General features: G+C 61.9%; 6 protein-coding genes across 10 annotated transcripts in view; 2 read left to right on the top strand and 4 right to left on the bottom strand.

Moving 5' to 3' along the window:
- SPATS2 (spermatogenesis associated serine rich 2) overlaps nt 1-25299 on the bottom strand; it is a 25384-nt gene extending 85 nt beyond the window's left edge. Inside the window, exons 1-13 of one of the 4 annotated variants that reach the window (XM_068663677.1) lie at nt 25151-25299; nt 19902-20246; nt 13769-13848; nt 13380-13488; nt 12524-12573; nt 11066-11324; nt 10616-10828; nt 8727-8862; nt 3312-3370; nt 2584-2693; nt 1540-1642; nt 1033-1250; nt 1-938 (exon numbers count right to left, since the gene is read on the bottom strand). The exon at nt 1-938 is cut by the window's left edge and continues 85 nt beyond it. In XM_068663677.1, the coding sequence (XP_068519778.1) occupies nt 660-938; nt 1033-1250; nt 1540-1642; nt 2584-2693; nt 3312-3370; nt 8727-8862; nt 10616-10828; nt 11066-11324; nt 12524-12573; nt 13380-13488; nt 13769-13848; nt 19902-19926 (1641 nt within the window). In that variant the 5' untranslated portion in view covers nt 19927-20246; nt 25151-25299 and the 3' untranslated portion in view covers nt 1-659. Of the gene's footprint in view, nt 939-1032; nt 1251-1539; nt 1643-2583; nt 2694-3311; nt 3371-8726; nt 8863-10615; nt 10829-11065; nt 11325-12523; nt 12574-13379; nt 13489-13768; nt 13849-13979; nt 14245-19901; nt 20247-25150 lie in introns of those variants that run through there. The other 3 variants (XM_068663678.1, XM_068663675.1, XM_068663676.1) reach the window with 3 other exon arrangements.
- A 1083-nt stretch (nt 25300-26382) lies between these two features.
- Nucleotides 26383-28618, bottom strand: DNAJC22 (DnaJ heat shock protein family (Hsp40) member C22). The gene is made up of 3 exons (XM_068663680.1): nt 28473-28618; nt 26990-27806; nt 26383-26802 (listed from the first exon to the last, which is right to left on the bottom strand). Exons 2-3 carry the CDS (start codon nt 27770-27772, stop codon nt 26623-26625), a joined length of 963 nt encoding a protein of 320 aa, XP_068519781.1. The 5' UTR covers nt 27773-27806; nt 28473-28618; the 3' UTR covers nt 26383-26622.
- A 6597-nt stretch (nt 28619-35215) lies between these two features.
- Nucleotides 35216-38221, top strand: C1QL4 (complement C1q like 4). Its single transcript, XM_068663579.1, has 2 exons — nt 35216-36602; nt 37874-38221. The coding sequence occupies exons 1-2, from the start codon at nt 36081-36083 to the stop codon at nt 38051-38053; spliced, it is 702 nt and encodes a 233-aa protein (XP_068519680.1). The 5' UTR covers nt 35216-36080; the 3' UTR covers nt 38054-38221.
- Nucleotides 38222-40584: 2363 nt separating this feature from the next.
- PRPH (peripherin) lies at nt 40585-44102 on the bottom strand. Of its 2 annotated transcripts, XM_068663413.1 has the most exons (9): nt 43678-44100; nt 42739-42799; nt 42459-42554; nt 42214-42375; nt 42005-42130; nt 41701-41921; nt 41287-41336; nt 41071-41147; nt 40585-40964 (listed from the first exon to the last, which is right to left on the bottom strand). In XM_068663413.1, exons 1-9 carry the CDS (start codon nt 44046-44048, stop codon nt 40920-40922), a joined length of 1209 nt encoding a protein of 402 aa, XP_068519514.1. In that variant the 5' UTR covers nt 44049-44100; the 3' UTR covers nt 40585-40919. The 2 variants fall into 2 exon arrangements, 1 of the variants encoding a protein (XP_068519514.1); XR_011090310.1 differs by lacking the exon at nt 41287-41336 and having other exon boundaries at nt 43678-44102.
- A 1189-nt stretch (nt 44103-45291) lies between these two features.
- LOC137845895 (tubulin alpha-1C chain-like) lies at nt 45292-47850 on the bottom strand. Its single transcript, XM_068663412.1, has 3 exons — nt 47596-47850; nt 47364-47512; nt 45292-46278 (listed from the first exon to the last, which is right to left on the bottom strand). The coding sequence occupies exons 1-3, from the start codon at nt 47714-47716 to the stop codon at nt 45307-45309; spliced, it is 1242 nt and encodes a 413-aa protein (XP_068519513.1). The 5' UTR covers nt 47717-47850; the 3' UTR covers nt 45292-45306.
- Nucleotides 47851-55394: 7544 nt separating this feature from the next.
- LOC137845891 (tubulin alpha-1A chain) lies at nt 55395-58881 on the top strand. The gene is made up of 4 exons (XM_068663406.1): nt 55395-55553; nt 56687-56909; nt 56993-57141; nt 57725-58881. The coding sequence occupies exons 1-4, from the start codon at nt 55551-55553 to the stop codon at nt 58703-58705; spliced, it is 1356 nt and encodes a 451-aa protein (XP_068519507.1). The 5' UTR covers nt 55395-55550; the 3' UTR covers nt 58706-58881.
- The last annotated feature ends 6550 nt before the right edge of the window (nt 58882-65431 follow it).

Below are 65431 nucleotides of genomic sequence, written 5' to 3'. Positions count from 1 at the left end.
ATTGATATTGCTATAAATTTAATTTAGGGACAGAGGCCGCAGAAGGAAGGGGAAGGCGAGAAGGGGGGAAGTGAAAAAAATGAACAGATTTTCCCCCAAACATAACAAGAAGAGAGAGGAGCGAAGGGTGCAAACGCTGGGTGCGCGTCCCCCCCCTCATGCCCTGAAGGCAGGGGTCTGGATTTCTGCCAGACCCCCCAAAATGCAGCCCCTGGCTCCCCCAAAACCACCTCCAGCCCCCGTTTCGCAGCGCTCAGCCTCATTGCCAGCACGAGGCCAGGGCTGCCACGGGCTCCTCCGAGGTGATCCCCCAGTGGTGGCACACAGGAAACATAAAAAGAGGCTGGGGGCTGTGTTGGGGGCCCCCCCCCGCCGATGGTGGGGTCGGAGCCACAGGGATTTACGGAGGGGAAAGGAAAAGGTGAAAGAAAGGGGAGCGTGGGGAGGGCTGAACACAGGGGGACAGCGCAGCACAGGCGTGAGAACACGGCAGACAACAAGGGGGGGGGGAGAAAAGGGGATGAGAAGGAAAAGAAAAAAAACAACCGAACCGTGGCATGAGAACAGAGAAGTGTAAACTTTCCTTCGTTATCAACTCTAGCTGGGAGCTTCCTACAGTCTCGCTCCCTCGCCGGACCGCAGGGGAGAGCGCGGTGCCCTCAGGAGCTGGCTCCCTCCTGGCGGCTGGCTCGGGGCTTGCGCTGGGGCAGCCCCGCGCTGTGCGTGCTGGGGGGGACGGGGCCGGGCTCCGGGGGCTGCGGCCGGCGGGGGCTGCCCAGGGGCTGGCCCCCCGGGGGGTTCTGATGCTTTCCGTGCGCCTGGCCCGGCCCGTTCCGGTGTCGGTTCCCGCTGGGTCTCCCGGTGGCGGCGGGGGGACCGGGGTGGCGCTGGCCTTGGGACCTGAAACTGGCTCCTGGGCGCCTGTTCCCCGGGGCAGCCTGGAAGGGAAAAGGGTGGGAGGGTGAGCGAGGGCGGACGGGGGCAGCTCCGGTGCCCCCAAAACAGAGGGAGCCGCCCTGGGGGTGCGGGTACCTCTCGGGGAGGCTGGGGGGGGCGGCTGCTGGTGGCCCCCAGCACTGCTGCCTCTGCAGGGGCCGAGGGTTTCTTGCTCGCTGCGGTAAGGCTCGAGGCGGAGGCAGAGGCACAGGCGGGGCTGGAGGGAGCGGGGGGCTCGCTGGGACTGCTCAGGGACACGGCCGTGACAGAGCTGCACCGGGAGCGGGTGGAGTAGCTGTTCTTTGGATGAGAAACTGGAAGAGAAATACCCCAAAATTCACCTTCTGCATGCGGGAACCCAACCACTCGCCCCCCAGCTGCTGCTGGGGCAGCTCGGGGCTGGAGCCGAAGGCTTGAACAGGAACAGAGCCTTTTGTGGCAAGATTAATCTTCAGTTGTGGGGACCCTAAAGGGGCACAGCTCACGGGGAAGGGAAGGAGAACAGAGCCCCAGGCAAGGGAGGGCTGTCCCGCAGCTGACTCCTCTCTCACTGTTAAATTTTGGGGACAGACGTGCAGTTTTGGTGGCTCCCAGCCCGCTCACCTTGCCCGAAGGAGGCGATGCTCTTCTTCAGCACGTCCAGATCGCAGGTGAACCGCGCCACCCTGCCCAGCTCCTCGTCGTACTTCCTCTCGCTCACGAAGTGCTTCAGAGAAAAGACAGAGAACACGCGTTAATTCAGCCTGGGCACCGAGTTACAGAGCACAGGAATGGGAGATGGAGACAAAGCTCTCCTGTTTTGGCCTGGTAACGGGTATCTGAGCTGCTTGAAAAGCCTCAGCTGAGAAGGCAGGTGGCTGCAAGGACTTAAGGAAACCAAGGAACAGATTTTTGTCCTGCACGACTTCCTCCTCTGCACAAGCAGCCTTCCTCAGGCCCCGGGAGCCCAGCTACAGCCTCACAGCAGCTCCAGTCCACAGCCAGCGCCGTGCAGGCCTCTGCTCTGGATGCTGAGAGGCAACAGGTTCCTCGGCTGCACTAATCCTGCTACAGGGGCGAGTGCTGCAGGAGAACAGAGGTGACAGCAGCTCGGTTTTCAAGCTGGAGTTTAATTGATCCTTCACGCAACTTCGCACTGACCTCTTGTGACAGGAGCTGGTGTGCCGGCGAGCAGAAGTGTTTTACAGAATATAAAAGCAACTCATGCACAGCAGGCAGGCTCTCCGAGCTAGGTGGAAAGGCAGAGGTCAGCCTGCACCAGCGGGAGGTTTTCACTACTGCTCCGAGGACAAAGCTGCAGCTTGGCCACGTTCCCGGCCCCTGTGCCAGTTCACAATGGCTGAAGGTTGAACTGCACGCACCGGGGTTAATGTTTGGATGGTCGTTTGTTGGCTGAAGTTAGTATTTTAGAACACAGAATGTGCTAAGAGTGAAGATTTGGGATGCAGGGTCCCAGGCCCTGCTGCGTGGCTGCAGACAGCAGGACGCAGAGCGCTGGTGACGCGTTTGGACACTACGGAGAGCAGGAAAGCCTTGCACACAACACAGAACTGCACCCAGAAGCATCAAGAACACAAAAGAAGTGTACTGTGTTTGGGCGAGAGTAGGACTAGGTTAGATCAGACAGGAGCAGAGCGGGGAGCTCACCTTTATGTCAGCTCTGAGCTCGACCAGCTGCTCCTCCGACATGCGCACCGCCACCTCAGTCATCTTCTTCAGGGCCTCGGCCTTCCTCTGTCGGCTCACCAGGATTTCCACTGCAGAACAGATCGCAGCTCAGGCCACGCCGACACCGGAGCAGCCCCAGCCCCTTATTGGTAAGCAGCAGGTGCCCCACAGCCCCCACGGACAGCCCCGTGCCAGCTGCAGAGCAGCCCCAGCTCCCCCCGCCGCAGCCATTCGCGTCTCCAGACGCAGACGGAACCTGAGCTGGGAGCTGACTCGGAGCCGGGCACGACACGCAGCTTTAGCAGCTTTGCCTCGCTCCTCTCCCCATGTTAACTACTTCCCCGGGGCCTCCTGGACTCAGGGGGCTGGTGCCGTGTCCCCGTGGAGCTTCCTAACGGCACCAGGCAGGCTGACAGAGCCCGTTCCAGCTGCCCAAAATGCCAAAGTGCTCAGCAATGGTCAGAAGGGTGCAGCTCACCCCCCCTCTAACGGGGGCACAGAGCATACAGGCTGTGACCCTTGTCAGGGAGCAAACAATCTGCTCAGATAGCTCAAGGTACGGGGTAAGTTCTGGCTGCGCAGCACACTCCGTATTCAGAATGATGTGAGCAGGAAATAAATCAAAATCTGCTCCTTGGGGGGCTGCCTCTTTAGGGCGCAGCAGCACCCACAGCTCGCCGGGTGCCGGAATAAAGCTGGAGCCTTACTTGCTTCTGCTTTCACTTTGTCCATTTCAGCCAGCAACGCCACCTCGCGATCCATAAGGCTGGGGAAAAACAGAGAAAGGAAAAGGATTTAGTACCAAACAAAGGGGACACCAGATCCTACGGCAGAGGCGCAGCGGTGGCGGTTTCTGGGTTTGTCGGCCAGCGAGCGGAGACCAACAGAGGGCAGCAGGAGCCCGCCGCCAGCCCGGCTTTGTTCCGAGCGGTGCCGCAGGCTCTGCTGGCACAAAACTTGCTCTGCACGGCGCTGCCTTCCCCAAATTCAGCTGGGTGCGTGGTCACCTTACTCCGGTAAAGTCAGAGCCACTTGGCAAGGGCAGAGGTGCCGTGCAAAGGCAGCCGTGCCGCTGGTGGAGCCGCGCTCTGCTGGACTTAAACAGAGCAAAGCGAGGGCACAGCTCGTGGGAGAGTTGCTCAGGGCACCGACCAGCAGGGCAGGATGGGATCCACGGCTCTGGGTATTCGGGCACCTCTTCCCCCACAGCAGGCTCTGTGAAGCCACCTGGTTGCACTGCTTCACTCTTACACCCTCGGTAGTTAATTAAACCTAGAAAAGTGTCCAGAAAGCCCAGCTCGGGTGCTCTGCCCCACTTCACGGCAGGGCGCACGCTGCCGATCCCAAAGGGCTGCGGGGCTGACCCGGGAGCAGTGCCCACCACCCACCTCTTACTGCCCCAGGGTTTTTCACCCAGGGTGGGAGCACCCAGGGGGTCACAGCGAAGCATCGCCCCTCGCCAGGAGGCTCCGCGTGCCTCGAGCGTGTCCGTTGCCACGAGACCGTGATTCCCCCGGGTGTCACAGCAGCAGCCTTTGTGCGAGCAGAGCCGTGCAGCTCCCAAATTCAGCACGTTTGGGCAACCGAGAGCCTGGCAGCACGGCGGGGCAGGGCAGGGAGCTCTGCAACACCGCTGCTCGCAGCCTGAAGAGGAGGGCTCCAGTCCCACCAGGGGACCGGGGTTACAACAGGAGAGGAAACACCAGTGGAGTTAATTTCCCCCTAGCAGCTGTTACGGTGCTGTGTTTGGGATTCAGGATGAGAACAGCCTTGATAACACCCCGATGTTTTAATTGTGGCAGAGCGGTGCTCACACCGAGCCAAGGACGTTTCAGCTCCTCGCTGTCCTGCCAGCGGGCTGGGAGTGCAGCGAGGAGCTGGGGGGGCAACAGACCCAGGACAGCTGACCCCAAATTGGCCAAAGGGGCATTCCGTACCTTATGGGGTCAGGCTGGGAATTAATACGGGGGGGTTGGCTGGGTTAGGGGGACCAGGTGGTGAGCAATGGCATGGTGCATCACTCGTTTGTGCACATTATTAGCAGTAGTACTATTACCATTATTATTTTCCTTTCTTGTCCTAACAAACTGTCTCTGTCTCAACCCGCAGCCTTTCATTTCCTTCTCAGTCTCTCCCCCATCCCAGAGAGGGATGGGAGAGGGCGAGGGAACGGCGCTGTGACGGCAGAGCCCGCCGTGCACGCGTGAGCTTTCCGCTGCTTGCAGTGCAGACACCGAATTAGACCGAGGGCGATATCAGCAAAGCACAGGGGCAGCCCTTCAGCGCAGGCCACGGGCTTTTGCAGCGAGAAAAGGTTTGCCTGAAGATGGGAAGAGTATTTATTTTAGCGGCTGCCTGAAAGGGAACCCACAGGGCAGCTGAAATGCAAACTCGAGCCGCGGCTCCCGCTCCTCTGCATGTCAGAGAGGATGGAAGCGAGATCAATTTAAACAATTCCCTCTGAACAGCAGCTTTGACATTTGGCGGCTTCTGTTGATTTATCGCTCTGTCCATCTGCCTTTTCAGGGCAGGAATTGTTCCTGCTCGTAGCACAGCAGGGGCCTGATCCAGGTCAGGCACTCTCAGCCCAACTGCGCAAATACAACAGCGCGTGTCAAAAGCTCCGCTAATAAGGCTTCACCTTGTTTCCAGCCGTCCCCAGCGCAGCTCGAACCTGGCTCCACAACGGCAGAAGCAGGGGCAGGGTCCAGGGAGATGCCCCCGGTGCCTGCCCGGGGCCACATCACCACAGGAATCCCCTGGAGCTGCAGCTGAAAGGGTGCGAGTGCGGCCACGACGATTAACGGGGTGCAGGAACAGCCTGGCCACGCTCCCCACCCCATAAACATCTCCTCCCTGAGCACACATCGCTCCCTCAGAGCCAGCGCCTGCGTTACCGGGGCTGGTTTGGGCTTCCTCCCGCAGGCAGACCCACACGCACCCCGGCACAGCTTCCAGCCCGCGTCCCTTTGTAATTTAATTTACTCAGCAGAGCTCAGCTGGAGGCCTTTACCCAATTTTACAGTTGGGCTGGCTGAGGAACAGAGGTCAAGTTGCTCAGCCCAAGCTTTGCGTGACGAGTGACTCGGAGCAGCCCCCGGCTCTCTTCCATCCCGAGAAGCCCCCCCCAGGGCTTCAGCTCCCCGCTGCCCCAACCGCCTGCCCCCAGCTCCGCGCTGCTCTGTCCCGGGACAGGAACACAAACCTGCCTCTGCCAGAAGGGCTGGGCTCGAAGAAAGGGAGCTGAGGTGCACCAGGAAGAAAGAGGGGCGGCAGCTGAACCGGGAGCTGCCGAAGATGAAATAAAGCCGAGTGCTCGGCTCAGACCCAGCCGCCAGGAGAGGAGCTCTCGGCCCCGTGCCCACCTCGGTGTGCAGCGCTGAGCTCACCCACCCCACCCTAAAGGCTTGGGGGGCTCTGATTTGCTTTCCCTGTCAGAAGGAAATATTTTTCCTGCAGGAAAAATATTCTGGGAATTGGGAACTGTCAGGACTCCCTCGTTCAGGTTACCCCATCGTCCCCAGCCCAGAGGGCTGCAGGAAAGCTGGGGAGGGGCTCTGTAAGGGGGTGGGGTGATAGGAAAAGGAGTAATGGCTTTGAAGTAAAAGAGGGCAGGTTTACATTAGATAAAAGGAAGAAATTCTTCACTCTGAGGGTGGCGAGGCACTGCAACTGGGTGCCCCGAGGAGCTGTGGGTGCCCCATCCCCAGCAGTGCCCAAGGCCAGGCTGGATGGGGCTGGGGGCAGGTCCATGGGAGGGGTCCCGTCCATGGCAGGGGCTTGGGATCAGAGGGGCTCTGAGGTCCTTTAAACCCAAACCACTCTATGATTGCATGAGAAATCCTCGCACCGCAGGAAACCCACCCCTGCCCCTCGGGGTGGATCTCAGAGATGTGTCGTGTGCCTGGCCTTGGTGCAGGCCTGACCACGGCGTGTTTCTGGAGAGGGGCTGAAGCCCGGAGCCCTCGCTGGATAAAAGGACACCCGAGGTGCGTCTGTGACACACACACGAGCTGGAACGGTCCGCACTTTGCTTCTCATGTTTCCTGTTTCAGAGGAACAAACCTGCCTTTAAATCAGGTTTGCCTTTGGTAGGACGCCAGCCGGAGCGGTGATTCAGCAAGAGGATTTAACTGCTGGATCTCATCCTATGCCACGGGGTTTTAAAATCCACTAATTGTTCTCTGGGTCAGGAGGGGGGGGGGGGAGAGAGAAAAAAAGAAAGCTGTGACGGAACAAATGACGTCTCAGCTCACCGGCAGCTGCATCACTTGTGGGAAAAGGACGGTGAATCTTTCCTGAATGCCCCGGCTGCAGAGGGGCTGCCTATGGGCTGTGTGGGGCCGGTGCCTTGCTGGGCGTTTGTCAGAAGGCTCCTGGTGGCCCTGTGCCAGGGGAAAAGGCTCCCGGTGGCCCCGTGCCAGGCCGGCTCCCGGAACCGCGCGTCCTGCTTCGCCCGCCCGCCCTGTGTGAGCAGCGCCGCGGGTCTGGACTTGGGTCTTTAACCTCGCCGAACGTGGAGCAAGCCCTACAGGTGATAACACAAAGCCAAAGGGCGAGGATTGCTGATACAGAGCCGGGCACGGTAACCAGCAGAATGACATTTTCCGAAGCAAGGGAGGTTTTTAGTGACGTTGTAAGGTTGGGAGGCTGACAAAACCTACCAAAACTCACTGCGTGCGGTGGCAACGCTGAATCGGCCTCAGCCACTATCAGCAGGGGCTGATAGGAATATGAACACACCCGAGTTAGGGCTACAAATCTCTCAGCCATCAGCAGGGAAAATCCCCTCCTGCCACAGCTTTTCCAGAGCACGAGAGGGGCTGGGAGCTCCTCGTCCAACTTGGGCTCGGAGACCACAAGTGTGGAAAGCATCAAAACGGGGGGGAGGGCACGCAGACACCGCCAACCCTGCCTCTCCCTCTCCCTCTCCCCTCTTTTGTTGAGTTCAAAAGTCTTCCTTAAACACTCTTCGTCACTATTTTTAGCACATGCTGAATTTAAATGCACGGGCAGCATTCTGCTCCAGGAGAGCACTTCCTGGTAGCAAAGTTCAACACAAGTACACGGAGGAGAAAAAAAAAAAGCCCAGGCTGAACAACCAAGTTCGCTGAAGGGCTTCAGAATTCGGCAATCTTTACATCACTACCACTAAACACTCTTGCCTCTGAGGCCACAGAGTTTACAGACACAGATAGCTTTTGACACAGATTTGCAAGGCTGCCAAGTCTCTAATCCTTCGGCGTGATAGCAGCGGTTTAGTTACTTGTCAAATATTACTCACTCCAGGCAAGGAGAACTCTCTGTGCAGTTTCTTATGAATATTCCTCCACCAAAAGCCATCATGTTTGTATAACCAAGAAGAACAACTTCTCACTAATACACTCAGTCAGCCAGGACAGCAAGTGCATCTGCTGTTAGGACTTTTGGAATATCACCTCAAAGCACTTACCCAAAACAATGAAAACGTTCATTAAAAAGACCTGATTACACACGTAGGGAACATCATGCCCAGTATTAAAAGCTTGGTTTAAAAAGGGAGAAGTAACGCTCTACAGAATGATCCTTGATGTGTATTTATGCCTTCGGAAGGATCCTGCTCTTCCACGTTCTATTGAACCCTCATTTGAAGACGTCAAATATAAATGTTTGTTTTGAAAAAGACGCAAGCTGCCGCACTCTTTGCTCCCAACACCTGTCCTTCCAGCACCTAGCAGACAGCAGTTATCTGGAGAGTTCCTTGCCTTATCTGTGTCTAAAATGGCTTTATGGTGCCAGGTTAACTCTCGGCCAAAAGCAGTGCCAAAGATCGCCAAGGACCTGGACGGATACACCGAAGCCTCGAAGGTGTTTTAGCCTCCTGCTGCACGAGGGGGATGACAGCTCAAACGCAGGCCCGGCAGAGCTGCCTGCAAAGAAGGCTTCTAAAAATTGCAGAGCACAGGACTTTAGACTCCAGCTTATTCTTTACAACATGCTGAGCTCTCAGACGCTGAAGAACGGCGCTTGGGCAGCAAGGCAAACACCAGCATGCCATTAGGCTGACTGGAAAGCTGAAGTCCTATCCCAAACCCATTGATCTTAATCCTCAACATCTGGATCCGTTCCTACATTTTACTTACCTGCTCTGCAGTTCAGCAAAGACCTGCTTCATCTTCTTAATGGAAGCATCCATTTCCTCTTTCACCACAACCCGGTACCGAGCCAGTGAAACGGTGCAGCGCTGGAGATCCTTCACTGATTTTTCAATATTAGAACCTACCAAGAGACAGGGAGAGCTCAAACAGCCGTGTCAATCATACTGCTAAATCCTCCCACCAGGGATAAATCAAGAGATGGCTTTCCCTCTTATTTTAACACCGTGCACTGCTGGGTTTTAAAAATTTCCTTCCCCAGCATAAAGGCACTAGGTTCAGCAGGGGCGGCCCTAGAGATTTTCCTGCTTAGGAAAGAGCTTCCAGAGCTTGTGGAATTTCCTTCAGTGGGCAGAGATGGGCAGAGATGTCCCTCCACATTTTCAAATACATGACGAGAGTCATAGAATTTCTTCCTTATATCTAATCTAAGCCTACCCTCTTTTAATTTAAAGCCATTACTCCTTGTCCTACCGCCGTACTTAAACCAAATGCATCTCTGAGTCGCTTCCATGTGTGAGAAACAAAGTGGTGTTTTTGCAACAGAAGGTGTTTTTGCAGTGGAAAATTCCACTAACCTTGCATATCCAACAGTGATTGTGTGGCACAGCAGTGGGGAGTTACATTAAGCAGATAAGGGGAAGGTCCCACTGTCCCAAAATAAGGATAGCTAAGAACAACAGGATGAGCAGCACAAAATCAGTAAAAACAAAAATCACGGGCCCTCTAGTCACGAGAGAAGAAGGAAAAAGAAAAGGAAAAGGAGAAATTAACAGTTGGTCAAATTAATATAAGGTATAGAAGTGCGTCGAGTAGGTTGTGAACCTGTAGTACTCAGCCAAGGAGGAAATGGGAGAACTCAGGTGTTGGGTAATAGGGAATAATATAAGGTTATGATAAACTACTGCATGCTCCTGCTTGCAGGACGCTTGCCATTGCAATCACGAATAAAATAGCTTCACAGAAGACCCTGTCTGAAAAAATTGAGATTTTTCTCACATGCGTTAGGGACAGGAAACAAGGGAAGCAAATTCTGCTCCCAAGACCAGCACACAGCATCACTGAGTGAAACGGCTCTTTGCTTGGGGAAGAGAAGTGTCTCGGGAGCTAAAATTAAATCTGCACAGAAGGTTATTTCCTCAGCCCAGGAGATGAGAGGATTGGCTCTCTGCTGCCAGGGTTAGTCTCTGTGTCCCAGCTCGCCATCAGGGCGCAGCACCTTGCCCGAGCCCTCCGCAGCTTGCCGGAGCGCAGTTGCCCCCTGCCAAGCTCCATTAACAACTGCTCATTACAGCTTGGGCGTGCAGCACCAAGGTGAACCACCACCACCGCGTCTCACCGCGCTAAGTATAACAACTGCCAGCACAATCGGGGTCTCTGAGGTCCTTCCTGTCCCCCCTTGTTATTGTAAGAACTCAGCTGTGGAGAAAGCACTCAAAAAGAGAAAAAAAAAATGTGGTGGAAGGAGGCTGTCACTTCTTGTAACGGGGCTGGACCAAACTCCTGGCCTTGTGACAAATTCTCACAAAAGATGAGAAACAACCTAAAGGCTCGGTGAGGGAGCACGCAGAAGAATGGGCTAAACGTATGCAGCGAGACTGGCTGCCTCCTCCCCGGCTTCTCACACACACATGGGTTTGCTGCCCCGGGCACTACAGCTAAACTGCTGTCAAGATTCCCCACTGTGCACAGGGGAGAAGAGGAGAAGAGTGCGAGTCGGTGGCCAGATAATACGCAGCACGTTAGCTTGCATTAAAATCAAAGTCCAGCACGCCTCACCGCTATCTGCCAGCGACACCGCGGAAGAGGTGGTGAGAATTTGGCCAGCAGCAACCTGCCGTGGCACCAGAGCGGGTGCAGCCCCCCCAGGGCCTTACCGAGCTTCTTGTTGGCAGGTGAGACGGGAACGTCGTCCAGCCGCGCTCCGGGCGGGCAGGCAGGAGCCGAGGTGCTCGCCGTGGATCTGGACAGAGACCTGCTAGCGCTCCTCTGCTCAGGCCGCTGTCTAAGAGATGAAGGGCTCTGGGAAGGATGCATGGTGAGCGATTTTGTGTCAAAGCCTGCTATTCCATTCTCTAGCTCAGGCACTGCTGTAGAAAAGCACACTCGTTTACAGGGGAACGCGAGGAGGACAGCAGAGCCCTGACCGCCTCTACGACAGCGAGCAGAAAGCAGAAACCGAGGCGAGCTGCTCGCTCCTGAAGAGCCGTCCAAAGAGCTTGGCACCCAGAGCTGACCCGAAACAAAGGAACCCAACGGGCAGGAGGCAGCCCTCTGCTCTTTGAACGCTCGGTGCCCGTCTCCTGCGGCACCCCACAGAGACTGACCTGTTCTATCAGGCATGGCTGGCGCGGCAGCCTCGCAATCCTCCAGCTCCCTGGCATCAACCGAGAGCGCATCCAAACGTTCGCTGAGCGAGTCCACAGACTCGGTGTCGTGGGCGCAGCCGTTCACATGGTAACCGTTAATTCCACCCTGCTCCGAGTCCGCCGACGGCTCCTCTTCAGTGGGCACCAATTTCCCGGGGTCTGCGAGGCCAGGGCTCGGCTCGGGTTGCGGTTTCGGTTTGGTTTTCTTCTTCTTGTTCTGAGGATTAGGCATCCGCGCCACAAAGGGGGGAAAAAAAGAAAAAAAAATAAAAACAAAAAAACCCACGTTAAGCTTAATTCCTAAAGGGAAAATTAAGCTTATGCTTACTGGCTGGAAGTAGCTGAATTAAGTGCTTTTTCGGCCAGCCTGGCTGTTGATCCTATTAACAGTCGGAGGGATTTATTCCACAATGAGGACAGATACGGGGGCATTAACGCGACACGAATGCGTTATCCTCTCTGGCGGTGCGCCAGCGAGACCAAGGCTGCGTAACCGATGGGCAACGGGAGAGATTTGGGGCCACAACCCGCAGCAGCCCCGTGCCTCTCGGGGGGAGCTCCCAGGGCTTTCTGCGGCAGCCAGGCAGAACTTTCTTTTATTCCAGTCCTCGCTCTGACAAAAATTCCCTCGTTTCCCAGCACGTGGCTGTGCAGTCGCAGTTTCTCCCTCCCTGTTTCATTCTGGTGCTTTTCAAGAATTCAAAGGAGCCCTTCTGAATAATTATGATTTGATTCTTGCCCTGGTGGATTTAGACATTATAATATCAAGTCCCGGAACTTTGCAAATCTTTATTTAACCGTTTCACAGGGGTCTGAGCAGAGAACTAGGCAAAACAGGCGAGGAAGCTTACATGACACAGAAATATATTTCCACAGACCTCAGCATTAAATGCAACTGTTCAGCTCCAAAGGTTACCGATGAAAAATGGAACTGCACGACTATCCGAACAGTGAATTACAGAGCTCTGTGGAAATAAAGGGACCTGAGAAAGATTTACTTCAGCGTGGGGCTGGGAGTGTGGATTAGGGGTCCTGCGGAGGGTCAGCAGAATAAAAGCTATCGCTAGGGCAGTAAGTCTCGAAGCTTTTTTTCCGTTGCTGCACCCACCACAATGTGCCTGACAACTAAATCGAATGCAAATGGGGTGAGACGATGATGTTTACAACTTGCACTGAAGTTACCGTGTAAATCATCGCCCTGAATGGTGAGGCACCTGAAAACCTAGTGATCGTCTCGGGGAGTCTGCTCTGCTACCATCAATATACGCATTTGTTCTCTGCTTTCTTTTCTCATTGAAATTATGAGGAATGCTTGCTGTTCTCTGCAGCCTGGATTTATGCTCTCCCTCATCCTCAAAAAAAATAAAAATAAAAGAGGAGATAAATACCTTAGTAAAGTATATTTAAAGGCATTACCTTTTTTTTGCCTGTTACAGTCCACTCTTTCAGTACTTCACTGGCATTGCCTAAAACAAAAAGCAGAGGTGAGCAGCTGACAAAGCACCTGCGTCCAGCCCTTTCACGTGGAAGCACCTCCACACCTGGCAGCAGCCGTGACACTTCCTGCACCCAGCAGTTTCAGTTCTCTTGGCTGACGTAACAAAAGGATCGGTTTCGTTTTTGCTCTGGCCCGAAGAGGACTACACCCTTAGTACACAGGCCAGCTGTTTCCAGACAAACATCCTCGCTTCGGCTCTGTCACAGCACAGGTTTGGGTGTTCAGAGCCCTGCAGGAGCAGTTCTGAGCTCAGGGACAGACACCTGCTGGATTTCTCTGCCAGGGACTCCAGCTCAGGATGCCCAAAGCCTCCATGGGTTCGGTGTGGCTGTCTGTGCTGGTCAGCACAGCAACAAGAGCAGCAAAGCGAGGGGCAGCATCACCAGCAGGGTCACAAAACCCAGCTAACACAGCACAAAGCACAGGCAGCAACTCTGGAAGCTGAAGGCATGCCTGGTTTTGCACACACGAGCAAGAGTTTCTGTGATTGCACACCTAACACCCATTACCTAACGAGCTGTCGAGTACTTCTCTCTGCCTTGACCCCCGGATGGACAAACACCACCAGAAATTGGGAAGGAATTGGCTGCTGCTCGCCTTTGTGCAGAGCTTGTACTTGGGCGTGCTGGGAAGCTCCGAGAGCTCCCTGCCAGCTGGGGCGCTTACACACAGCCCCAGCTGCACGAGCACCACCGCTTCCCAAAAAAGGTCCACAGACAGGGCAGCTCCGAGTCCCGAGGCCACAAAGCCAGCCAAGAAACCCGCGGCGGTTACCTTCCATGAAGGCCTGCACCGTTCTGTCCACGCAGTTGTCGAAGTGCTGCAGCACGAGGACAATCTCGTTGTTGCTCCTGTTGGGGACGATGGCACGCACTGCGCTGATCTGGAGGGAAGGGAAGAGGTGACACGTAAACCATCCGCTTTACCCCGCGCTGTGCCTGCAGCGACCCTTCTGCAAGCAGTCTGAAACCCTTAACTGATGACTTCCTTATAAAACTTTAATGTGCCGGGACGATTTAGCCTGAATAAAATTTTGCTTTTGACAGAACTGCAGTTAGCTCCCAGACAGAAGCATATTTCACCTCCGAGAGCAGATAAAGATACAGCGCTCACGAGCTCTTCCACAGCACGTGGCGAGTTCAGGTCTCAGCAGACACATTTACCTTCTCCTTCATGTTTTCAAAGGTTCCTCCTTGGGCCATCACGGTGTTGGACTGCACATCAAAAATAAACCCAGACGGATCTGTGAAGACAAAGGAGAGGGAGGCTGTCTTCTGAACAGCAGGCACCAGGAGGCGTTTGGAGGGAGACGAAGCGAGGTCAGCCCCGGCTGCCTGCCTTGCTGGGGAGGACGCTGAAATCCTACAGACGCACAGCATCCGTGGGCCGCTCCTGTTACCGGAGGGTAACCGGCCGTGACGTCCCAGCCTCGCTCCAGGACCAGGTTCTGTTTCGCCAGCCGGGGTGCCACGAAGTAATCCCGGCTACACCCGGCGTGCCAACGCCCCGCTGACCTCAGGAAGCCAATAAAACTCTGAAACCAACCACGGGGCAGAGCCGCGAGCCAACAAACGCAAGCCCCAGCAGGGCTGGCCCGCGAGAGAATCTCGCTGAAGCCGACCATTTCCACCCCCCCCGTTTCTGCATTAATCTTTTACTGAGCCCAGTAATAAAGAGTTAATGACAGCCTCAGCGCGAGAGCCTTGGAGCAGCGCGCTCACCAATTTCCTCCACCTGGAGGTACAAATGGCAAGCAGCCTGATAAATGGGGTTGAAGATTCAGCCGCTCGCGCTCCCCGCCAGCTGCGATCTCCAAGGTAATGCTTATTTGCCAAAAGAGACCCGTAATTGAGGCAGCCATCGCCAACAGCTCTGCTCCCTGCCAGTGAGCAAAGGTCGCCGAAATCTGCGGGCCCTGCTGCGAGAGATCACCACGAGGGGCTGGGATCCCAGAACCACGCTTGATTTGGCTGCCAAAGGTCTGCGCAGCCCAGAGTTCAGGTTTGCTACAAAAAAGGGACAAAATAGATCACAGGTGGGCACCCCAGCACCCCCACCTCCTGCTCCAAGCCCCTGCAGCCCTTCCCAGGGCCTTCCCATGCACACAGCACTGAGGGCAGATTTCCTACGAGGGCACCAGCTTGGACATGAGGCCGGGGTCCTCGTGCCGAGCTCCTCAGCCGGGTTCCTGCAGGTGCCACCGCTCGGTGGCTCCGGGGACTGCCCGGGGACAGGGCCACCGGCGGGGACAGGGCAGCTCGCCCGGTCACTGCCCTGTGCCGTAGCCCAGCCCGCTGTTCCCAGCTGCTGATTCACGTTCCTTCCCTCACCTCCCCTAAATAACTCGTACGCGGCGTTGAGACACACCATTGACTCCCGCGGTTCCCAGACATTGATGTAGCATTTAAACCGCGATGCCTCCAAATACAGTGACAGAATTGTGAGCATGATGGAAAGGTCAGGCTCTTATTAAGGCTACAGATGAACGGTTAAATTCTTCCCCGCTCCATCCTCACCCGCGGCAGCCCCATGAGCAAGATTTTCTCAAGTTTCCGGAGCTCGCAGGAGTTTGAGCTCCCAACTTTGCAGCCCTTAATCTTGTAAATGGCCTTCAGATTCCCATCGCCGAGTGAGGATTTGCAATCTTTTTTCAGAACCCTCCTCGCAGAGCGGCCACCGAGGACCCAGGTGCCAGGGAAGATGAAGCTTGGCTCCCCCCAGCAGCACATTCTCAATCCCATCCCTCCCACATCTCCATTTGCACTCGGTCTTCCAGGGCACCGGACCTGTCAGCGCTGTGCTCCCAGCTGCCTCTCCAGCTCCCCGTCGCTCCGCCACGGCCCGAGTCCTCCTTGGTGAGAAAACGTTTATCATGCAAAAATTATGCAACGGAGACTACGCCGTATACATTTGATATTGCCCAGGAGCACTGCCAGGCATCATTAAAAGGGCTGCTGGCGCTCGGGTCTCTCGTGGTAGCGGCTACTTGCAAGAGCGGGCAGAATTTAAAGCGCTCACATCCTCGCCGACACCATCCTGGCTGCCACCGGTGGCTCCGGGATTTGGGGAATTAACATCTTAGTGGGGACAGAAAGCCCCTCAGCACCGCCAGGGCTCTGACTGTGCCCGACGTGCCGAGGCTCTCCGCTGCTCGGGCTGAGCTGTGCTCATCGAAGCCGGCACCACGCGGTGCCACCCCGGTGATTTGATGTGATAAACTCCAGAGGTGACGCTAACGGCCTTAATTGCCTCTGTGTTCCCAGCTGTATCCTCCAGGAAAACGGGGTGGCAAGAGATCATTCATCCCCCATCATTTACGGCTGCGTTTCAGTGCTATTTATCGGCCTGATCGTTCCTCCTCAACAGGAACACCGAGGGTACCAGGAGGAATCCGCCCTACCCAACATCACACTGCCGGCTTCTTCCAGGCTGCTCCTCCTGTAACTCTGCTAATTAGCCCTTCCTGCACGAGACACGTGCAAGAATTACAACTACACCCTCAGAAAGCTCTGCTTCTTGGCAGCCAGGGAACAGAACAGCCTGGGGAAGACACGGGCCAAGTGTGGTGGCCCCCCCGACGCCTCCTTGCTACGGCAGCACCGAAAGCCCCGCTCCAAGCGACGCCGGGCTCATGGAGCCCCAGCATCGCTGCCTGGAGTGCAGCTGAGATTTGGTTAAATTGGGAAACATTTATGGGGTCTGTGGCTTCTCAGGTCGGTGGTAACCACGCCGGCTCTGCCAGGCACAGCTCTGACACGGAACATGAAGCACCTGAAGCATCCTCCTGCTCAGGGCGAGGTAGAACGCCTTCGCTCCATCGGCCTGCTCTTTCAGGCGTATCCGTAGATGAAAATACCCAAAAACATGGGTAAATCAGGACTTCCGAAAGAAACGCTGTTTAAAAGATCACGTCCATGGGAGCTGTTTGTGGTTCCGCTGCTCCCAGGCTCCAGGCGTTGCACTTCGAGCTCCACAGCTCAGGGCTGGCAGCCCGGAGTTTGCTGCTTTTCCTTACAAACTCCGTCCCTGCGCCCTGCTCTTTGTTCACGTGGCACAGCTCCTGCTAACAGGCAGAGGAACCAACGCTAAGCTCTCTCCCCGTGAATTTGAGGGCAGTAAGCACGAAACCGGGGTGGAATCAACACCCGCAGGTGTGCTGGGATCACTCCGGGATGCTGCGCTGCCACCGATACGTTTTGTTGACATCAGAAAAAAATACACAGAACCAACGCAGGAATTGAGTAAAACTAAGAGTGTTCCAGCACCTGCTGGGTAGAAATTAACGCCGTGCTTTACAGGAATGCAGAACAAAAGAAAAATGAGGTCTCCTGCGGGACTTGACAGCTAGCTCTGCCTGTTCTTACGATCCAGGAGAACAAACGGCACCACCGTGCGCATCTGCGAGCCCTCCCTGCCACCAAAACGCATGGAGCCACGCGAGGGGCTGTGCTTGGCCCATGAACTCCCCTTGCTCAGCCTCCATCATCGCTCGCTGCCAGGGTCCACTCAAAAACCGGGGCTTGGTGCCTCCAGCAGCTGCCGTGGAAACTATTTCAGTGCCCAAAGAGAGCCCCACGCGATGCAAAGGCAGCCCGAGGAGGTGGCAGCTGCACGGCAGGGTTTTGCTAGGCAAGAAACCCCGCTTAGTTTTTCAGATCTGTTTGACAGGCCCAAGCATGCACGCAGCCTTTGAGTCCAAACCTGACACAGGAAAGTGATCGGGGCCACAAGGGGGACCTGCAACCCCGAGATCTCCCCCCTGAGAGGGGGGACAGGCTGCCAGAGGTCCAAGCCCAGCAGAAGCAGGACGCCGTGACGCACCAACGCAGGCTGCATCCCACCTGCAGGGCCACGGGTGCCTGATGGCTTGGAAGAGGGGGAAAATTGAACGAGGAATTAAAGCAAAGTTCGCCTGCAACAGGCTGAACTCGCTGTGGGGCAGCTCTCCGAGCAGGAGGCCAGGCAGCGCCTCTGCTTTCAGCACGTGGAGCAAGGCAGTGGGGCAGTTTTGGGGAGCCTGCCCGCGCTGCCCTTCCCCAGCTGGCTCCCATCCGCACGCAGGGGATGGAAAAATCAAATTGAACCTGGAGACGGAGGGATGCGGCCAGAGCCCCCACGGGCTCCCGGCATCAGCCCCTCACAAGCCGGGATGGGATTTATGGGGTTACAGAACACGCTCCACGTCCAGCTCCGTGTGTTCCCTGCACGACTCCAAGCGGCGTGGAGATCTCCTGCTCCGTGGGTCCTGCCCCAAGTCCTCCAGGCAGGGGCTGAGCACACAGCGAGCAGCCAGCACAGCCGGGTTGTGCCAAACGGCTCCTCCTCGAGTGCCGTGCGGGTAAACAAAGGGGGAGATGAAAGGATTCAAAGGGAACTCCTCACTCCGCCGTGCAGGCTCCCCGCTGCTCTGGCTGAAACCTCCTTTGCCAGCGACTGATCCCAGAGACCTTTCCCCTCTCCGAAACTCACGCAGGGCGATTTCTCATCCGTCGAAACGGCTCCGTGACGCATCCAGATGAGCAGGAGCGCGAGCGCCGCTCGGTTCAGGCACCTGGCACGCCTACAGCCGCGGGCTGATGTCCGGGAACAAGATTTATGTGATTGCTTTGTATCCCGGGGTCAGCAGTCATTCCCGAGCCCGGTGCTGCTTTCACTCAAATCAATTAATCGAGTCGGGAGGGGGATGAGAGGGAACACGCTCGCTTGGCACTGGGAGGGGGGGGAAGAGAAGCGCTGGGAACCGCGGATCACTAAGCCAACGAATCTCCCAGACGCTGGAAAAATATTTATCGAGCAGTCTGGCATCACGGACACTACCTGCCCTCCGAATTTCTGAATCGCCCCTTACCGAGTGGGTGAGGGCTGAGAGGAGCCGTCCGGCGCAGCCCAGGGGATGGAGCTGCACGTGGGTGCGCACACGGGTTTGGAACGGGGCTGATTTCACGCCTGGGCTGCAGGCTGAAGCATTTTCCCTCCTGATTAGTTGAGGGGTTCACAAAGGGCCGGGGCTCTTCTAGGCAGCAGCAGCAGCAGGCGGGCTCCTGATTCGGTTTCAAAACTGCTGCGTTATTTACCACGGCTCTCCCTTGCTCTGCACCTCTCAACACCTCTCTCCGGCCCTCTCTTACGCAGCACACGGCTTTTGCTTTGCCTTCAGCAAAAAGAGGAACCGAAGAGGCGTTCCTCACCTGGCCAAACCCAGGCCCTCACAGAGGGCTGGGAAACACCACAGCACCACGCTGACCCCGTGAGCAGCAAAGGAGCACCCCAAAGCCGGGCCCAGCACGGCAGCAGCTCTCCCTGTCCCTCCCCAGCAGTCTCCCAGAGCCTTCTTCCCTTGCCCTGCCCGGCTGCAATAATTCCTCCCTGCCCCCCAAGGAGCATTTTCACTCCCCGTGTGCTCAGCACCAGCAACTGCCGGGCTCCACGTCCAGCAGCTGGGAAAAGGCAATTTGGTTACGACTCGTACCGAGGCTTCCGAAAGCACAGCCACAGATCCAGCATTTTAAAACCCGTTCAAGAATCACCCCGCGCTGTAATTTCCATAACTGCTGCTAATTGCTTCAAATCATGCCCGGGTCTAGCTGTCAGAGGACAGCAGGGCTCCTCAGGTAGGCACCGCTGCTACGCCAAAGCTGCTCGGAGAAAGGAAATCTACAGAGAACAAAAGCTCTCCTCCTGAGGCAGAGGACACGAATTGTCAAACCCGTGCGCCTTAAATTATTAATTAGCAGTCGGCTCAAATAAAAAGAAACTCGTAACCCTCCACCCCTCCCCGCACTCCCTGGAATTAATGCTTCACGTGTGGCAGCTGAGATCCCTCGCTGAAATAAGCTGCTCGGTGCAGCTTTGCCTCTTAACGTGCAACGGCAAAGGAAGGGGACGGGGTGAAGCTCGGCAGATTTAATCCCACAGCCGCCCCGACACCACGCCGGGGAGGGGAAGCCTCGCACCGCCGCCGCTGGGGACCCCAGGGAGGAGGGGAAAAAATAATAAGTTTGGCTCTGCAACTCCTCAGCCGCTGAAAATCTTTCTCTCCTGCTTTCTGACAGCGGAGGCGCGGCAATATTAACATCAGAACTGTCCAGCTGGACACCTGAAACGCTGCTAGAAATGTCAGCAAACCCAACAGGTTGCACCGTGTCACCAAGAGAGTGACAATAAGCTGTCAAGTGACATTAGCAGCCTGGAAGGGAGCATAGCAAAAGCAATTAACCCCTTCCCTAATTGATAACTTCGGAATCAATCGTGCTGTTTATTGACATTTTGACTGCACCGCAGCCGCACGCATCTTACCTTTCGGATTTTGCTTTTTAGACATCTCGGCGTGTTTGCGCTAACGTCCAGCTACACAAGACGGGGGGGAAAAATAGAAAAAAAAGAGGAAAATAAAAAAGAAAAAGAGTCCTTGCCCTCGAGTACCGTAGCTGGCAGTTGCAATTCACACACCGCCTTGTTGCAGCGCGGGAAGCGGCAGATATCTGGTTTGGGATGGCAAAATCCCAGCTGCGAGGGCAGTCAGGGTCTGGAGTTGTCAGAATCGCGCTGACAGGCCAGCAGAGCACCGCGGCTCCTTCCTCTGAAAAGCAGCTCCTTGTCACGACGCCTGACTGCAGCCGTTGGTGTCGGTCTTCTCGGGTTCTGAGTAGGAAAAGGAGGAAAAAAAAAAAAAAACACAACAAAGGAAGTAAGAAATTGCTGCTGAACTAGCCAAAGGCGTACCCCAAGTCTCTCAGCTTGTCAAAATCATCCTGCTGATGCTTTTTCAGAGGAAAAAAAAGTGTGTTTTGTACCCGGCGCTGCAGAAGCAACATCAAACACAAAGCACCAAGCTCCCTACAGACTCGCAGGGTTTCAACAGGCTTCACTCGGAGCTCCTGCAGCACCCCGGGACGCCGGGCAAACCTTATGGCCAGGGAGATTTGGGGGGCTCAGAGCCCAAAGAGCACCGCACAGCCACCGGGCTCACAAAGAGCTGAGAGCCGACGGGGACCGGGAGCACGGATCCTGAGCTCGATGCCACGGCAGCCTCAGATCTCTCCCGTGAACACAGGCAGAGCTCACTCGTTTTCCCCGCTGGTTTCAGCAGAAATCCACGCTGCAGGGCCGGCTCTGCGCGGCGTTACGGGCGCGGATCTGCACCTGCGAGGGTGAGCGGAGCTGGGGGAAGCAGCGAGGGCAGGCGCACGCCAAGGGCGCTGACAGGTTAAACAAAGAACACCGGGGCGCTCGGTGTAAGGGAACAATGGAGAGCTTCCCGGCCCCGGGAAGGAGGCAGCCCCTCCTCGCCAAGCCTCCCGCCTGCCTTCGTGGCGAGGGGGGAAAGGCACAGCCCGGCCGTGCCAAGCTGCGAGGCGCACACGGCCAAGGACCAAACGTGCAGCGGTCGGGAGACCTCGTACGCTGCTGGTGGGACCATCAGGGAACACGACGAGAGAGGAACACACACCTAATTTGCTCCAGGAACAATTAGAGGCTCAATTCCCACCCACCCCAGCCAGGATCAGTTTTTAGGGCTGGCCCCAGGACACGGTTTATGAGCCTGAGGAACGCAGCGACGCTCATCCGACACTGGGGTCTGCAACACCGCCCCATGGCTCACCAGCAGGGACCCGCTGAGCCTATTTTAATTTAAAAATAGGGTTTTCGTGTACCCGTAGCCTTCCTTTCTTAAACACACGGGATCTCAGAAGTTATTCCCGGCCAGCGACCCTGGCAAGCTGAGCACAGGACGGAGAGGCCGCAGATGCTCGCTGCCGGTGCACAAAAGGAAGCAGAAAAATTCTTTGCCTGCTCCAGCCCAAGGAGTTAAACAGCATCAGCTCTTTTGCTGCCTCGGGACACCAAACGGCACCTCTGACACCGCCTGAAATCCCGTGCCAGAAGACGGGGCACCCGGGGAAAGCCGGCACAGGCCGAGGCCACCGGGTGCTGCTGATGTGCACCGGGTCATGCGCCCGGCCAGGTTTAAATTTGCTGCTTGTGGCCACGGGCAGGAAGCGCTCGGCCTCCGGTTGTGAGCCTCGGGTGCGTCCTGCGCCCCACACTGAGGCCAGGAGGGGCTGGGGGGAGCTCAGGGCACCGGAGGTCTGAGCACCGCAGCTCCACGCTCTCTGTGCCCATCACTCGGGGTTTTTAAAGCACCTGAAGGCAACGACCTGCACCGCAAACCGCAACCACGCGTTGCAGCCTCCTTGGTAACTGCACTTTTTGAGTTTGTTTTTAAGGAAAGAAGGGGTGCTTTAACCCAGGAGGGAGCAGGGGAGCACACGGAGAAAACGCCGTGTTGCCAGAGGTGAACTCCCTCAAACTCAGCTCAGGAAAGGGACGCCTGCAGGCTGCTGGGGTGCCCGGCCCCGAAAAGCAAAGGAAAAGCAAAGCTTCAGTCATTCAAAGGCTGAAAGCAGCTGTAAAAAGAGTTGCCAGAGAAGAAGTTATCAGGAGATCTCCGACCGTCTGAAGTTACTGCGCCTTATCACCCAGGAAATACACTTTTACCCACTTCAAAGGGGAAAAACGAGCGGTAATTAAGTCTTGGGGGGGAAAACAAGCAGCAGCCGGCAGCTTCTGAACCAGCCTTTGGCAAGCTCCAGACTAAACCTTCCCCGCACAAAAGGGGCAAAGCAAAAGGCTGGGGAAACAAACCAGCCTCGGACAGATCTGGCGAAGATCTAAGGGCACATCCTCACTCCTCGGTGATGTAATTAAGGCTGAGGATTCATCCCAAGCCCGAGCTCCGCAGGGCTCACCTCGAGCCCGCAGCCAAGGCAACGGCAAGCTCGTGTCGGGCTGCAGGAACGGGGCAGGAGCAGCAAAGAGGCGGCAGGAAACCGACCTGCGGGGCGAAAGGAAAGCACTGACGGGGCGCAAAGGAAGCCCCCGGGTGCTGCGGCCCCTCGCCGCGGCCGGCCCCTCGCCGAGCTGACGCGGCGCAGCTCTCCCGAGCCGCCGTGGAAACGCACGCAGCGACACGTCCCACCTGCGTGGGGAAACGTCCTCCCCGATTTCCCAGCCAGCACGGCAGAGGAGAACCGATTCTAAAGCACCCCGCCCATGGCATCAGCTTTCCGGGCTGCTCCTGCTCCGTCTAGACGGGTCATTCCCGTAAACTTTCCGCACTCGGCAGCTCCCTGTCGGAAAGGAAATTAAACTAGCGGTGAGAAATGCGGCTGGGGGTTGCTGTGAGCTGCTCCACGGTGGTTTTGGTGAGAAATCCGGCGTTCTGGGGGGAGAAAGCTGCTCCTCGGGAGGGCTCTGCCCCTCTGTGCACCTCGCACCCGGCTCCGGCTGGCTGGCGCTGCGCGGAGCGTCCGGCTAATTAGCTCCCGAGCTAAGCAGTCCCTCGCCACGCTATTTTAATCCTGGTGATCGAGCTCGTTAAGAGGCTCTGGGAGCGCACACAACGCATTAAGCAGCAGCAGTGGCTCTGCTTGCAACGTGTCGTCGCTCCCAAGCAGAAATCCATCTTCAGGGAGCCTGGAGGACGGTGCCGGAGCCCCGCAAGGCGGCGGTGCGAGGGGGGAATTTGCTCAGTTTTTGGCGCAACCCCACAAAAAAAATCAACATTTCCACCAAAAATCCAGGAACGTGCTCAGCGTGGGAACCCCGAGCCTCAGCTTTGTTGGTTTCCCCCTCAGCAAATTCCTGTTCAATTTGCAAGAGGCCAACCCACAGCCGTGCCCCTCTCCCGGGCAGCAGAGGCCTCGGTCACCTCGAGCCAACTTCTCCGCGTTATCACCCCGCGCTGCACGACGTCCAGCGACACCAAACAAACCCGACACGGCCAATTCTTGGGCTTTTTCCCCCCAAATCAGGACCAGCAGCTTCCCGAAGCCGCCTCCACCACCAAGGATCGTAAAGCCGTGCGGTGCAGAGGACCGAATAAAACGGTTTCTTAATCTCACTCTGGAGGCTCGGGGGTTTTGTGGTGGTTTGGTGGTGGTTTGTTTGTTTTTTTTAGTATTTCCTGAGGCCGCTTATTTTGTGCAGGAACGAACCAAGCACCTAACTTCAGAGATAATCGGCTGCCTGTGTTGTTTAAATCCTCACACCGAGCGTCGGCAGCTCTCCCACACCCGCCTCCGTGAGCGAGCTGGGCCTCCTGGGGCAGCACAAGGAAGCAGGGCCGGGCACTTGGGGTGATAAAACAGCCCCGTGCCCGCTCCCAGGACGTCACGGCACCCCGCCCGGTGCCGACCCGCGATAAACGCGGCGTTTCCGTGCTCGGTGGCCAAAGAAAGCGTCCCCGGGGGGCTGCTGTCGGGTTTTTTGGGTGCTTTGCACAGCACCGCGGGCACGAGGCAGGAGGGAAAGGCTCCGGCCAAGCGCTGGAGGGCTGGGGGGGGGCTTTCCGTGCACAGCCCCCGAGCTCGGCACGTAGCCCACCTGCCTTTTCCCCAAGCCCCTCGGGGCTGCAGGAAAACTCGCCCCGGGTCCTTTTGAGGTGTTTTGGCTATTTAGGACCGCCCGTGCCAGCTTTCTGCTCGAGTCTCAGCGATGCCCAGCACCACCCAACATCCCGGCTCGGCTTCGCCGTTAAGAACCGTTTCACCTCTAAGAGGCTGAACGCATCCTTCAGATCAGGAGTCGCTTTTGACCCAAATCACCTAAAAACAGGAACAAATTGCAGTGTTTTGGAAGGGAAGGCAGCAGCAGCAGCAGCAGCAGCACGTGCAGGGAGACGCCGGCTCTCAAAACCCACCCCAAAGTGGCGAAAACTTCCCCCGACGTCACCCCCGGGGCCAGGCCGGTGCCGTGATCCCGGAGAGCCGTTTTTGCCCCTTTTCTTACCGAAAAGCTCGGGTCTGGCGGCCCGAGGGGAAACGTGAGGGTGTAATTAAAAACAGGCCCTGATGATGATTGGTGGGGGGGTGAGGATAAAAAACGGCACCTGCGGGATGGGGGGCAGCGGAGCTGGGCTGGGAGGACTGGGGGGAACTGGGAGGAAATGGGGACGGGAGGGCTGGGGGGGGGCAGAGGGGCACCGGGGAGGGATGAGGGAGAGTGGGGGGGGACCGGGGAGGAACGGGAGGGGGCTGGGGAGACCGGGGGGGACCGGGGAGGAACCGGGGACGGGGAACGGGAGGGATGGGGAGGGCAGAGGGGGGGCAGGGAAGGATGGGGGGAAACGGGGGAGAACCGGGGGGCACCGGGGAGCACCGGGAGGGGACCGGGGGGCACCGGAGAGGAAGCGGGGACGGGAAACGGGAAGGCCGGGGAGGGCAGAGGGGGAGTAGGGAGGGATGGGGGGGAACGGGGGAGAACCGGGGGGCACCGGGAGGGCACCGGGGAGACGGGGGGGGACCGGAAGGGGACCGGGAGGCACCGGGAGGTGGCCGAGGAGTACGGGGGGCACGGGGAGCTTCCGCCCCCGCTCCCCCCAACCGGAAGCGGAGCAGCGCTGAGGGCCGGGCCGCGGGGAGCCCCCCCCGGTGCCCCCTTTCCCCCCCCCCCCCCGGGGCCTGCACCGCTCCCGGTGCCCCCGGTGCCGCTCCCCGACACCCCCTCCCCGGCCTCCGACCCCCTCCCGGCCGCCCCGCACTCACCGGCCGCGGCCCCGGGGGCTCCGGGCGCTCCCAGCCCCGCCGCCGCCGCCCCCCCCGGGCCTGAGGCCGCCGCCGCCGCCGCGCACCGGGGCGGGGGGCGGGGGCCGCGGCCCGGCAGGAGCCCTCAGGCCGCGCCAGCCAATCGGGACGCGGGCACCGTCCCCGCAGCCAATAGCGCCTCGGGGCCGCCTCGCTGTTCCCGCCCCCTCGGGCGATGCAGCCAATGAGGAGGAGGGAGAGGCTCGGCTCAGCCCGCCTTCCTTCGGTTGTAGCCAATCGGAAGCGAGGCGGGGGACGGGCCGAGTGTGTCTGACCAATGAGAGGGGTTCTCGGCGCGCGGGGCGGGAGGGGTCCCAACAACCAATGCGGGCGCGCGGGTCCTGCCTTCTCCCGCCTCCCGCGCGCGCGAGGGGCGGGACCAACCTCTGCCGAGAGCCAATCGGATCCGGCCGTGGCGACGCCCCGCCTCCCCGCTCTCTCGAGGGGCGGGGCGGGGCGGGGCGGCCGGCGCCGAACGTGGACGGAAACTGCCGAGAGCCTCCGCCCCGCGCCGGAAACGCCCGAGCGCGCTCCGGAAAGTGCCGAGCGGCGGGGCGGCCAGGGCGGAGCTCGAGAGGCCGCGGGTTCGAGACCCGGGGCCGCCACCCAGGCCCTGCCCGGGTCGGGCCCTGGCTGGGGGCACCCAGTGGGGTGCGGAGCCCCCTGCAGCGCCTGGCGTGAGCCCTGGTGTGACGGTTTGCACAGATCCTCTTGCAATGGTTTGCACGAACCCCAGTGCAATGGTTTGCACAGACCCTGGTGCAACGTTTTGCACAGCCCCTTAGTGCAAAGGTTTGCACAGATTCTCATGCAGTGGTTTGCACAGACCCTGGTGCAATGGTTTGCACAGACCCTCATGCAGTGGTTTGCAGAAGCCCTGGTGAAGTGGTTTGCACGAACCCCAGTGCAATGTTTTGCACAGCCCCTGGTGCAATGATTTGGACGGACCCCGGTGCAATGGTTTGCACAGCCCTTGGTGGAATGGTTTGGACAGACTCTCATGCAATTGTTTGCACGGACCCTTGTTCAATGTTTACACAGACCCTGGCACAACGTTTTGCACAAGACCTGGTGGAATAGTTTGCACAGACCCTCACGCAATGGTTTGCATGGACCCTGGTGCAATGTTTTGCATGGACCCTGGTGCCACTGTTTTGCTCAGCCCCTGTTGCAATGGTTTGCAGGAACCCCAGTGCAATGGTTTGCACAGCCCCCAGTGCAATGTTTTGCACAGATCCTGGTGCAAATGTTTGCACAAGCCCCCATCCATCCATCCCTTTGCCGACGGCTGATGGACGCCCCCTGTGCTGGTTTGCAGGGTGCCGGCCCCAGCACCGCATCGCGCCGAGCAGAGACACAACGGCAGCAGCCCGAAGCCATCCTCATGTTCCAGAATCCCTTTGGTCTCCATGGGCTGGGGTCTGCCAGCCCCATCACCCCCCCGCGGCCCTCCTGGGCCCCGCCAGCACCTCGTAGGCCTCCTGCAGCTCGATGAAACGCCTCTCGGCCTCCTCGGCCCGGTGCCGGTTGTGGTCGGGGTGCCAGAGCTTCACCAGCTCCCGGTAGCTCCTGTGCACGTCCTCGGGGGCGGCGCCGGGTGGGATGCCCAGGACCTGGGGGCGAGATGGATGCTGGGGGGGGGGCAACAGCAATAGGGGCCACGCATGCCTCTGAGCCAACCCCTTCAGCCCCCACCACCCTGATACCGGCTTCTTGCACCCCGTGCCACCCCCATCCAGACCCCGTGCCCCCCTATTTAATTTCTTCACCCCCCCACACCCCCAGCACCGTGTCCTGCACCTTGTAGGCTCGCTGCCTCCTCTCGCTCCAGCCGCTGGGCTCAGGGCTGACAAAACCCAGCAGCTCGGCCAGGATGCGGCCGGCACGCAGGGGCAGGAGCAGGAGCCGCTCGGCCACGGCGCGGGGCAGCGCCGGGAGGGCCCCGAGCCAACGCAACGGGGGGCCCAGCACCCCGATGGCACCGCTGAGGACGCCGTAGGCGAGCGGGGCGGCGAAGGCCAAGTAGGCCAGCCCCAGGTGGTAAAGCCGGGCCGGCAACCGCGGCCGGGGCGCCCCGGGGCGTTTATAGCGCCGGCGGCGCTGGGCGGCGATGCTGGCGGCCAAACTGGAGGGCAGCACCGCCAGCACCCGGCCCTGGAAGAGGAGGGAGGCGAGGAAGGCCGCGGTGAAGATGCTGGGCGCTTCGGAGGCCTGGTCGCCCACCGAGGACACCAGCAGCACCCCCAGCCCCACGGCCAGCGGCTGCGCCAGCAACTGCGGCACCCAGGGCAGCGCCAGCGCCGCCGCCAGCCCGAAATACGTCCCCACCGCCACCTGCCCCGCCAGCCGCAGGGCGCTCAGCGCCGGCACGCTCCCCACGCGCTGCCCCGGGGGCCCGGCCCCGTTGGCGGCGGCCACCCAGCCGGGGAGGTGCCACAAGTCCCCGAGCCAGCCGGCGCCGAAGCCGCCCAGGGTCAGCATCCAGAGCAGCGCGTGGCTGTCGCGGCCCAGGTAGAGGTGGTGCAGCCCCAGCGGCCCCCCCAGCGCCCACAGCCCGTAGGCCACCAGCAGCCGCTTGCCCATCCCCAGGGGGCTCACGGCACCGCCATCCGGTGACCTGCGGGAGGAGGGAGAGGGAGGTTGGGGGTATTAAGGGATGCCGGGACCCCCACCCGTGGGCCCCCGCCCAGTGCCAGGCCCGTCTGCGTCCCCTGTGCCCAGTCAGGGCTTGTGGGTGCCCACCCAGGAGCTGTGTACCTGCTCTGGACCCCCTGTGCCCACCCAAAGATCCCCAGGACCCACTCAGGACCCCTTTGTGCCCACCCAGAGATCCCCAGGACGTCCCAGGACCCCCTCTATGTATCCAGGACCCCCTGTGCCCACCCAGGACCCCCTGTACCCACCCAGGAATCCCCAGGACCCACTCAGGCCCCCCCTTACCCATCCAGGATCCCCTGTGCCCATCCAGGACAATCTGTGCCCACCCAGAGATCCCCAGAACCCACTCAGGACCCTTTTGTGCCCACCCAGGACCCCCTGTACCCACCCAGGGATCCTCAGGTCCCACTCAGGACCCTCTATACCCACCCAGGACCCCCTGTATCCACCCAAGGATCCCCAGAACCCACCCAGGCCCCCTGTGCCCCCCCCAGCTCCCCCACACCCACCCGGGGTCCCGCACACCCACCCCGCAGCACCCACCCGGGGTCCCCCGAGCCCACCAGCCCCCTGCACACCCACCCCCAGTTCCATGTGCCCCCCCCCCCCAGCCCTCCAGACCCACCTCTGCCCGCGGTCCCACAGAGCTCACGGGCGGCTCCGCTCCCCCCCCTGGTACGGACTTTGCCCCCCCACGGTGCTGGGCAAAGGGCAGAGCCGCGGCGGTGCTGCCGCAGGGATGGGGGGCATGGGGTGGGGACCCCCCCTCAATCCCCGTCCCACAGTGCTCCCCCAGTCCCACAGTGCCCCCACAACCCCATGGTGCCCCCACAACCCCATGGTGCCCCCCAGACTCACGGAGTCCCCCCCAGTCCCATGGTGCTCCCCCAGCCCCACAGTGCCCCCCCCCAGCCCCATGGTGCCCCCCAATCCCATGGTGCCCCCCCAGCCCCACAATGCCCCCTCCAGCCCCTCACCCCCTGAATTCATCCGTGCTCATTCCTGGGGCTGTGCCCCCCCCCAGCAGCTCCCAGCCCCCCTTTGCAGACCCCCCCCCCACCAATCCCCTTCCCCAGTCCCATGGTGCCCCCTCCAGCCCCTCACCCCCTGAATTCATCGATGCTCATTTCTTGGGGCTGTGACCCCCCCCCCCAGCATCTTCCAACCTGCCTTTGCAGCCCCCCCCAGCATTTCCCCCCCCCCTTTTTCCTCCACCGCCGTGTTTGCTCGGCTCAGCCGCTGCGGCCTCCAATTTGGGCTCATTCATTATTAACGGCCCCCGCCGCCGCGCTGTTGACTCAGTCGCTCCCTGAGCGAGGACTCGGGCTGGGGGGGGCCAGGAGCGGTGACCCCTTCCTCGCTTTTTCTTCCCCCCACCCCCAGTGCACCCCCCCCGTGCTTCAATTCAGCGTGTTTCAGGGATGGGGGGGGGGATGCTGGGCTCCTGGCTCCCAGGGGAGCCCCAGGATGCGGGGAGGGGGCTGAGATGCTGCCCCCCCCACCCTTCAGCCCCCCCTTAACCCCCCCAGCTGCCCATCAGGTCTGACAGCGGCCCCCCCCCCGCTGCCCACCCCGCCTGGCTGCCTCCCTGACAGCGGCTCCCAGCGGGGCCGGCCCCACGCTTGGCTGCTCTGCGCCCTTGTTGGGGTGTGGGGGGGGCGATTTTTGGGGGGGTGATGCACTGGGGGGGGGGCTGCAGGACCAGGCGTGACACCCCCTTTTCCTGGCTGCCCCCTCCCCCGGTAACTGTGCCCCCCCCCCCACAACCTCCCCCTTCCCACTGTGCTGTGGCATGGGATCGATGCTAGCGGGGAGGGGGGGCGCGGGGGGGGCTCGCCTGCTGGATTGATTTCTTTAAGTATCTGGATTTAAAAATGTCAAATTTGGCTCTCGTGTGCGTGGAGCTGGGCGGTCGATGGGGTTGGGGGGGTTGGGGGCGTTTAGGGGGGGCCCCCCTTTCCACCCCTGGCATTGGTGTCGTCACCAACCCCCCCCCAGCACAGGGAGCTGGGGCCCCTCTGAGGCTGGGGGCTCCGGGGGTGTCCCAGCAGCAGGATGCGGGGTGCCCCCCCCCACCACCACCACGACGCCCGTTTTTGGGTGTGATTGGAGCCATTGATCAGCCCGGGCCACCGGCGTTTAAGGCATCGATTTTCGGAGCCTTCCCGCTAATTGAAACATTTGTCATTGCCTCGTTCGGGGGGCGTCCAACTGGGGGGGGGGGGGGTTGGGGGGGGCTACCCCCTGTGGGCTGGGTCCTGAGTGGGACCGGAGGCTCCCGGCCACCCACTCGGCTCCCCACGCGTGTCCCCTTGCACACGCGTGTCCCGACACCCGCTCACGTCCCCACGCACACACAGGTCCCCGAATCCAGCAGCGCGCCCCCCACACATCCCCTCCGCCCCCAAAAACCGCTCATCCCGCACCTGGGGGGGGGGGGCACGCGCGTGTGTTCGTGCACGCGCCCCGCACGCAGCCGCAGGGCTGGTGGAAGGCATCGGATGGCGGTGCCGAATGTCACGCTGCCTTGTCAGTTTGCTGGTAATTAATGCAAACTCCGGGGCCGGAGTCCCTCCGGACTCGTACATCACTGCCAGCGCCGGGCTGCAGAGCAGCCCCTTTACCCAAGTGCTGTTATTAGGGGAATTTTATATGTATTAGCTGTTGATGCACATTAATACATTAAAAATGTCAGTGGTGGAGGCCAGCTAATTGTCTGATTTAAATGTCTATTTGTCAGCGCCCGGCTCAGGTAGGCATGAGGCGAATCTGCAATGAGCCCCCCCCGGCCCCTCCGGCACGGGGCGCGACACCGGGGATGGGGGCGAGCCCCCAACCCGCGACCACCGCGAGGGCGCCGGGGACCCCACGGCGAGCGGGGAGGGGGAGCGTGGGGTGAGGGGGGGGTGGCGAGAGGGACCCCGCGGCCCGGCCGCCCGCCTCGCCGGCTGCCTAATTGCCGCCCGGCCGGGATGGATTTCTCCGCCCGACGTCCCCAGAATCCTTAATAAATGCCGCTTGTCCAGAGAATTAATCCGGGGCGGCCCGCAGCCATCCATCTCCGCACGCGCTGCCATGCCGTGATGGACGGCCCCGGCGATGACTCAGCCCGGGGGGGGGCCGTGGGGGGGGCTGTGAATTCCCCCCCCCCTCCCTGTGCTGGGAGCCCCCGGGCTCCCCAGGGACATCCCCTCGCTTCGTCCCCTTGCTTTGGTGATGGCTGCTGCCCCCCCCCCCCCCCTCGCTGGGACGCCCCCGGCACCAGCCCCATGGAGCACGGGGTGCGGATGAGCCCAGGTGGCTGCCTTGGGGTGGGGGGGGTGCATGACCCCCACCCTGTCCCCCTGGTGTCACCCACCCCCTGTCCCTAAATCCCCCTGTCTTGAGCCCTACACAGCCACCAGCCCCGCGCTGCTCCGGGGCCATGCCCAATTAATAACATCCCTGCCGCCTCATCGGCAATTAGCAGCAGATGCTAATGAGCCCGGGGGCGGGGGGGGGGGGGGAGCAGGAGGGGGATGCCGGTGTGTAGGATGTGCTGGGGCACGGGGAGCACGCTGGGGACACCGGGGACAGGGTGCACAATGGGGACAGGGCACACATCAGGGATGGGTGCGCACAGGGGAAAAGGGGCAGGGGGGGCCCTGGCCAGGCCTGGAGCACACCGGGGTGGGGGGGACACGGTGCCAGGCCCCCCGTGCGGGCAGCGGGTGACACTTTCCCCACTGGCACCACACAACGAGGTGACCTCGGCCGCTCCTGCTGCCCCGGGGACCTGTTGAGCCGCGGTGCCACCGGGCATCCCCCCCACAGCCCCCCCCAGCCACAGCCCCCCTCCCGCTGCTGGTTTATTGTCGCCGTTCAAGGACAATTTTCATCCAATTTAGGCCCGGCCCGGCGGCCCGGCTTTATTGCAAACATGCCCTGGATGGAGCGCGCGGCGCCCGGGCGCCTCCAGCCAATCTATATTCATTTGCACAAGGCTCCCTCCCGGCCCGCGCGGTGGGCGCTGACACGCCAATTTGTCTGCTGGTCCCAGCGCGGCGCCGTAATTGGGAGGGAAGCGCCTCGGCGAAGGCACGGGGAGAGGAACGGGGACGTCCCCCGGCCACCACGAGCTGGGTTCTGGGACCGGCAGTGTGCACCGCGGGCCACGGACCATGCACGACGACCGTGCACCGTGCACAAAGACCATGCTCCGTGCGTCCTGCACCATGGCCCATGCATGGCCGTGCACCATGCACCATGCACCATGCACCATGACCGTGCACCGTATGCCATGCGTCATGCACCATGGACCATGCACAATGACCGTGCACCATGCCCGTGACCGTGCACCACGCACCACGCCCGTGCACCACACAAAATGTCCATGCCCCATGCACCTCGCACAGCTCGCGGCGCACCACGGCCCATGCACCGTGCGCTGGGCACGCACCGTCCGGCCCTGGGGCTTGGGGACCAGGCACAGGGGCTGGACGTGACCCCGCAGGGCCGCACATCGCTGCACGAGCCCACGGGTGCTCAGGAGCCGTGGAGGAAGATGGTGACTGCGTGCTTGCGCCCACTAGACGATTGCACCAAGGCCCCCCCCTTGTCAGCACTGCTGGCCCTGCTCGCGGCCCCGGGGCTGCGGCTTCATGCATTTATTCATGCTCTGCTCCCCGGCACCGCCGCTCCGCCGGCCGCTGCCAGCCCCGGCTCTCATCCGGGGGCTCGGCTCCCCGCGGTGTCCCCGCTGTGCTCCCAGCTCTTGTCCCCGGAGCTGCTGGCTCTGTGGTCCAGGACGTGTCCATCACCATCCCCGTCATCCCCCAATGGCCCCCGGCAGCGTTGTCCCTGATCCGGCCTGGGGGCAGCGAGAGCAGCAGGGGGCATTTGTGGGGCGGGGGCTCACGGCCACTATGTCCCCGTGCACCCTGAGGGACTCGGGATGTCCCCACCACAGCCACTGGCACCTGCAGGACCCGGTGTGGGGCTCAGCACCACTGTGGGGCTGGATGGGGCCGAGCTCCCCCAAACCCAGCCGCCTCCTTTGGCCGCTGGGAGCTGAGGGCAGGATCCGGCCCTGAGCCCCCCGTTCCCCCCCCCTCGGCTCCTTGCTGCCGCTCTCTCCGGGGCTGACCTTTCTCTCCGCCGTCGCCTCTATTTTTACCATCCGTGTTTGCTCTCCCCTCCCGCCCCTTTCTTGCTGTCGTTGCCAGCTGGTGCTGGGGGCCGCAGCTGCCCCCCTTGGGGTGCAGCACCAGGTGCCAGCTTCCCCCCCCCCCAAACCCAGGCAGGGCCAGGAGCATCCAGGGCCCCCAGTGTCCCCCCGTGTCCCCAGGGCGAGGACCTTTTGGCCAGGCACCCAGTCCCCGCGAGCCCCCGGCGCTTGCTAATTAGCGCTTGGGCTTCCCCTCGCAGCCTCGCTAATTAATTCACTGTTGCTGCTCATTAAGATCAGCCGGCGGAGGGGGGTGGTGGTGGCGGTGGCGGAGGCGGTGGGACTCCGGCGTCCCCATCCCCGGGGAGCAGCTCGGGCAGCATCGATCGCGCCCGGACCCCGTCCCCGCCGGGGGAGCTGCTCCCGCCGCTGTAATTTGTTGCACAAACATCGCCGGGCGGTTCAGGATTGCATTGATCCCCCGCATAAAGGGCCCATAAATCCATCCGAGATCCCGGCTGATGGATCGGCGCCCTTTGGAGGGAGCTGGCCAGGCCTGCAAATTTCAAAACTGCACGGATAAATTACGCGCGGGCGCTACGGCGGGAGCATCTCCCACCGCCCGCACGCCAGCATGCAACGTGCACGCGCACACGCGTGTGTGCACAGGCACGGTGCCTGCTCACACGCATGCACACGCATGCACACGCACAGTGCATGCACTCACACCCATGCACACACAGCTCGCATCCCTGCACACGCACATGGATGCGGAGGGAAGGGCGCTGCCCCTGCAAGGACACGCGTGGCCCCTGCACACCGAAGGGGAACGGAGCCCCCCCCGGCACGGGGGTGCGGGGCTGCCCCCCCTGCACCTCGCTCCTCTCTCTAATTGCAGCTCAGAGGCAGCGCGGGGAGCAGCCCCGGCTCCCCGAGCGCGGAGGGCGAGACTTCGCTTTGCATAAAGGAGCAAATTCAGGCAGGGCTTGAAAAGAGCAGCCATAAATCAGCTCCCCCCGTGCCCCCGCAGCGGAGGCAGCCGGGGGCTGCAGGACGCATCCTGACCCCTGCACTGTGCCTGCAGCGGGGGGACCCAGGAGCCCCCAGTGTGTGGGGGCTCTGCCCGAGTCCCTGCGGTTGGGGATCAGCTGCGTGTGCCCCCCCTGCCACCCCAAAAGCACCCTGAAAATGGGCCAGTGGCCACCTGCCCACAGGGACCCCAACGGACTGTGTGGGGCTGTGAGATCCCCCCTCCAAGCCCCCCTGCAGCGTGCACACAGCCGTGCCCCTGAGCCCACGCACGCTCACACCCCTGCACCCGTCTCACGCACACCAAGGAATGCACACGCACAGCAGGGCCCTGGCAAATGTGTGCCTGCGTCCTGCACACGCACACCTTGCACGCGCACCAGTGCAGAGCCAGCCCTGAGCATGCACACGCATGCTGCTTGCACACACACAGCTCTCTGCACACAAATGCTGCTTGCACACACGCTGCGTGCACACATGCTGCTTGCACACACACAGCCCTGTGAATGCACACACTGCTTGCACACACACGCTGCTTGCACACACAGCTCTGTGCAAACACACACACAGCTCTGTGCATACACACGCTGCTTGCACACACGCAGCCCCACACATGCACACGCTGCTTGCACACACAGCTCTCTGCAAACACACACACAGCTCCGTGCACACACATGCTGCTTGCACACACACAGCCCCACGCACACACGCGCTGAGCCCTTTACACACACGCGTGCCCCCCCCATGCAGCCCCCCAACCCTGCCCCAGCACCTCCCCTGCGCCCAGCGCACCCCGGCCACGCACACGCGTGCACACCTGCACCAGCAGCTCCCCGCACGCTCACTCTCACCCCCTCCTGCGCCCCCCGGGCACCCTCCCCCCTGCACACTCGACACCCCCTCCTCTCGCTCTGGTCCCCCCCCCCCCGCCCCCGCCCCCGCCGTGCCCGGTGCCGTCGAGCGGGGCGGGCGGAGCGGGGCTGCGGGCGCGGCGCGGCGCGGGCGGCGGTCCCGGCACGTGGCTCCCGGCGCCGCGGGCGGCAGGTACCGGAGGGCACCGGCGGGATGCGGGGGGGGACGGGGACCACCGGGAACCGGGAGGGGGGACACCGGGAGGCGCGGCCCCGGGCCCGGTTGGGGCCGCCCCGACAGCCCCGGCCCCGGCGGAACCGCCCCGGGAGGCGCTGCCCGGCCCCGCCGCCGCCGGTGCGCACCGGGGAGAGCGGGGCAGCGGGGGGCGCTCCCGGGGGGGGCGCTCCCGGGGGAGGGGGTCCCGCTCCCGGGCAACTTGGCGAGAAGTTGCCCCGCGCGGCGCGGCGGCGGCGGCTCCATCCCGGCTCCGGTTACATCACCAGCTCCAGCACCGGCTCCGGTCCTGGTTGCATCATCGGCTCCGGTCCCGGCTCCGACACCGGCTCCGGTCCTGGTTGCAGCAGGAGCTCCGCTCCCGGCTCCAGCCCCGGCTCCGCTCCCGGCTCCAGCCCCGTCCCGGCTCCCGGCTCCGCTCCCGGCTCCGTCGGTGGCTCCGCTCCCGGTTCCATCCTCGGCTCCGCTCTCGTCCCCTTCACCGGCTGAAGTCCCGGCTCCACCCGCAGCTCTGCTCCCGGCTCCGGTCCCGGCTCCGGTGCCAGCCCCGGCTCCATCACCAGCGCCGGTCCCTGCCCCAGCCGCGTCCCCGCTCCTGATCCTATCCTCGGTCCCAGTCCTGCGCCCGTCCCCATTCCCATTCCTGTCCCCATTCCCATTCCTGTCCCCAGCCCTGTTCCCATTCCCAGCCCCGTTCCTGTCCCCAGCCCTGCTGCCATCCCCATCCCCATTCCCGCTGCTCTCCCCATCCCCATCCCTATCCCCGTCCCCATCCCCGTCCCCATCCCCGTCCCTCCCCATCCCCTCTCCCAGCCCGGTCCCCGCCAGGGCGTGAGGCTCAGCGGGCGGCGGGGCGCCGTCCGCCCCCCCGGCACCACCATCGCTCCCAAGGGCGACGAGGACCTTCTGGCGCTGGCTGCCTCCCGGCTGAGCCGCAGGAAGCGGGTGGCCGGGGCGGCCGTCGGCGTGGCCATGGTGCTGGTGCTGCTGGTGGCCATCCCGCTGCTGGTGCACAGCTCCAAGGCGGCCGCGCACTACGAGATGCTGGGCAGCTGCCGCATGGTCTGCGACCCCTACCCCGGCCCCGAGCTGCCCCCTGCCTCCCCGCCACCCTTCCTGCCGGGGGCCAAGGGTGAGCCAGGGCGCAAGGGCCGTGCCGGAGTACGGGGCCCCCCTGGGCCACCGGGGCCGCGGGGACCGCCGGGGGAACCGGGCCGGCCAGGGCCACCGGGACCGCCGGGTCCGGGTCCCGGGGGGTACATCCCCTCCTTCTACAGCCCCAAGATTGCCTTCTACGCCGGGCTGCGGAAGCCCCACGAGGGCTACGAGGTGCTGCGCTTCGACGACGTGGTGACCAACGTGGGCAACTACTACGAGCCGTCGAGCGGGAAGTTCACCTGCCCCCTGCCCGGCATCTACTTCTTCACCTACCACGTCCTCATGCGCGGCGGCGATGGCACCAGCATGTGGGCCGACCTCATGAAGAACGGGCAGGTAGGGGCTGGGACCCCCAGGCAGCTCCCCCCGGTGCCCCGCTCGCCCCCGGCCGGCCCCTCGCCCTGTTCCAGCCCGGCTCCTCCAGCCCCGTTGCTCCGTCCCTTCCCCTGCCCGGCCCCGTTCCCGCTGCCGGCTGCCCCCATCCCCGCTCTCCCTGCTCGCTCTCTTCGCTTCTCCATCCCGGTTCCCCTCTCTCGTTTTTCTCATCTTGTTTCCTCCCATCCCAGTTCTCCCTTTCTGGTTTCCCCTCACCCTGCTTCCTCCACCCCATTCCCCCCTCCGGACTCCCCCCCCCCCCAGCTCCCCCCACCCCAGTTCCCCCGTTCCATTTCCCCCATCCACGCCCTCCACCCCCATTCCCCACGCCGATTCCCGATTCCCGTCCCCGTTCCCTCTTCCCCATTCCCCCACACCCATCTCCACCCATCCCATTCCCCCGATCCCATTCCTCTCCCCCCCCATCCCTTTTCCCTGGACCAGTGGAGCCACCCTGGGGTGCAGCACAGCACCCGCAGCCCCAGACCTGTGCCCCCCCCCCCATTCCCAGTACTCCCACCATGGGGAAGGGGATTTGTGCTCCCTCGGGACTGGGGGGCTCAGAGCCAGCAGGGAGCGGGGTCTGCCTGTAGCCAGGGGGACCGGCTGTGCCCCCCCAGCCAGGACGGATGCCCCTGGTTGCCTGGCCAGCGCTGGGGGGGCACCGGTTGTGCCCCCGGCTTGGTCCCTTTGTTCACAGCCCGGCCGGCAGCTCCCTTCCCCGCCTCGCCCCGGACGTTTTCCATTTATTATGGGATAAACGAGCATCGATCTGCTGCGGTTGATGCCAGCTGCGCCGCCCCGCTGGGAGCTGCCCCTCTCTCCCTGGGTGCCCCCAAAACCCTCTCCCCCCCCCCCCCCCCCTAGGAAGAGGAACACGGGGCAGGGGACAGCCACCGGCTCCTGGGGGCATTGGGGCTCTCTGGCCCCTTTTGGGACCAGGCAGGGTGGGAGACCCAGCCCCAACTGCGGGGCCGTCCCATCCTGGGGGACCCTGGGTTGCGAGGAGGGGGGGCAAATTGTCCCTGCCAGCTGCTGGGGGGTCTGGGGGGGCGATGCTGGGGTCCCTCACCCAGTTCTGCCGCAGATGGGCGGCACGACCTTGAGTGGCACTGGACTGGGGAGGGGGGGCTCAAGCGGGCTGGGGGTGGCACGGAGCAGCTCAGCACCCTGCTCCCGATCCCCTGCTTATACCGGGGGTGCGGGGGGGGGGGTGGGTGCTGCACCCCCAGGTGCGGGCCAGCGCCATCGCGCAGGACGCGGACCAGAACTACGACTACGCCAGCAACAGCGTCATCCTGCACCTGGACGTGGGCGACGAGGTCTGCGTCAAGCTGGACGGCGGCAAGGTGCACGGCGGCAACACCAACAAGTACAGCACCTTCTCGGGCTTCATCATCTACCCCGACTGAGCCCCCCCCCCCCCCGGGGATGGGGTGCCGGGGGGGGTTGGGGGGCACCTCCTGCTGCACGGCCCCCACCGGCCTATCCGCCTCCCGAAACGTCCCCAGGGTGATGGGTCACCCACGAGGATCCCCCCCATGCGCACACGCCCCCCCCCCCCCACGCTTGGTGCCCCTCGCGCACACCATGTGCACAAACACCTCGCAGCCCCCCCTGCGCCCCCCACCCCGCGCACACCCGCGTGCACGCTCGCACAGCGGCTCCCTGCACACCCGCGTGCACGCAGCAGCCCCCCCACGTGTAAATGCCCCTTGAGCACACCCCCAAACCCTGTGATTCCCCCCCCCCCACTGTGTTCCACGCACCCCCGCATGCCAGCACCCCCAAGGACACTGGGGGGGGGCTGGTGCTCTCCCGTCTGCCCCCCTGGAGCCCCCCATCCCCAAACCCTGCAGCTGATCACTGGGCTCATGTTCCCCCAATAAACCACGCTGGGTTTGGAGACGTGGCTGCTGCCTCCTGGGGACAACGTGGGGGGGACACTGGGGACCGGGGGGGGGGCAGTGACCCCCCTGCTCGGTGCTGGCCCCATCTGCCCGTCACCACCGTGCTGGTAACAGACTTGGGGCTGCTGGTGAGGATGATAATGGGCACCTTTTGGCCATGCTGGATGGGAAGGGCCCCCCCGGGGATGCGAAGGGCCCCCCCCTTCACCATGCACACTTTTTGGGGGGGAGCACGCTCGGACCACTGCGTGCCCTGGCAGCATTTGGGAATTCCTGGGGTGGCAGGAGGATGCCCCAAAATGCCCCCCACACACACCACAACCCTGGACCTCCCCAGCGTGGGCATTGCCTGGCCATCGGGGGGGGGGGGGGAGAGGGGGCGGGAGGGGCAGCACCCATGGGTGCAGCGGCAGGGCAGGGGTCCCCAACACCCCAGCACCCACAGAGACCCCACAGCAACGTGCAGCACAAAATAGTTTATTAGCAGCGTGGGGGTGCCCATGGGGGCAGCCCCCAGCCCCGGGGGGGGTGGACGTGGTCACAGCTGCCCCAGGTGCTTGCAGGGGGCCTGGGGGAGGTGGGGAGGGACAGGGGGGGGGACAGGAGGACCAGGACCCCAAAGGTTCCTGAGCACCTCTATGACGCCGGGAAGGTCCTGCAAGTCCTGCCACAGCAGCTGCAGCAGCAGGGGCACATGCTGCGGGGGGAGAGCCTGAGTGAACAGCTCTGCGTGGGACACCCCCAGCATGGGGGGGCACCCCAGGGTGCCCCCCACCACCCTGCCCCACGCAGTCCCCTCCGGCCTGAACCCCGGGGTCCCCTCCACCTCCCCAGGCAATGTTCCCCTGCCCCTCTCCCCAGACCCCTCTGACCCCAGGTCTCCCTCCCCTCACCCAGGGTCCGTCCATCTCCCCCCCCCCCCCCCAGGAGCACCCCACCTGAGCCTTGGGCAGAGCCAGCGCTGCATTCGCCCCCCCCCCCCCCCGGCTTGTCACCCCCCTGGTGTGACAAGTGTGCAGAAGAAGCCCTCTTTGGACGCCCCAAGGCGAGACAGCAGGGATGGGATTTTTTTTTTTGGGGGGGGGCAGCACTGGCACCTGTCCCTTAATCCCCCCCATACAAACCAACGTTGGGGGATGCTCTGGGGGGCTCAGTGCCTGCAGGTGGGGGGTATGAGGGGGGTCCTGAGCACCGACACGGCCCCCCCAGGCAGCGGGGGTTGGAGGGGGGGGTAGGGGGCGTACCTGGGGTGCTGCTTTCATTCTGGGGGGGGGCTGGCAGCGTGGATGTGCTCTCCTGGGTAAGGAGCGGACCTGGCCGTGCAGCTTGGGCGCCCCCCCGCGGTTTGTGGGGGTCCCTGCGCCCCCCCCCCCCGCGCAGCTCCTGCGGTGCCCCCGGCCCAGGAGGGGACCGCGGCACCGTCAGGGTCTGTCCCCCCTCGTGCCCCCCCCCATGACCCCGCTTCGCTGCTCACTGGGCAGGACAGGGGCCAGCACGGCTCGGGGGGGGGGGGGGGGGGGTCACAGTTATGGCGTGGGGGGGGCAGCACCCAAACACCTGGGTCCTGCGGGGGGGGGGGCACCCCCCTGCCTTCACCGCTCCGTGTGTTTGTTGAGGATGCGGGGGGGGCTTAGGGGAGGGCTGAGGACCCCCCCCCCCCCAAAAAAAAATATGTCCCGGGATGGGTGAGGTTGGGGGGGCGCCGAAAAAAATAATGCCCCGGGATGGGTGCGGTTGGGGGGGCGCTGGCCGGGCCGTGCTCGTCCTCCCCCCGCAGCCCCAGGCGGGGACCCGGTGGTATTTGGGGCTGGGGGTCCCAGCGGTGCCGCCCCCAGCCCCATCCCGGGGCTGGAACCGAGCAGCCTCGGCACAGCCCCAAGGCCGGAGCGGGTCCGGGGGGAACGGGGCATCCCGGGGGGGTCCAGGACCCGGCTCTTCTCGCCGCCGGGGGGGGCCGCGTAACGCCAGGGGGGAAGGGGTCCCCGGTCCCGGTCCCGGTCCCGACCCCCGGTCCCGCCACCGACAGCGCCGCCTCCGGGCTCCAGCCTTTATTTGCCGCTCAAGCGCGAACGGGGACGACGGGGGGGGTGCAGCACCCGGCCCCCCCCCAGGGCCTCCCCGTCCCCTGCCCACCCCCGGGGGGGCAGCACCGGGGCGGGGTGTTGGGGGGGGCGCGCTCGGTACAACGGAAAATCCGCCCGCGGTGGCAACGGCACGGGGAGAACCAAAGGGCGATAACCAGCGATAAATACGGGGGGGGGCACGGGGGGGCGGCCCCACTCCCCGGCCCGCACCGGGGAGTCCCAGGGGTCCGCTCTGGCCTCCGTCGGCGGGGGCAGCACCGGGGGGGGGCACCGGGAGCCCCCCCTCACTTGGGCTCCGCTCGCTCCGTGTGCGACTCCGTCACCACCTGCTGTGGGGGGAGAATTTGGGGGTCAGCCCCACATCTGGGGGGTCAGCCCCGCACCGGGGGGGGTCAACCCCGCACCGGGGGGGGGTGCAGCCCCCCCGCTGCTTACCTGCCCGTCCCTCGTCTCGATGGTTTTGATGAGCAGCATCCTCCGCACGGGGCTCGGCACCGGCTCCAGCTCAAGCACTGGGGCATGGAGAAGCCGTCAGCCCCCCAGCGGGACCTCGGGGTGCAGGTTGGGGGGGGGGGCACAGCCCCAAAGGACCCTCTGGGGATCCCCGTTCCCCCAAATCTGGGCTCCCCCCTCAGCCCGGCCAGCCCTCACCTGAGCTTCTGGTGCTGAAGGAGGCAGCGGGGTGCAGGGGGAAGGTGGCCCTGGGGAGGGAGAGGGCGGTGAGGGGGGTGCGGGGGGGGTCGCGGTGACCCTGTCCCGTGCCGAGCCCTCGGCTGCGGGAGGAGCTCGGGGCTGGCGGCGGCAGCAGGGCTGGGGCAGCTCCCCTGCCTGGAGAAATTCTCAGGGAACTTCTCCCAGCGTGGCAGCGATGCGCGGAGCAGTTAAATTCCATCACAAGGGGGTGACCGGGGTGGGGGGCGACCCTGTTCTATGGCCGGGGTCTGCACGGCTGCACCCCGTAGGGCTCCCGGTGCCGACAGGGACACGAGGCCACGGGTGCTGCTCCCTCCCTCGTGTCCCAGCCCGAGTGCTGCCCTCCCCAGCGGGACCACCGCGGCCCCTCACCGGCTCTCCTCGCCCTCCAGCAGCTTGCGGTACGTGGCGATCTCGATGTCCAGGGCCATCTTGATGTTGAGCAGGTCCTGGTACTCGCGCAGGTGCCGCGCCATCTCCTCCTTCATGTGCTGGATCTCCTGCTCCAGCCGCCCCACCACGTCCTGGTAGCTCCCGATCTCCACCCCGAACTCGTCCTCCATCTCCCGCATCTGCCGCTGCAGCGCCTCGTTCTGCGGGGAGGGGGGGGAGAAGGGGTGGCAGGGGGCTGCGGCTGGTCCCTGCGTGTCCCCCCCCCGTGTCCCCAGGTGCTCACCATGCCCTTCAGCCCATCCACCTCGCAGGTGAGGCTCTGGATCTGCCGCCGGGACTCGTTCATCTCCTGCCTCGCCAGCCGCAGCGCCTCGTGGTTGCGGTTGGCCGCGTCTGAGAGATCGGCGAACTGCGAGGACCATGGCGGGGGTGTCGGGGCTGCGGGGGGGGATCCCGCCCCCTCCCCGTGTCCCCCCCCATGTCCCCGGGTACCTTCGACTTGTACCACTCCTCGGCTTCCTGCAGGTTCTTCACGGCGATGCTCTCGTACTGGGTGCGGATGTCGCGCAGCGCGGCCGTCAGGTCCGGCTGGCGGAGCTCCACCTGCACCTCCGCCTGCTGGCTCTGCGCGCTCACCTCCAGGTCCCGCAGCTCCTGGGGTGCCACGGCACGTGGGAGGTCATGCCGGCATCCCCCCATCCCACCCCCCTCGCCGCCCCATAGCCCTGGCCCCCCACCTCCTCGTGCAGCTTCTTCAGGAAGCCGATCTCATCCATCAGCAGCTCAATTTTGCGCTCCAGCTCCAGGCGGGACAGCGTGGCGTCATCCACGTCCTGCAAGGAGAGTCCAGGCTAAGCCGAGGGGAATACAAAAGGAACGGGACCCCAGGACCCCCACCATGTCCCCCCCGCCCTTGGTCTGTGCAGCGCGGGGAGCACCCGGTGCATCGCCAAGACTTTGCACAGAGGCACAGGAATGTGTGGGGTGCGTGGGGGCCGGGGACCCCCACCCGCTCACCTTGCGGAACAGCACGAGGCTCTTCTCCGCATCCTCCCGCTTCTGCATCTCATCTTCCAGCCTGGGGGGCAGCAGCGGTGAGAAGGAAGGAGGGGGACGGGGTGCAGACCCCCCACCCTGAGCCTGCCACTGCCTGGGTCCCCCTGCACAGTGCAGAGGACAGGGGAGGAGGAGGAAGAGGGGCCCCACAAGCCCCTCGCACCCCCCAGCTGCAGGCAGCCCCCCACCCCCCCGCAGAACCCACAGATCCCTGGGGTCCCCCACCCCGGTCCCTGTTGCAGTGCCCTGGGGCAGGGCCCCCACCCCCTTGCAGCCCTATAGGATCCCTCACTGGGACCTGCTCCTCCCCGGGGGGCCCACCTCCACCTCTGGCCCCACCTCCTCCCAGTGCTCGTCCCAGTTTGCTCCCAGTGCGTCCCCTCCTGCAAGGCGGGGACCCTGCGCCCTGCCCTGGGCCCCACCCTTCCGCAGTGCCTCGCTCCCCCCCAGCCCCTCCCGTGCATCCCCCCAGCTTTCCCCAGCGCACAGCGGCTGCACCCCCTGGACCCTCCCCAAAAGACCCCCGGTTCCCCCCAGAGCACCGCGCTGCGTGTCCCGGTCCCCTCCCCAGCAGCCCCGGCGCCCCCCGCCCCCATCCCCATTTCACTCCCGGGGTGTCTCCATCACCCCCATCCCGGTGCCTTCTCCAGGGCGTCCCGGGGCACCCCCCGGTGCCCACCCCAATGTTCCTTGGGGCACCCCCAGCTCCCCATCCCGGCGCACGTCCCTGTCACCGGGACACTCCCGGTCGTACCCAGCGCATCCCAGTTCCCCCCCAGGTCCCTATCCCGGTTCACGCCCCGGTCCCCACCCGGGCGCATCCCCCCTCGCCCCCCACTCCCCACCGCCGCCCCTCCCGGGCCCCGTTCCCGGTCCCCCGGTGCCGGGCCCGCCGCCCACCGCTGCCGCAGCCCCCGCAGCTCGGCGGCCAGCCCGTCGCGCTCGGCTTGGAGGCGATCGCGGTCCCGGCCGAGGCGCTGCAGCCGGTCCCGCAGCCCCCGGAGCTCGCCCTGCACCAGCCCCGCGGCTCGGGGGGCGGCGGCGGCGGCGGCGCGGCCCAGGGCGGAGCGCAGGGCCCCGTTCTGCCGCTCCAGCGCCCGCACCCGTTCCAGGAACGCCGCGAAACGATCGTTGAGCGCCGCCAGCTCCGCCCGCTCCGCTCCCCGTGCGGCCGCCGCCTCCGCCAAGCGCCCGGGAGCGGCGGAGACCGGGGCCGGTGGGACCCCGGGGGCGCGGCGGGGCGCGGGGGGGGCGCGGCTGCCTCGGTCCATGGCAGCGGCGGGGAGGCGGCGGCGGCCCCAGGCTCCGGTCGTTTATAGCGGGAGGCTGCTCCGCCCCGCCGGGGGGCTCCGGTAGCGAGAGGACGGGGCTGCGGGCGGGGGGAGCGCGGCCCGCCCCCGCCTCGGGTTGCGGGGAGCGCCCCGGGGGCGCGGGGAACGATGGCACCGGGGGGTTGGGGGGGGGCGCGGGGAGCGGGGCCGGGAGCAGCGGGGTGCGGGGGTGCAGGAGAGGTGCCGGGGGGGGTGCACGGGCAGGAACCGCGGGGGGGTCCCTGACATAGTGTGGGGTGGGGCTGGGGGGGACACAGCTGCCCCCCCCCGTGGGGCTGCGAAGGGAGATCCATTCGGACTTCTGCAAGGCTCCTCAGAGCCCCCCCCAGCTGGATGCCCCCCGCCCAGAGCGCTGCAGGCCCTATCCCCAACAGCCAAGGGAGGGGGCACCCTGTCCCCCACACACCCCCCCGGGGCCGTGACTTGGCTCCTGCAGAGCCGCCATGCACAGGGGCAGCGCTGAATAACGGGCCTTGGCCCCCCTCCATCCCCCCCTCCCCCTTCCCGGGCACGGCTGCAGCAGGGCGGTGCTTTACGGGAAGCGGCCGGGTGCTGCGGGGGGGGGGTCTCCGCTCCCCACCAAGCCCAGCAGCCCCCCCAGGCTCTGCAGAGTGACGCCAGGCAGCCCAGGAGCTGCGACGCCACGTAGGGCCCGTCTGCACCAGCGCCCTGGGCTAACCCAGCCCTGCCCAGGGCCGCATCCTGCTCCCCGCCCATGCACCAATGCTGGAGGGCATCTGAGGACCAAGGACTGGTGCTGGAGGGCATCTGGGGACAGCCCCGGCCACGATTAGGGGCAGGGTGTGAGGTACCATGGGGCTTCCAAGCATCCCCAGGGGTCACCCCCAGGGTCCCCCACCCGTGTGGCAGCCCAGCAGGGTTCCGGGGACCCCAGGGACGCCGTATGGCACAGGGGAGGGCTCAGCCCCCAGTCGAGGCGCTGTGCAGACAGCCCAGCACCGTGTAACCCACCCACAGTAGGAGCAGCCCCCAACCCACTCAAGGTACTCCCACCAGCCAGCATGCCCCCCTGTAGGACAGCCCCCACCCACAAGGAAGCCTCCAAAAGATCGTCACCTGGGGGTCCTGCCCAGGTGAGCGTGACGCAGAGTGTTGGGACAATAAACGAGAGGCAGGGTGATGCAGGGTGGGCTTTTAATGAACAGCTCGTGGTGCAGCTGGCAGAACAGACAAGGTACTAGTACTCCCCCTCCTCGTCACCCTCCACGCTGTCAGCCCCCACCTCCTCGTAATCCTTCTCCAGGGCGGCCATGTCCTCCCTGGCCTCCGAGAACTCCCCCTCCTCCATGCCCTCCCCCACGTACCAGTGCACGAAGGCACGCTTGGCGTACATCAGGTCGAACTTGTGGTCCAGGCGGGCCCAGGCCTCGGCGATGGCCGTGGTGTTGCTCAGCATGCACACAGCACGCTGCACCTTGGCCAGGTCCCCCCCGGGCACCACCGTGGGAGGCTGGTAGTTGATGCCCACCTTGAAACCCGTCGGGCACCAGTCCACGAACTGGATGGTGCGCTTGGTCTTGATGGTGGCGATGGCGGCGTTGACGTCCTTGGGCACCACGTCCCCGCGGTACAGCAGGCAGCACGCCATGTACTTGCCGTGCCGCGGGTCGCACTTCACCATCTGGTTGGCCGGCTCGAAGCAGGCGTTGGTGATCTCGGCCACCGAGAGCTGCTCGTGGTAAGCCTTCTCGGCCGAGATGACGGGGGCGTAGGTGGCCAGGGGGAAGTGGATGCGCGGGTACGGCACCAGGTTGGTCTGGAACTCGGTCAGGTCAACGTTCAGGGCCCCATCGAAGCGCAGGGAGGCCGTGATGGAGGACACGATCTGGCCGATCAACCGGTTGAGGTTGGTGTAGGTGGGCCTCTCGATGTCCAGGTTCCTGCGGCAGATGTCGTAGATGGCCTCGTTGTCCACCATGAAGGCGCAGTCGGAGTGCTCCAGCGTGGTGTGGGTGGTGAGGATGGAGTTGTAGGGCTCCACCACGGCCGTGGACACCTGGGGGGCCGGGTAGATGGAGAACTCCAGCTTGGACTTCTTGCCGTAGTCGACCGAGAGGCGCTCCATGAGCAGGGAGGTGAAGCCGGAGCCAGTGCCACCCCCGAAGCTGTGGAAGACCAGGAAGCCCTGCAGCCCCGTGCACTGCTCAGCCTAGGAGGGAGAGATGGAGGGGGTTTGGAGCAGGTCAGCCATGGCTTCGTGCCCTGGCACAGAGGCAGCTGGAGCCTCGTGTCTGGAGCCAGCCCGCGGGCAGCGTGCTGCAGCCTTTGATGTGCCAGGAGCACCCAGGGCAGAGCCGGCGGCACAGCAGGTCCGGCTAACCACGGCGCTGGCCCCGGCGTGGGAACCGAGGTTCAAAGAGCTCAGGGCAGCCGCACCAGTCCAACCAGCCCCACTGTGCTGGTCTGGCTGGGACTGGGTGAACTTTCCCTGCAGCAGCCCATGCTGCGCTGCGCTCTGCGCGTGGAGCTCGAACAGCAGTGGTGTCCCCCCAGTGTTGTCTCTGCTGCTGAGCAGTGCTGGCACGGCATCAGGATTCCCTCTAAGCCCCCCCTAGAGCCAGCAGGCTGGGGATGGGCAAGAGGTGGGGAGGGAACATCACCAGGGCAGCTGTCCTAAACTGACCAAAGGGATATTTCATGCCATATGATGCCTCTTTCAGCAATATAAGGTGGGAAAAGGAAGAAGGGAGGGGTGGGCTCTTGTGAAAACGTCTGTCCCCTGAACATGTGTTGATGCCCTGCCTTTTCCTTTATTTGTTTCCTATTTCTTCCTTTAATTCAATTATCCTTATCTTACCCCATGAGTTGTTTCTTTCCTTTTCTTCTCCCCATCCTCTTCTGAGGAGGAGTGAGAGAGCGGCCGTGGTGGAGTTCAAGCTGCCCAGCAATGTAAAACCACCACACCCACCCCAGCACCCACGCCAGGGCTGCACTGCCCACGGGGTCCCAGCCTCCTGTCCTGACCACAGCACAGCCGGGCTTGGCACCAGGCTCAGACAGGGCCCCGGGGCAGGCGTTGGGGAGGGGACAGCCTGGAGCCAGGGGACAGCCCGGACCTGTCTCCCCTGTCCCAGCCCCCCCAAGGCAGCCCCACCTGTTCTCCCCAAATGATGCATCCCAGCGTGCTGATGGAGCGAGAAGGACGTGCTCATCGCCTCCTCCTCCCGCTTCCCATTGTACCTGGTCCACCTGGGGCTGGGCACGTCCCCCCAGAGACCCCATGGGACCCCTCACCAGCTTGCGGATGCGGTCGCGCACGGTGTCGATGATCTCCTTGCCGATGGTGTAGTGCCCCCGCGCGTAGTTGTTGGCCGCATCCTCCTTGCCCGTGATCAGCTGCTCGGGGTGGAAGAGCTGCCGGTACGTCCCCGTGCGCACCTCGTCTGCGGGACAGCACCGGGCACCCCGTTAGCACCGGGCACCCCCTCGGCACCCACCGCCCCCCACCCCAACTCCCCGCGCTCACCGATCACCGTGGGCTCCAGGTCCACGAAGACGGCCCGGGGCACGTGCTTGCCGGCCCCCGTCTCGCTGAAGAAGGTGTTGAAGGAGTCGTCCCCCCCGCCGATGGTCTTGTCGCTGGGCATCTGCCCGTCGGGCTGGATGCCGTGCTCCAGGCAGTACAGCTCCCAGCACGCATTGCCGATCTGCACGCCCGCTTGGCCCACGTGGATGGAGATGCACTCGCGCTGCGGGGCGCAGGAGAGGTGTTTGGGGGCTCGTTCGGTTTGCCCCCTGCTGCAGCCCACCCGAGGGAGCTGGGCGCAAGGCTTTTACCCGTGGTTATGCCCAGAACTTGCTCCCCAACACCCCCCCAGGGAATTCCCCCTTCCACCCCGCTGGGGTGTTGCAATGCGGAGCTCGCCTGGCCCCGGTGCCTCTGTAGGGGCCGGATCCTGCCCACCCAGCCCGGCATCGCCAGCCCTGACTCACGGCAGCTCCGCGGCACCACCGGTGCCGGTTCCACGGCTCGGGGCAGGGCGAGAGAAAACTTTGAAGACTTCGGGAGCGTGGCCCCGATGCCAGCGGGAGCCTCCCTCTGGCCCCGTCCGGCTTCACCGGGGCAGAGCAGGGCGAAACGTGGGGGCTGCCCCCACGCGTGACTCTCCCCTCCCCATGGGGAGCGCTCCCAGTGCCAGGGGGCCCGCACCCCACAGGGGGGCTCTTGGAGTGGGCTCCCCCCTACCTGTTGAGCCCCAGGGTGCGCGGTCTCGGGAGGGGGGGGGCAGACCCAGGACCCACGCGGGGCGCCCCAAAACCGAGGGGACGGGAGCCCCGGGACTGCCCACGGGGACTGAGCCCCTCCGGGGGTCGCTGCCCAACCTCTCCCTCCCCACACCCGGCCCTGCGCCTCCCACAGCCCCCGCGCCCCTGCACCCACGCGGGACACGCGAGACCCCGGCCCCCCTCGGGGCCCGACCCCACGCGCTATCGGGAGGCACGCGGGGGTCCGCAGCCCCCGGAGCCCGGCCCCACTCGGGGCACGGGGGGGGGTCCCTTCCCCGGCCCCCCCCCCCCCCCTCACCATGGTCGCTCACTAGCCGGTCGCCTGGGAGCCACGGTGAGAAGATCGCGGGGGGGCCCCGCGGGGCCGCGCGTTATATGGAGGGGGCGGGGCCTCGGTGGGCAGGGCACGGGGAGGGCGGGGCCACGCCCACCACGCCCCTCCAGGCCCCGCCCCCGGTCCGAAAGTCGGGGGAGGCGCGGGTGGGGAATTTGGGGTGGATTTGGGGGGCTCTCTTTGCTGAGAGCACAGGTGTATTTGAGTGGAAAGACCCTGAAACGGGGTGAAAGCAGCGATACAGACAAACAATTTTACCTCGGGGGCACTGATTTATTTGGGTGAATTCTAGAAAAGATTTTGGATTGACTCCAACCTCTGGAGGAGGCGTTACTGTTCCCATATGGGGATGATCTTTTATCGTCAGGACAGGAGAAAACGTTAACAAGCTATTAAACTTTCTGGGAACACAGGGCTTGAAAGTATTGGATAATAAATTAAAATCCGTAGAAAGAGAAGTCAAGCATTTAGGGCATCTAGAAGAATAAATAAATCCAGAGAGGATTCAGGGAATTGTTGAGCTACCCGTACCCAAAACTAAAAAGAACTAAAAAGTTTTAAGAGAAAGAGGTTTTTAAGGAATTAGGAGTCACAAAGTCCAAAGGAAAGTAGATACTCCCTAATGGGAGAGAAACGTTGAATAAAGTGCTAATGAGACAACTATTAACTGTTTTACATCAAGAGGGTCATTGGGGAATTCCAGCAATGTGTGATGCTGTGCTGTGGCTATATGTATGTGTAGGACTATATAGGCTCTGGCTGAACAAGTTTGCAGGAGGTGTGTAGTTCGTCAAAAGTTAAATAGGATAATTATCTGCAATCAGCCCAAAGGGGGTGAGAACCAGGAATTCAACACTTCCAAAATGTACAGGTAGATTTTACACTTAGAGTAGGTAGATTTAAATGCTTATTAGTCTCAGTAGATCATTTGTCAGGGTGGGTGGAAGCTTTTCCTTCAGTATCTGCTGCTGTGAACACAGCAGCTAAAGTAATTCTAGAACAAATAACTCCCAGGTATGGAGCTGTTGAAAATATTGACTCTGATCAAGGAAATCACTTTATGTCAGACATATTGCAAGGGCTAATGTGGACTCTAAGAATTAAGTGGAAATTTCACGCTCCTGGTCATCCTTCCTCTTCTAGAAGGGTGGAGAGGATCAGAAAGTAAAGAAGCAATTGACTAAGTTCTGGAAACTCAGCTTCCCCAAACAAAGTGCTTACCTTTGGCACTTCTCCGAATTCAAACTGCACCAAGAAAAGATGTGGGAGTTTCACCACATGAAATATTTGGAGTGCTGTACCTGGACAAAGGGAATGAATTACCTCAAATTGAGACAAAAGATGCTTTTCTTAATAACTGTTTTCTTAAGGATTACTCGGGCTGTCATCCTCTTTGTCATCTCTCAGGACCTGTGGATCATTAGCGCAAACCCCACCTTCGGAAGCCCTGAGCCATCCATTCTGAGCAGGAGATTGGGTTCTGATACAGACACGGAGAGAATCAATGCTGCAACCCGAGTGGGACGGACTGCTCCAAGTGCTCCTGATTAATGAGGTGGCAGAAAGAATGTCAGAGAAAGGGTGGACTCCTTATACCTGGGTAAAAGCATCAGATAACCCCGATACCTGAAAGACTGCCTTACCAAATACTTTTAAGGTTAAAATTGTTAAAACTAACTATTGTAAACCTTTAACTTCTCTCTAACAAATTCTGTTTGTCTTCCGAAGCCAGGTCCAAACTGATATATTTTCTCATTGCATTTCAAAGTTGATCCAAAAATTCCTTAGGGGTTTCTTTCGGACCTTGTTGGATACTATACAGGGTTGAATGATTTTTAGCTTTCAGAATCAGTTCTCAATTCCCAATTTAATCAGATTTTGGTATTTGTGTAACCGTTTATAATTTCTGGGGTGATTAGGGTCTCAGTGGGGGTCGATCAGGGTAATGCAATAGTCTACAGTTCTCTGAGTGGTCCCATTGGCAATCTGAGCTCATACACGAACTCAGGCTGTCTTAAGAATTAGCTGCTTTTCTGTTTCCATCATCTCCCCCAACATTAAATTAATGTCTCCCCAGTCTTGACCCTGATTTTTTTTTTTTTCTCTCCATTATGTCCACCATTGGTTACAATACTTAATTAATGTCTCACGATTAACATTCCTTCCAGGTGGCCCACCAATGTCCTTCCAACAGGCCAAGATACCACCCAGAGGGGTCTTTTTATTGATAGTACTCGAAATTCTTCCCATTATGATGTCTTTTCTCAATCTCTTACGCTTCGTCCCTCTCTGGCCATATTCCTCGTGGCATAGTGGAGTCGCGGTGCTGCGTCTCACTCACAGCACAGTCACACAATCACACAAAGAGGCCCCTTACACTTATTCATACCAGAATATATAGCTTAGAACAATAACCAAACTCATTTGTATCTAAAATTGTGAACCAATAACCGTTTGCCTCAGATCTTTATCAACCCTTATAAGTCAAATGCTAATACACGGTACTGGACTTCTATAACAGATGACAATACTTAGGGCAATGCCAAACACAGCTGCTGCTGTTGTAGCTAGGAGAACCCAAATTACTGTTCCACAGCCTTTATTCTGCTATCCTATTTCATAGATTTCATAGATATTTCATAGATTCCACAGAACATGCCATATACCACATACCCTGCTACTACCTTACGGGAATTCCCTACCCAGGGCGAGCACCAGCATCCCCCTCTTTACCTGGCGTAGGACATCTCCTCACGACTTACGGGTATCTCCTCATTTTACAACAGCCCCCATCCGTCTGTGCTGGTCCTTGTCTGTCCCTGCGGTGATCTGAACGAGCAGGGGAGTCCTCCCGAGAACTCTCGGGGGCGCCCAGAGGAGTCTCGTCCTCAGCAGGTCCCACAGCCGGACAGAGAGGGTCCCCCCTGGGGGGGTGCCAAATTAATTTGGGGGGATAACTCCCCCCAGCTTGCGCACCACGGGTTAAGGGCAGCGTGCTTCTGAGTGGGACAAATACAGATTCATCCCAGTGAGGCTCTTGCATATTCATGAGTTACCCAAAGACTCATTACCATAAGTTCCGGCCCCTATTCGCATGCGTACTGGGGACCTTGGGTGGTCGTCTGGGGTGCTCTGGTGGTCTTTTGATGAAGGCCAGGAGTCTTCCTCGCTGCTGAACTTCTGATCCTTCCTTTTTCAGACTTGGGCAGCCACACCAGTTCTTGCTGGTCCTTTACCTGCGCGTACAGCCTTTTTTGGGGTCGTTATAATGCAATTGGGCTGGCGGAGACCTCGGAGGAGGTCTTCCATCCTTGACCTTGTTCCCTGGCCCCACCCCCGCCCCCGTGGGAAGCCCCTCGGCTCCCCCCCCCGCGCCGCCTCCCGGCCGCCGCCGCCTTTGTTCCGCCGCCAGCCCCCGGGGCGCTCCCTCCGGGGCCGTTCCCGTGGGGCGGGGTGGGCGGGCCGGGGGGGCACACAACGCTTCCACCCCCCCCCCGCCCCGGCGTCTGGCCCTGGGCTGGGGCGGGCGCGGTCCGGGGTCAAATTCCCAGGGACCGGGAACGCGGCAGCCCCTGTGCCCCCCCCCCGCCCCCGTGCTGGGGTTTACAGCGGGGTCACCGCCTCGTGCCCCCCCCCCCCCCCCTTCTACCCTATGGAGGGTCCTGAGAGCAGCGGGACCCTGCCAGACCCCCACATCCCCCCCGGAACCCCTGTGCTGCCCCACCCCAAGGCTGTGCGCAGCCCCCTCTTCTCAGTGCCATGCACTGGGTGCCCCTTGCCCCCCCGTTGTCCCCCCCCCACCCCCCCATTTTTGGTGCTGTCTCACGCATGGGTCTGGAGCACCCAGTGCCCCCCATGCTGCCCACCCCTCAAAACCAGCGCCATCGGAGCCCCCTGAGATGGGAACCCCCCCCCCCCCCATGGGGATGTGCCAGCTGCGGCATCACCACCCTGGCTCCCCCCCGGTTCCCTCCGACCCCCCCCGGCTCCCGCCCCGGCTCCCCCCCCGCAGCCACCTCCCCACGCCTTTATCCCAGGCTTTGCCGCAATGCGGTGCCGCGGCTGCAGCCCCCTCCCCACGCCCAGCAGACGCAGCCCCCGCCGCCACCGCTGCAGCCCCGCAGCCCCCCTGTCTCCTGACTCCCCCCCCCCCCCCCAGCTCTGGCCCCCCTGCCCCTTTCACCCCCCCCGCCCCCTCAGTGTCCTTTCTGTTGTGGCTCCCTTGGGGGCTTTGTAGTGCCAGCAGTGCTGGGGGGGGGGCATGGAGCACCTTGGTTGTGGGGACACACTGTGCCCCCCCCATGGGGATGGGGTTCCCAGCAGCTCCATGGGGGCCCCCCACACCCAGCTCTTTGAAGGGGGGAGCAGGCTGGGTGCTCCCCCCCCCCCGCCATGCCCTAACCACCCCAGGGCCCCCCCATCCTGCACCCAGGCGAGGAGCAGCCCCGTCCGTCCGTCTGAGCGAACCCGTCACATCGATGCTCAGGGGACAGACAGACGGACAGACAGAGCCGGGGGGGGGCGGCTGGCGGCACGGGGGGGGTCACACAGAGCTGAAAACCTCAGCCGGCCCCGAGCCAGCGCCGGCTTCTCAGCTCTGGGCTGCACTGGGGGGGGGAGCGTGGCTGGCTGCTGAGGGGGGGCTGGCTCATGGGGTCCCCATGGGGACACCCAGATGTGGAGGGGGGGTCGGACTGGGGGCTCCGGGGGGGTCTCGTGGCCTCTGTGCTCGGTCATTCCTGGGCTGCAAACACGGCGGGGGCCCAGCAACAGTCACCAGGAGCTGCCACGTTGCTACCAACAGTCAACAGAGCACAGGCGGCCGGGAAGCGGCTGGGGGGGGGGGGCGGCTGGGACCTGGGGGGGGGGGGGCCCTGAGAATTGGGGAGGGGGGCTGGGAGCTGGGGGACAGCAGCGAGCGGGGCCAGCCTCCCCCCTTACCCCTCAATCAGTGCACATAAGGCTGGGTGTCGGGCCCAGGGCTGGTGGCCCCCCCATGCCATGGGGGGAGGGGGTAAAGGAATGGCATCACCCCCCCTCACTACAGCAAAGGGGGGGGGCAGGCAGTGTGTGTGGGGGTCAGGGATGGGGTCACCCCCTCCCCTGCAGCAAAACACCGGGGGATTTGGGGTCCCGACCCCTCCAGGCACCCCAGCCCTGCAAAGTGATGGATGTGGGTAGGGGGATGTGGGGGGGGGGTCCCAAGGGGGGGTCCCAGCCCGTGTCCTAGCACCCGCTCTCCTAGCAACCCCGCCACCAGGGCCAGTTGCCTGGCAGCAGTCGGCGCGGAGACGAGTGGCCTCCCATACCTAATGATGGGAAGGGTCTGGGAGGGGGACATCCCCCCCCCCTCCCCGGCACCCTTCTCCCTTCACCTTGCATCGCCTGGGGGGGGGTCGAGCCACCCAGCGCCCTGCTGAGCCCCCCCCCAGCCTATGGCTTGGAGGCATTGAAGGGGAGACCCCCCCCCCAACCCCCGGCCTGGAGCTGTTGGGGGGCTCAGGGCCACGTTTCCCATCGGGGGGGGGGCAGGACCCCCCCATGGAGCATCAAACACCAATGCACAGCCCGAGGGAAGCCAAATCTTGGGAGGGGGGGGCACAGCCTGGCTGCCTTTGTTCCTGTGGGCGATGCCCAAATCGCGGCTCCTCTTTGTCTGCAGCCCCATATTACCGGGGAAAGGGCGGGGGGGGGGGAGCCCCAGCCCCTCCCTGCTCCCTGCCCTGGTTTAGCAGCACCCCAAAAACACTGGAGGGGGGAGGGGGGGCAGAGCATGGGGCGGGAGGGTGGCGGGGACGTGGGAACAGGGACCTGGAGATGCCCAAAAATCCGCGTAATGCGGGAAATGCAGAGAAAAAATGTGATTTCTCAGCGCGGGGGGGGGCGATGCTGGCAGCTCCACCTGCAGCAGCTGGGGCCAGCCCTGGGGGACGACCCCCGGTACCCCCCCTGTACCCCACCCCGGCCACTGCAGGGACCTCTGAGGCTGGGGGGGGGCAGTGGCACGGCGGGGGGAGGCTCGGGGGGGCTATCGGCCGATGTCCCAGCTGTGCCCCCCCCCCACCAGCTGCCGCAGAGCAGCTGCCACTTGGTGCCGGGGCCATTCCCGGGGCGGGGAGGGGGGGGTCGGGAAGCAGAGTCTGGGAACGGTCCCAGGACCCCCCCCCTCGGTGGGTCCCCCCGGGGCTGGCACACAAAGAGGCGGCTGGGAGGGAGCGGGGACGGGCACGGGGCCACGGCGGCACCGGGGGCAGGGACGTGGCTGGGAACCAGGGCACTGGGGCACGGCCGGGAATGGGGACGGGGACAGGGACGGGATGGGGACAGGGACACCCCAGCGCTGGGGACAAAGCCGTGGCCGGGGCTGGGGCCACCCCCATAGCTGGGCACCAGGGCCCGGGGACACCCGGCTGGTGGCACCGCCCCGGGCACCGGGGACGGGACCGGGACCAGGGCACGGTGGAAAATGCCCCCCCCCCGGGGCAGGGCCGGGGCACGGCGGGACAGGACCGGGACCGGGAGGGGGGGGGGGGCAGCGCCGCTACGAGCCGTGCTGTCCCCTCCTTGTCCCCCCCCCCTCCATCCCCGCACCAGCCGCAGCCCCCGGCCCCCCCCCCCCCCCGCCCCGAGCCCCCCCGCCCCGCCCGGCTTTGTCTGCGGCTCCGGGGGGGGCATTGCCTCATCCCCGCGCCTCCAATGGCCGCCGCCGCCACCTCCCCCCCCCGCCCCGCCCCGGTCCCCCCCCCTCGTCCCGTCCCGGCCCTATAAAGCCCCGCGCCCAGCCGCCGGCTCCGCCGCGCCTCTTACATCGACCGCCTCAGCGTCGTGCTGTGAGAAAGCCCCGGAGCCGAGCAGCCGCCATGGTGAGCGCGGGGGGGGCACCAGACTGGGGGGGGGGACGACACTGGGGCCAGGATCGGGATCGGCCCGGGCCGTGCGCGCCCCCGCCGGGGACCCCCGAGCCACCGCCTTTGTTCCCGTTCCCCCCCCACCGAAGCCGGCGGAGCTGCCGAGCCCGTAATGAGCCCCCCCCCCCAGGCAGGATGAGGCCCCCCCAGGCAGGATGAGGCCCCCCCCGCCGGTGCTGAGCCCGCTCGGGGCGCAGTCCCCGTTAAACGGGGCGGGTTCGGGGCCCTTTGTCCGGTGCTGAGCCTGCTCTGGGTGTGGCTCCCGGTGAACGGGGTGGGATGGGACCCCCCCGGATCCCGTTAAATAGGACAGGATGAGCCCCCCCCCGGTGCTGAGCCCGCACTGGGCGTGGCTGCGGTTAAATGAGGCAGGATGGGACCCCCGGGGCCCGTTAAAAGGGGGCTCCCGGTGCTGAGCCCCCCCCGGGTGTGGCTCCTGGCAGATGGGTCTCAATAGGAGCCCCCTTGGCTGGGGCTGAGCCCCCCCCTGGGTGTGGCCCCTCTTAAACTGGGCAGGATCCAGCCGCTGGGGGCAGGATGGGGTCCCCAGTCCTGCCCTGGGTGTGGCCCTGGCTCAATGGGGACCCCTCGGGGCAGGATGAGCCCCTGGTGCTGAGCCCTCAGCCCACGCGGGCTGTGGCTGCGTCCCCATGGGGGGGGGGCAGGGCAGGATGTCACCCTGGGGGCTCCCATCTCCTGCTGGGTGCGGACACGGCCCCATAGGGCAGGATGGTGCTGAGCCCCCTGGCTCCCCACAGGGTGATCCTGCTTGGTCTGAGCAGAGCAGGATGGGCCCCCCTAGCGCTGAGCCCCCCCCCCTGCACTGGGTGTGGCCATGGTGCTGAGCCCCCTGCAGCCCCCAGAACAATAGGATGGGGCTGGGCAGGATCCGGCCCCATCCTGGCATGGGGTGGCCCCATCCTGCCCTGCCCAGCTCAGCACCAGCCCCTCCAGGGGGCAGCATCCCGGGGGCGGGGGGGCACGGGCTGGGGCTGCAGCTGGAGGGGGGGAATGGGACATGAGTGGGGTATAGCGGGGGGCTCGGCTGGGCCACGGGGGGTGACGCAGCACCACGAATGTCCCCGCAGCGCGAGTGCATCTCCATCCACGTGGGCCAAGCGGGCGTGCAGATCGGCAATGCGTGCTGGGAGCTGTACTGCCTGGAGCACGGCATCCAGCCCGACGGGCAGATGCCCAGCGACAAGACCATCGGCGGGGGGGACGACTCCTTCAACACCTTCTTCAGCGAGACGGGGGCCGGCAAGCACGTGCCCCGGGCCGTCTTCGTGGACCTGGAGCCCACGGTGATCGGTGAGCGCGGGGAGTTGGGGTGGGGGGCGGTGGGTGCCGAGGGGGTGCCCGGTGCTAACGGGGTGCCCGGTGCTGTCCCGCAGACGAGGTGCGCACGGGGACGTACCGGCAGCTCTTCCACCCCGAGCAGCTGATCACGGGCAAGGAGGATGCGGCCAACAACTACGCGCGGGGGCACTACACCATCGGCAAGGAGATCATCGACCTGGTGCTCGACCGCATCCGCAAGCTGGTATGGCTGGGGGAGCTGCACAGGGGGTGCCAGTGGGTGGTGAGATGAGGACAAAGGCTCCGGTTCTGGGTCTCGCCCTTCCTGCAGGACTAGCCAGGCTGGGTTTAGACTTAATATATTAATTAATGGTAATCCTGCTCTGCAGCGGCTGCCATTGGCTGGCAGCGGGACGTGGCGCAGCTGGGGCGTTGGAGCTGCTCCACAGCGCCGCGTCCCCAGGCGCCCGGCGGTGCTGAGCTCTGCAATTCCTCCTTTGTTCCTCCTCGGCTCTGGCTGCGGCCGCATCCAGCTGCACTCAGCGGCGTTGGGAGCCCCAGAGGCTGCGTGGGGGCCGCAGCAGAGCCATGGGCTGAGTGCCCCCCCACCCCCCAAAAACCCTCTGGAGGCAGAGGGGCTTCCCCAGGAGATTTTTGCTCCGAGGGTTTCCAACAGCAGGAGTCAGGCTCACCCTGTCCTGGTGGCTTGTGCTCTGCTTCTGGAAATCCCCCAAATGTCATCGTGAGAGAACGTAAGAGAGGAAGGAGCGAGCTCTGCTGCTGCCCAACTTAACCATGGGCCCCCCCACCCCTGTCTCTCCCTCCAGGCTGACCAGTGCACGGGGCTGCAGGGCTTCCTGGTCTTCCACAGCTTCGGGGGTGGCACCGGCTCCGGCTTCACCTCCCTGCTCATGGAGCGCCTCTCGGTCGACTACGGCAAGAAGTCCAAGCTGGAGTTCTCCATCTACCCGGCCCCCCAGGTGTCCACTGCCGTGGTGGAGCCCTACAACTCCATCCTCACCACCCACACCACGCTGGAGCACTCCGACTGCGCCTTCATGGTGGACAACGAGGCCATCTACGACATCTGCCGCAGGAACCTGGACATCGAGAGGCCCACCTACACCAACCTCAACCGGCTGATCGGCCAGATCGTGTCCTCCATCACGGCCTCCCTGCGCTTCGACGGAGCCCTCAACGTTGACCTGACCGAGTTCCAGACCAACCTGGTGCCGTACCCGCGCATCCACTTCCCCCTGGCCACCTACGCCCCCGTCATCTCGGCCGAGAAGGCTTACCACGAGCAGCTCTCGGTGGCCGAGATCACCAACGCCTGCTTCGAGCCGGCCAACCAGATGGTGAAGTGCGACCCGCGGCACGGCAAGTACATGGCGTGCTGCCTGCTGTACCGCGGGGACGTGGTGCCCAAGGACGTCAACGCCGCCATCGCCACCATCAAGACCAAGCGCACCATCCAGTTCGTGGACTGGTGCCCGACGGGTTTCAAGGTGGGCATCAACTACCAGCCTCCCACGGTGGTGCCCGGGGGGGACCTGGCCAAGGTGCAGCGTGCTGTGTGCATGCTGAGCAACACCACGGCCATCGCCGAGGCCTGGGCCCGCCTGGACCACAAGTTCGACCTGATGTACGCCAAGCGTGCCTTCGTGCACTGGTACGTGGGGGAGGGCATGGAGGAGGGGGAGTTCTCGGAGGCCAGGGAGGACATGGCTGCCCTGGAGAAGGATTACGAGGAGGTGGGGGTAGACTCGGTGGAAGGGGAGGGAGAGGAGGAAGGGGAGGAGTATTAAACCTTCACAACGGTGCTGCTCGTACAGGGAACAAACGTAGTTGAAGACCCCCCCAGTGGGTCTGTAGCAGTGGGTGCACTGCTGTCTGTGCTGTTCAATGGTCTGTGAAATGGAAAAGTCTTGTTACGGACCCACCCGTCCTCTCCCGTGGGTCTGAATAAAAAGCATTCCCTGTCCTTGGGTCTGTGTCTGGTGTCTTTCCTCCGTGCCACGGTGCCCTGCTCTGTGCGGGGCCATTTCCCCCTGTGCCAGGGGCTACCCCAAGCCCCCTGCCCCTGGGGGTGCTCCTGGGGGCAGTCTGAGCCCAGCACCCCGCAGCCCCCACTCCCCCCTTTTGGGGCTCAGCCCCAGGAGGCAGCTCCGTGTCCCCTGCTGCTCACTGACCTCTCCCCACCATGAGATGGGGAAGGGAGAAGTGCCTGAGCTCTGGGCTGGAGACAAAGCCAGGTCACGGTGTAATCACGGTGTAAAGCAGGAGCTGTGGGGGTGAGCGGAGCAGAACAAGGCCCTCATTCAGTGCTTCCCAGCTGTGGGCGGCCCCTTCCAGGCAGGCAGAGCTCAACGTGCCTGGCTTGGGAGGATGAACACCACAGCCCCAAGCATCCCCCTCCTCCCCCTCCTTCCCCCTGCTTTTGTGGCTGAGCAGGAGGCAGCGTGGGATGGGATATCCCCCTGGGCTGTGGGGTCAGAACCCAGCTCCGTCCCCTTTTACTGGGACTGACTGGGACACAGCTCACCCTCCTCATGGTGCTGTGCTGTTGGAGTGAGAGCAGCATCGGTGCAGCCCCCAGGGTCCCCCAAATCCATAGCCTGCGGAGGGGGCAGTGGCAAGGCCGTGCCCCCCCCCAAAAGGGCTGTTCCCTGCTGCATGTCCCACACAGCAATCCAAGGTGGGCACGGAGAAGCGGGACTCTCCTCACAGAAATATCTGTGCCCCCCCAAGCACTGCTGCTGGGGCCCTGCTTCCTGGCTGGAAATCACTCTGAGCGGTGTTGCCTTCAGGGGCCAGGGGCGACCAACCCCAGGCCGCTCGGTCCTTCTCCTCCCCACTGTGGTGGATGGCAAATGGCGTTTCTTGGCGAGTCACACAGGCGTTATATACCCGAGCCCACAGCGTCACTTCCGCTTGCTTCCGTCACAGCCCACCCGCTGCTGTCCACCAAGGGGGGGGCTCCACCTTTCCGTGCAGCGCCACAGCTCCCGGCCGCCAGGCCCTAACTGACAGAGGGGGAGCACAGAATTGTCTCCTTTGGCTTCTGCAGGGCCTCTGCTTGCTTCTCCTTTCATTAAACTGCTCCTTGGTCCAAGCCCTGAGTTTCTCTTTTTTTCCGTGGTATTTTCCGCCCCTGCCCTTTGAGGAGGAGGAGTGAGAAAAGCCTGGCGGAGCTCAGCTGCCCGGGGGTGTCCGCAGCCATGTGAGCAGCAGCAGAGTCCTTGAGGGTGCGAGCACAGTGCCAGCCCTGTGTTATCGCTGCTGCTTCCAGCAAAAATCCCCCGCACAGCATCCGAGTGCCTGCTGCAAAGCAAAGGGACGTGGCACCCCCTGTGGGAAATGCTCCGTGTCCAATAACAGGCCCAGGCGAGGATCTCGGCAAAGCAGCATTTTTATTTGCCATTGCAATGCCAGGCATCCCACAGGCAGGAGCACACCCACTAGTTCCATAGCACAGTTTATTTATTTTCTCTCTCAACAACTGGGACCCTTCCCTAGTTCCCCACTGACTGCGTAGTCCAGGTTCACAACCTATCCGGCGCGTCACAAATAATACATGGCTTTCAGTTGCCAGCCTGTTATTTTTCAAGTTTTTCATGACTTTTTTTTTTTTTCTTTGTAAGGTGGCAATATTTCTTCCCTTATCTGACTTGACACCGTGATTTTTGCTTAATTGCGCTAAGGAGTGTGGTTATTTTACAAGGTTGTCTGGGAAGCTTTCTTATCACTGCAAGCATATCTCAACGCCACATTCCTTCCTCCTATACGATGTAACATCTCTTCGCAAAAAACACAAAACCACTCTTGCATCTGGTCACATATATCCTAATCAATGCTTTTCCGTAGAATATCAATCTATAAATTGTATCCTACCCCCCCCCCCACCCCCCATTATGCAAATCCAAGAATCAGCTTGTTGTTACATTGTGCATTCCCACAAAGCAGCAGCATACCCGGTATGTCTGGTACTTCCTGTGCTTATGTTACCAATTCTGATGCAAAAACAACATTTTGGTTCCCACAATTCCCCCCTTTCCTTCTTTTATAAGTTGTTGATTTTTTGCAAAACTCTCTCTAAGGTGTAATTCGGTAGATATCTTCCTCTTCTTCACCTCCTTTGCTTTCCATCTCCTCTAATATCATCATCTGACCTGGGTAGGGTGGTGGCTCCATGGTCATTTGTTTCAATAGTGCTGTTTTAATTAACTGCTGGACCAGTCCTCTCGCACAGCATAATGCAACAACTGATGGCTGTCAAAACTCCTACTGCTACGATCAAGGATGTAAATATGGGCACTACCATCTCTTTCCATTTACCAAACCGAGATTCCAACTATCCTGTGATGGAAGTGTCTGTTCCCGAGTTTTCTGACAATTCATCAGGAAGGGTGGTAAGCCCTTGCAATGCTCTAGTTACTGTGCCATCCGGGGCAGTACTTCTGGGGATAAAAGTGCAACAACAGCTGCCCTGCATCACGCACACACCTCCCTTCTCCGTCAGCATCATATCTAATGCTATTCTGTTTTCCCAAGCCATTCTGCTGGTGGCATCTAGTTGTTCAGCAACTCCTCTTATCACATCCCTTGTATGACTTATGAATCTCTGCTGATTATAAAATGTAACGAATCTAATCCACATTCTTGTGGATTGTTACTCACCAGAACAATGAAGACTCAAACCCTGCAGCAATTTGATTTCTAGCTTTGTGTTCTTTGGGAACTCCTCTAGGCACTCCGATAGAATCTATGTATACTCCTTCATCAAACGATATTCTTAAGGTTTTCTACTTCTTCTATGACGTTTCTCTTTCAAATGCCAGGGTGAAAGGTATAGCTAATTGAACAAGTGCACAGATGCCTCCCCAGTTAGATGGTAGGATGGACTGTAAGATCTTCCCTCTGCTGTACCACCAAAGATCTGCCCTGGGGATCTCAAGTCCTGAGCACTTGCCCACCAAGTCCTTGGCAGCATTCAGGGTCCCAGTGCACAAGGCCAATTCTCCCAGATGCTGGGTAGCACTCACACCCTGCCATGAGAAGCAAGCTGTGTGGTTACCTACAGCTGTGGAGAACACAGGGGGAACCCTGATATCCCTGTCACGCACGGAAGGGAATACCAAAGAGAGAGAGAGATTTACAGGCCTCATTTCCCTAGGCAGTCTTGTCTTGGTACAATGCAACCACACATTGCATCCCCTGGGAATCCTTGGTCCACCCCAATGAGGAGGGCACTATCTGGGCAGTCGGTTGCCCTGAGGCACAAGCTTAGCAGTTGGTATGGTTGAGACTCTGGACTGTAAATCTGACCCATTCTATCCAAGCATTCACATCCCCATACCCTGTTTCAATGTCAAATGTTTGCCTGAGACCTTTTATTTCTTTAACTGCAACAACTGCTGGATTTTGAAGAGGACCTCCTGCTTCCTTCTCAAGTCTCTCCCTATTTTTGGTGACATTAGAGGATGGTTCCCATGCAGCCATCCTAAATCCGGCTGTTAGAATTTCCCAGTCACCTCTGCTCCAAGACCAAAAGTACAGTTAATAAGGTCATCAGCCTTATTAATCGTTATAGTTATGGGATTACATTGCAGAGGCTGACAGTTAGACTGAACAGTTCCTTTAAATATGGTATTTTGTCTCTTTAACGCCTTTAAGCTATTACTTGGACTGGGTGCATATGTCCACCCTTTAGAAGTGGTCGTCCACCGAACATTACTCCATCCTGGGCAAGGGGGTCGGTCCTTTAAACAATCCACTAGTCTTGGATTCAGGGCAGAGACACTTGTTTTAGCTGCTTAATTGTCGTTGGGCATTTAAATCTCCACAAGCTAGCACCTCACAAGCATCAGACGTGATGGTTTGTGGTACTTCATTCTTTGTCACATTCACCCATGTCTTGACGGGGTATCCTGCTGCTCCTATTGCCTGGTCATCCTTTCTCCATGTTGTCAATTGACCAAGGCCTTCTTAGAGGCATACAATCACCAGAATCAAAATTAATAATTGACCTCTCCCTGCCATTATTTTTAAATCTTTGGTTTCCAAATAATTATCAATATAAAGAATAAGATGCACACTGTTATTAGAACAAAAACCCCTTGGGGGCACTCCAATTCTGTATAGGCCAGTCCTTTCTGCCTATCACAATTCACATTTGTTAGTTACCCGTGAAAAATAAAAGGTTGGTCTACAATTATAAGCTTTTATCCCACCTAGAGTCTACTATGAAAATTTTCTTTTTAACTTTCAACAAGTCTTCTGGAGGAACAACTTCCCAGGTACTAGGGTTGATGGATGCTTTTGCTAGAGTATAGTGAGTCCAACCTTTTTCCACGATCCTTATGGCCATTTCAGTAGTTAATAATACCTGGAATGGTCCTTCCCATTCAGGCTGGAGTTTTGATTCACAGAATCACAGAATCACAGAATCACAGAATTTTCTAGGTTGGAAGAGACCTCAAGATCATCGAGTCCAACCTCTGACCTAAAACTAACAGTCCCCACTAAACCATATCCCTAAGCTCTACATCTAAACGTCTTTTGAAGACTTCCAGGGATGGTGACTCCACCACCTCCCTGGGCAGCCCGTTCCAATGCCTCACAACCCTTTCAGTAAAGAAGTTCTTCCTAACATCTAACCTAAAACTCCCCTGGCGTAACTTTAGCCCATTCCCCCTCGTCCTGTCACCAGGCACATGGGAGAACAGGCCAACCCCCACCTTGCTACAGCCTCCTTTAATGTACTTATACAGAGCAATAAGGTCACCCCTGAGCCTCCTCTTCTCTAGGCTGAACAAGCCCAGCTCCTTCAGCCGCTCCTCGTAGGACTTGCTCTCCAGGCCCCTCACCAGCTTCGTCGCCCTTCTTTGGACCCGCTCAAGCACCTCGATGTCCTTCTTGTAGCGAGGGGCCCAAAACTGAACACAGTACTCGAGGTGCGGCCTCACCAGAGCCGAGTACAGGGGGACGATCACCTCCCTAGCCCTGCTGGTCACAGTGTTTCTGATACAAGCCAGGATGCCGCTGGCCTTCTTGGCCACCAGAGCACACTGCTGGCTCATATTCAGCCGACTGTCCACCATCACTCCCAGGTCCTTCTCTGCCTGGCAGCTCTCCAACCATTCCTCTCCCAGCCTGTAGTTCTGCTTGGGGTTATTGCGCCCCAGGTGCAGGACCCGGCACTTGGCCTTGTTGAACTTCATACAGTTGACCTCAGCCCATCGGTGCAGCCTATCCAGATCCTCCTGCAGAGCCTTCCTACCCTCGAGCAGATCGACACACGCACCTAGCTTGGTGTCATCTGCAAACTTACTGAGGGTGCACTCAATGCCGTCATCCAGATCATTGATGAAGATGTTAAAGAGGACCGGCCCCAGCACCGAGCCCTGGGGGACGCCACTAGTGACTGGCCTCCAACTGGACTTGGCTCCATTCACCACAACTCTTTGGGCCCGGCTATCCAGCCAGTTTCTAACCCAACGAAGCGTGCGCCAGTCCAAGCCAAGAGCAGCCAGTTTCTTGAGGAGAATGCTGTGGGAGATGGTGTCAAAAGCCTTGCTGAAGTCAAGGTAGACCACATCCACAGCCTTTCCCTCGTCCACCCAGCGCGTCACTTTGTCGTAGAAGGAGATCAGGTTCGTCAAGCAGGACCTGCCTTCCATAAACCCATGCTGGCTGGGCCTGATCGCCTGCTTGCCCTTCAAGTGCCGCATGATGACTCCCAAGAGGATCTGCTCCATGAGCTTCCCTGGTACTGAGGTCAAACTGACCGGCCTGTAGTTCCCCGGGTCTGCCCTCCGGCCCTTCTTGTAGATGGGCGTCACATTTGCTAGCCGCCAGTCAGCTGGGACCTCCCCCGATAGCCAGGACTGCTGATAAATGATGGATAGGGGCTTGGCCAGCTCATCTGCCAGTTCTCTCAGTACCCTTGGGTGGATCCCATCCGGCCCCATCGATTTGTGGACATCCAAGTGCCGTAGCAGGTCACCAACCAGTTCTTCGTGGATGGTGAGGGCCACATCCTGCTCCCCGTCCCCTTCCACCAGTTCTGGGTACTGGGTATCCAGAGAGCAACCGGTTTTGCCGCTAAAGACTGAGGCAAAGAAGGCATTGAGCACCTCCGCCTTTTCCTCATCTCTTGTAACTAAGTTTCCCCCTGCATCCAGTAAAGGATGGAGATTCTCCCTAGTCCTCCTTTTTGTGTTGATGTATTTATAAAAGCGTTTTTTATTATCTTTAACGGCAGTAGCCAGATTGAGCTCCAGACGAGCTTTGGCCTTCCAGACGAGCTTTGGCCTTCCTCTCTCTAGGTAAGTATTAGGACCCAATCTCCTGCATGGAATGAATGTATTGGGAATTCCAAAGGTGGGCTTTGCGCCAACAGTCCATGGACCCTGAGAGATGTCAAGGAAGAAGACAACCCGAGTACATAGTTTTTAAGAAAAATATCTTTAGTTTCAAAAGTAGGTATCTCACCACTTCTATCCAGGTACGGTAGTCCAAACAACACCTCA

The sequence above is a fragment of the Anas acuta genome, chromosome 29 (assembly GCF_963932015.1).
Source record: "Anas acuta chromosome 29, bAnaAcu1.1, whole genome shotgun sequence".
In the NCBI taxonomy this organism is placed as follows: domain Eukaryota; kingdom Metazoa; phylum Chordata; class Aves; order Anseriformes; family Anatidae; genus Anas; species Anas acuta.
Note: the sequence above shows the minus strand (reverse complement) of the source record. Positions and strands in the feature narration are given on the sequence as shown.

Bases quoted from the DNA above. Each gene is read 5' to 3' on its own strand.
- DNAJC22 (XM_068663680.1), bottom strand. From the start codon at position 27,772: ATGGGCAAGCGGCTGCTGGTGGCCTACGGGCTGTGGGCGCTGGGGGGG. The intron at 26,803-26,989 runs GTGCAGGACACG...TCTCGCCCCCAG, and splicing joins GGAGGCAGCGAGCCTACAAG to GTCCTGGGCATCCCACCCGG.
- C1QL4 (XM_068663579.1), top strand. From the start codon at position 36,081: ATGGTGCTGGTGCTGCTGGTGGCCATCCCGCTGCTGGTGCACAGCTCC. The intron at 36,603-37,873 runs GTAGGGGCTGGG...CTGCACCCCCAG, and splicing joins ACCTCATGAAGAACGGGCAG to GTGCGGGCCAGCGCCATCGC.
- LOC137845891 (XM_068663406.1), top strand. The intron at 56,910-56,992 runs GTGAGCGCGGGG...GCTGTCCCGCAG, and splicing joins CCTGGAGCCCACGGTGATCG to ACGAGGTGCGCACGGGGACG. The intron at 57,142-57,724 runs GTATGGCTGGGG...CTCTCCCTCCAG, and splicing joins TCGACCGCATCCGCAAGCTG to GCTGACCAGTGCACGGGGCT.
- LOC137845895 (XM_068663412.1), bottom strand. From the start codon at position 47,716: ATGCCCAGCGACAAGACCATCGGCGGGGGGGACGACTCCTTCAACACC. The intron at 47,513-47,595 runs GTGAGCGCGGGG...GCTGTCCCGCAG, and splicing joins CCTGGAGCCCACGGTGATCG to ACGAGGTGCGCACGGGGACG. The intron at 46,279-47,363 runs GTGAGGGGTCCC...TCTCCCTCCTAG, and splicing joins GCGACCGCATCCGCAAGCTG to GCTGAGCAGTGCACGGGGCT.
- PRPH (XM_068663413.1), bottom strand. From the start codon at position 44,048: ATGGACCGAGGCAGCCGCGCCCCCCCCGCGCCCCGCCGCGCCCCCGGG. The intron at 42,800-43,677 runs GTGGGCGGCGGG...GCTGCCCCCCAG, and splicing joins CTGCGGGGGCTGCGGCAGCG to GCTGGAAGATGAGATGCAGA. The intron at 42,376-42,458 runs GTGGGGGGCCAG...GTGGCACCCCAG, and splicing joins TGAAGAAGCTGCACGAGGAG to GAGCTGCGGGACCTGGAGGT.